At 36.0% G+C, this 72,089-nt stretch overlaps 3 protein-coding genes, 1 long non-coding RNA gene and 2 pseudogenes across 7 annotated transcripts in view; 4 read left to right on the top strand and 2 right to left on the bottom strand.

Annotated features, from left to right (window-relative positions):
• Positions 1–34,081: 34,081 nt before the first annotated feature.
• LOC145072353 (U-box domain-containing protein 3-like) lies at positions 34,082–37,808 on the bottom strand. Of its 2 annotated transcripts, none has more exons than XM_079018765.1 (6): positions 37,588–37,808; positions 36,653–36,939; positions 36,428–36,550; positions 34,721–36,340; positions 34,415–34,492; positions 34,082–34,335 (listed from the first exon to the last, which is right to left on the bottom strand). In XM_079018765.1, exons 2-5 carry the CDS (start codon positions 36,929–36,931, stop codon positions 34,427–34,429), a joined length of 2,088 nt encoding a protein of 695 aa, XP_078874891.1. In that variant the 5' UTR covers positions 36,932–36,939; positions 37,588–37,808; the 3' UTR covers positions 34,082–34,335; positions 34,415–34,426. The 2 variants fall into 2 exon arrangements, with proteins under 2 accessions (XP_078874891.1, XP_078874890.1); XM_079018764.1 differs by having other exon boundaries at positions 36,653–36,936; positions 37,588–37,806.
• A 3,417-nt stretch (positions 37,809–41,225) lies between these two features.
• On the top strand, positions 41,226–43,160 carry LOC145072356 (ENTH/VHS/GAT family protein). Its single transcript, XM_079018766.1, has 3 exons — positions 41,226–41,916; positions 42,332–42,595; positions 42,674–43,160. Exons 1-3 carry the CDS (start codon positions 41,413–41,415, stop codon positions 43,007–43,009), a joined length of 1,104 nt encoding a protein of 367 aa, XP_078874892.1. The 5' UTR covers positions 41,226–41,412; the 3' UTR covers positions 43,010–43,160.
• Positions 43,161–44,968: 1,808 nt separating this feature from the next.
• On the top strand, positions 44,969–46,431 carry LOC145072355 (F-box/kelch-repeat protein SKIP25 pseudogene; annotated as a pseudogene).
• Positions 46,432–53,914: 7,483 nt separating this feature from the next.
• Positions 53,915–54,905, bottom strand: LOC145075345 (translationally-controlled tumor protein homolog; annotated as a pseudogene).
• A 5,755-nt stretch (positions 54,906–60,660) lies between these two features.
• On the top strand, positions 60,661–63,396 carry LOC145077253 (uncharacterized). 3 transcript variants are annotated; one of them, XR_013693051.1, is made up of 3 exons: positions 60,661–61,261; positions 61,466–61,544; positions 63,081–63,396. It is a non-coding gene; the product is annotated as an uncharacterized LOC145077253 (long non-coding RNA). The 3 variants fall into 3 exon arrangements; XR_013693050.1 differs by having other exon boundaries at positions 60,661–61,357; XR_013693052.1 differs by having other exon boundaries at positions 60,661–61,357; positions 61,724–63,396.
• Positions 63,397–70,870: 7,474 nt separating this feature from the next.
• The window catches only part of LOC145073698 (11S globulin seed storage protein Ana o 2.0101-like), a 2,008-nt gene continuing 789 nt past the window's right edge, over positions 70,871–72,089 (top strand). The window contains exons 1-3 of the mRNA XM_079020209.1: positions 70,871–71,402; positions 71,482–71,729; positions 71,810–72,089. The exon at positions 71,810–72,089 is cut by the window's right edge and continues 191 nt beyond it. Coding sequence (XP_078876335.1) covers positions 70,973–71,402; positions 71,482–71,729; positions 71,810–72,089 — 958 coding nt within the window. The 5' untranslated portion in view covers positions 70,871–70,972. The remainder of the gene's footprint in view (positions 71,403–71,481; positions 71,730–71,809) is intronic.

Genomic DNA, 72,089 nt, shown 5'->3' with positions numbered 1-72,089 from the left:
GGGTGTTTTTAGTCACTTTTGAACTCCATTGTTGAGGTTGCTTGAGTCTTGATAGTTTTAGAACTTAGAAGCACATAGAGCAATAAAAATCGGACCTTAATGGTTAACCCACAACCATGCAAAATTTTGAAGGTCACAAATTTGGGTTAAGGACCAAAAATCATGTTTGTGACTTTATGGATTAGGATGCCTTAGAGGACCTGGATCTACATTCTGTATGTGAGGAATTAATAGGTTAAGTCCCAAATGAAGCCCCAAGAAAGTTGGTCGATACGTCGTGCGTACACCCTAGTATGCTACGCGTACTGGGTCAGCTTCCCGTTTTGGTCAAGGCCAGCATACGTGCTAGGTACGCCGTGCGTACGTATGCAGAGTGGCAAAATTGGGCTTTTGGGCCTTAGAAGTCTGGGCCTGGATAGCTGGGCCCCATGGCCCACTATGGAGCCGATTTTCTGGGCCTAGAACTGGGATTTAGAGTATTGGGCCTTTTAGGCCATTCCAGATTATTTTATTTTGGGCTAAGGATTTATTGGGCTTGTGAAAAGGCCCATTTGAAGAGTGGGGCCCAATTTAGAAAATTAGGCCATTAGTGGTCCTTTAGTGGGCTAATAGTGGGTTGGGAAAGATGAGATGAAAATGTGCCCTGGGAATGGTCTAAATTAGACCAAGGGTTAAAATGGTCACTTTACCCTAAGAAGTATTTGATGGGTTTTGATCATTCTAACACTTCCTAAGTGTACATGCAACCCTAATAACCTTGGATCTATGTTTGTCTAAATACATGCAAAATTTGGTTTCCAAGGTTCATAATCCTATCTAGCATACATGGGGAACTTTAATCCTAAAAGGATGGCTAGAATTACATACCTTGTAGTTGATTTTGATTCATTGAAACCTTGAGAGCCTAGCACCCCAAGTTTGATGCCTCAAATGCTTCACACAACACCAAATTCTTTTGGAATGACTTTAGAGAGAATGCACACACTCTAAAAATCGGCCTAGCCCTCACTTCTTTATGTGTACCCGATTTTGGTGGAGGAGATGATCCTTATATAGTGTGACACATCTAGGGTTACACCATGTAAACCCTAATGTGTCATGGCTCTTCATTTCCATGACCCATGGGTTTGTAACTCCCATGGAGCATCCTATGGGTTTAACCCACCTTGATAATCCATGGAGCCTCTTAGCCCACTATACAAGTTATGGATGATTTACATAATCAACCCATATATTTAATTAGTTATGTTTTAATCACTTAATTAATTCTTGATCAATACTAATTAAATAATACTATTAATATATTAGAACTTATAATATATTAATAAACCACAAGTGTTATTTCTCTCATTTAGTCTATCCAAATGCATGATGCCATGCAACCCAAATGGACCATGTCGGGTCGGGTCAAGTACATACCAGAAATAGTTATGGACTTAGACACCTTATCCAACAGTCTCCCACTTGGATAAGTCTAATAACTATAACTACAAGTATATGACTTCAGGAACCGATCAGCAATCGTAGCTCTTTCAAGGTCTCTTGGAACTGAGAAGATGATGATACGCCATTTAAGATAAGTGATCATATAATCCTCTGTTCTAGATATCAGCCGGACAAATACATGGAACAATGTCTTACTTATTGTCCAGCAGTTTGTTTCCCAATTTCCGATTAGTTTGACAGAGAACTTAATTGAGCACATTAACTTAGTTCTGATCGGGCCCGGTACATAGGTCAACACAAAATCATCGAGGGGCCCAGATATCAGCTTCTAATCCAAGAAGGAGCAGATAAACTCCGACTCATATGTTTGCTCTACTAATTCTTGAATTATACACAAGAGCACGTTTTATAACATCGAGTTACCAATGCATTTTCGTACAATCAATGCATAACCAACTCATAGGCACAAATCATATCTCTAGGTTTGAAGACTTATATGATATTACCGTCTCACGATCACTCGAGATAAATTCCATGAAGTGATTTCGGTGAGCGTGGGTTGAGTCCAATGCTCAGAACTTGTGAGCACTCATGAGTGTTGTAGCCATGTCCAACAACTTAGACCTCTACAACCAATCATGACAATCTTGATTCATACCTACTTCCGACATATGACCGACTGTGGAGGTTCGAATAATATGATATACCAAACATAATTATTCTAGAAGTCAAAACAAGCAAAATAAATATAGTAAACGATCAACAAGAGATAGCAACACTTTACTCAGAAATAAAACACCTTTTATTCATCATCTAATGTCAATTACACTTTACACATTTCAAGGTTATCTAACTACTAAATCTAATATCATCCTTCAGCCCTATGCTCCGAGCATGCTGGAGATGCTTAACCCGAGTCAGTCCCTTCGTGAGGGGATCTGCTGGATTCTCATCCGATGATACCTTCTTTGCCATGAGGAGTCCTTCTTCTATCCGATGTATGATGAAATGGTATTTTTTTGTTGATGTGTCTGGATCTCCCGTGATCCTTTGGTTCCTTGGCTAAGGCAACTGCACTTTCACTATCACAGAAAATTTCCATTGGCTCCTTAATAGCTGGTACAACTCCAAGGTCTCCAATGAAGTTCTTCGGCCATATCGCCTCCTTTGCTGCCTCACTAGCTGCTATATACTCTGATTCGCAAGTTGAATCAGCCACTGTTTCTTGCTTGGAACTCTTCCAAGAAATTGCTCCTTCGTTTCAGGTAAAGACCCAGCCTGACTAAGAGCGGAAATTATCCCTATCAGTCTGAAAGTTAGCATCACTATACCCTACAACTCTCAAGTCATCACTCCCACCAAGGGTAAGGACCCAATCCTTAGTCCTCCGTAGATACTGAGGATATTCTTTACCGCAATCCAGTGTGCCTTGCCAGGGTTCCCCTGATACCTGCTGACCATGCTCAAGGCAAAGGATACATCAGGTCGAGTACACGTCATATCATACATGATCGATCCTACAGCCGAAGCATAAGGTATTCGACTCATTTCTGCCATCTCAGCCTCAGTACTAGGGCTTTGTGTCTTACTCAATCTTGCGTTACTCTGGATGGGTAACTCTCCTTTCTTGGAGTCCTGCATGCCGAATCTCTTCAGCACCTTATCCAAGTAGGTACTCTAACTAAGTCCAATTAGTCTTTTACTCCGGTCTCTCAAGATCCTTATCCCTAGAATATAGGCAGCTTCTCCTAGTTCCTTCACAGAGAAACACTTCCCAAGCCAGGACTTAACTTCCTGCAGAGTTGGGATGTCATTTCCTATGAGTAGTATGTCATCCACATACAATACCAAAAAGCTAACTATCCTTCAACTAGCCTTGACATATACACAAGATTCATCTTCACTCCTAGAAAAGCCAAATTCTTTAACTTTCTCATCAAAGCAAAGATTCCATCTGCGAGGTGCTTGCTTTAATCCATAAATGGATTTCTCAAGCTTACACACTATATTAGGGTACTCTGTATTGACAAAACCCTCTGGCTGACTCATGTAAACATCCTCAGCCAACTTTCCATTAAGGAAAGCGGTTTTGACATCCATTTGCCATATTTCATAGTCATGAAATGCAGCTCTGGCTAACAGAACCCTAATAGACTTAATCTTGGCCACTGGAGAAAAAGTCTCATCATAATCAACTCCCGGAGTTTGTGAGAAACCCTTTACAACCAGTCGTGCCTTATAAGTGTGTACTTTACCATCCATGTTGATCTTCTTCTTGAAGATCCATTTGCACCCTACAGTCTTACGACCTGGTATATTCTCAACCATGTTCCAAACTTGATTGTCATACATGGACTGTATCCTGCTATCCATTGCCTCTTTCCACTTTGCTGACTCAGGGCCTGTCATGGCTTTCGTGTAACTGTTAGGTTCATCCAGACCTATCAGTGTCTCATCACTGATAAGTGTATCACCTTCCGCAGTAATATGAAAACCATAATAATGCTCGGGTGCATTCCTAACCCTTGTGGAACACGTCGGAGGTTTAGACTTGTCAATTGGCTCAATAGGAGTATCCTCCTCAAGTTGAGTGCTAGAGTTTGAAGTTCCTTCACCACTTGACTCTTGAATTTCTTCAAGGTCAACTTGCCTCCCACTGTCTCTTTGGCTTATGAACTCTATCTCTCTCTCTCTCTCTCTCTCTCTCTCAAGACAGCCCTCCTAGCTACAAAGACCACATTTTCACTAGGTCTGTAGAAGAGGTAACCAAAGGATTGTTGTGGGTAGCCAATGAAAATAGACCTCTCACTTCGAGGTTCGAGCTTATCATGAGTCTCGCGTCTCACGAAAGCCTCACAACCCTAAATATTGATGCGATCTAGTTTGGGTACTTTACCAGTCCACATCTCATGAGGAGTTTTGGCAACTTTCTTTGTAGGGACCAGATTAAGGATATGGGTGGCAGTCTCTAAGGCATACCCCCAAAATGAGATTGGTAGCGAAGCTCGACTCATCATGGAACGAACCATATCAAACAAGGTTCGATTACGCCTCTGAGCTACACCATTCAACTGCGGTGTCCTGGGAGGTGTCAATTTTTAGACAGTCCCACATTCCCTAAGATAGTTGAGGAACTCTGAAGTAAGATACTCACTACCTCGATCGGATCGAAGCATCTTAACGTTCTTGCCCAATTGATTCTCGACTTCCTGTTTAAATTCTTTAAACCTTTCAAAAGTATCTGACTTATGCTTGATTAAGTATACATATCCATATCTACTGTAATCATCAGTAAAAGTCAAATAATAACAATTAGCATCACTTGTGGCACGTTTGAAGGGTCCACACACATCTGTGTGTACAAGATCCAACAAACCTTCACCCCTCTCACAAGAACCTGTGAAGGGTGTCTTTGTCATTTTTCCAAGTAAGCATGATTCGCAACTATCATCTGACTTTAGGTCAAATGACTCCAAGACTCCATCCTTCTGGAGTTGGCCTATGTGTTTCTTGCTTATATGTCCAAGACAACAATGCCATAATGATGCTTTATCCAAGTTATTATCATTAACAGAATCAATAGACAATACATTATTTCCTAAGTTATCAACCACAGATACAGTTTCATACACACCATCACAAGGTAATGCTTTAAAATAAAGAACATTATTAAAGAAAGCATTAATCGAACCAACTTCATTATCGAATGAAAAGTTGAAACCTTGTTTATACAATGTATGAAAGGAAATAATATTTCTTGCCATTTCTGGCAAATAACAACATTTATTCAAATCTAAACTAAACCCACTACTTAGCGATAAAGTATAAACTCCAATCTTGGTGACAGGTAAAGCTTTCCTATTCCCCGTGATTAAGTTTATTCTTCCAAGCTCCACATTCCCATTTCTTCTTAGTCCCTACAAATCAGAACATATATGAATACCACAACCGGTATCAAGGACCCGCGAGTTAGAATGGGGCGAGTTATTAGATAAAATAGTGTAAATACCTGCATGGTTGGGTTTAACTTTCCCATCCTTCACATCTTGTTGGTACTTTGGGCAGTTCCGCTTCCAATGTGACTATTCATAGCAATAGAAGCATTCAGCCTCTTTTGGGTCAGACGAAGGAGTGACGAAAACTTTCTTGGTTCCACTTGAAGAAGAGCCATCAAGGGTCCTAGCCTTGGTGCCCTTCGAAGAGCTCTTCCTCTTTTTCCCTCAACCTTTCCCGATTGCCAAAACCGGGGCGGAGTTTGGAGTAGGAGTGTTAACAACCGACTTACCCTTAAGACCTGTTTCTGCGGTCTTGAGGAGTCCCTGAAGTTTGCTGAGTGTGACCTCTTCCTTATTCATGTGATATTTCATGCAGAATTGATCATAGCACGATGGTAAGGAGTGCAAAATGATATGTTGGGCTGAGGTTTATTTTGATGTTGCGTCTTTTGGGCTCGATAGTATAGCTGTTTTGTATTCCGGTTTGGGCCTGTCCAACCGAGAGCCTTTTATGTTTTGTATATAAGTTAATGCTTGCATGCATATTAGGTGAACGATTCAAGGATAGATAGCGATTTATCTAGAGCATAGCAGGTTTCTTTAATCATTCTTGTAACCTACCAATCCTCTACAGTTGATGTTCTTAATCGAGCTCTTCTGAGGATTTTGTTTTAATCATTCGACTCGTTTGATTCTATCTTGTCTTGTTCTTATTATTGCGTTCTTACTGTTTTATATTTACGTACTTGTTCAAGATCTAATCGATCTTAGTAGATTAAAGGTTTATTAATCTCAACAATTGGTATCAGAGCAGGAGGCTGTGTAATCGATACACATCTTTTCTGTGAAAAAGATTTCCATTAGGGTTTTTCCGCAACTATCGATATTTATTGAGCCGTCATCTCATTATTGACGTATCTTGATATTTATTGTTTTGCCCTAATCTGCTTTATTACAAGTCTGATCTTTGAACAGGTTTTTACGATCATAATGGACGCGACGCAATCAAACCCTATTAATATTTCCAACAGCATCGGTTCGACGACAAAGATTCCAATCTTATACACCCATGACTATGAAGTATGGGCGCATCACTTTGAAGACTACGCGATTGGATCGGAGGATAATGGGTACCTCATATGGGAAGCCATCATCAACGGACCATTTTCTCATTCTGCAACATCCAGAATCGTTAAGACTCAAAAGGAGTACAATGATCTGCTAAATGACGTGAAGGATATTGCACAAGATGAAAAGGACAAATTCCAGTGCAATATTAAGGCGTTAAGGTTGATCAGATTCGCCCTTCAGTCCGACACATTTAGATTGGTCAGCTCATGCACGATGGCAAAGGAAGTTTGGGATAGACTTCGTGAACTGTATTCTACAGACGAGGATCTTGAACATTCTATCCAAACCTTGCTTCTATCTGAGTTTGGAGAATTCAGGCAAGGGGACGAAGAAATGGTGACCCAGACGTTTGATCGCTTCAATCATCTTCTCAGCAAGATGATCAAACACGATATTGAAAGGAAGCTTATTGAACAGAAGGTTACTTTCTTGAATGGACTGAGGTCTGAATGGAGAGCAGTGGTTTCCACAGTCAAAGCCCATGAGCAGTTTAAATCATACTCTTTGGCGAAACTGGTGGGTATTCTAAAGTCCCAAGAGAAGATTGTGGTGCAAGAGAAGAACGTCGTTTCGAGTCTTGGTTCGTTGGCCCTCCTATCTAAAAGTAAAGCTGTGATGGAGGATGAAGACCTCAACTTGGAGGAATATGACCTCACGTCTGAGGATTATGCCATGATGGTGTCCAATCCTAAGAGGTTCATAAAGAAGAGATTCCCCAGCAACAAAAACCGAAACTGGCAGGGGAGTTACAGCTCTGAAAAGGTGAACAATGAACCGAAGGCTGAGGAGCCCAAGAAGGAACCGAAAGTGGATGGCGATTCCGGAGTAAGTTGTTTCTACTGTGGTGGGAAAAACCACTATGCTAAGGACTGTGTTCTTAAGAAGATGGCTGAAAAGGATGATGGAAATGATGAGGAAGCTGTGTTGCAGAAGAGACTGGATGAGTTGAGAAAGAAGAAGTCTACCGCTAATCCTTCTGTTAATGCTCTTATTGTGTAGGGTTCGGTTAATGATGACGAGTTCGGTAGCACTGAAGTTTGGTCTACTGACTCAGAAGACGATGAAGTGAGGAAGCCTACCCATGGAAAGGCTTATGTGGCTAAGGAGGAAAGCAGTGGAGGAAAATGCTTCATGGTGACTGACGTTTCTCAAATAAGGGGATACAACACCGATGGTGGAAGCGATGGACTGAAGGTGCAGGAAGACATGTGCTTTACGGCCAAACCCCTCAGTCAGCAGTTCAATGAGCTCGACGAGCTGATAAAGAAGGTACAATCGGTTTTTATTTCATCTAAAGTACCACAATCCTCATATGAGAAAGAACTAAAAAACGTTAATACAAGAATTTCTCATCTAGATAGTAGCTTAACTCAAACTCGAGTCACCAATTCTAACCTAACTGATCAATTAAGCAGGGTGGCGTCGAAGAGTGAGGAGCGGAGAATGTGGATCGAGTTAAAGGAGTCGGAATTAGTTAAAGTTAAAGACGAAAACATTTATTTGCAAAGAGACAATTTAAAATTGTTAAAACAGCGGAATGTTTTTTGTTTAATTGCTAAACGTTTATATTCTAATATTACTCAGCTTCACCTAGACTGTGAAATAGGCCAAAAGATCCATTGCATGATTTTGCCCTTCCTAGAGTTTAAGGAGGATGAAATCGATGCCGAAGCCTACAATTGTGAGAGTGTGATATCGTCTGATGATATCAATCCGACCTACATGTATGGACTGGACAAAATTGAGTCCTTCATTAAATCCAAGGACCACAAGTACATGCTTAAAAATCTTTTGGATGAAAATGATAGACTTAAACTGAGAACCGAAACTATAAAAAAATTTGACTCTTTAAACGCCAACGTAAGCTCAGAAAACAAAATTGATGTTGAAAATGCATCTGAGCTTAACGAGGACAACAACATGAGTGAAATTTCTGTAGAGGACACGGTTAACTGCTCAGAATTTGTTAAAAGCGAACCTGAAAACCACAAAAATCTAATTTCTGAAAATTCTGTGGAGTTCGCTCGATTGTCCCAACAAAAGTCCCCGAAACTAGTAGAGAAAGCAGTTGTGTATCAAAAGGTCAGGACCACTCCGAATCAAGTATACAAGGTGACTGGAGTAACCGAACATCAAACAGCTGAACTCATAGCTATTGTAAACGAAGACAATGCTGATGGCTGTGATGAGTACTTCTGGGAAGCTCCAATAGATAATGCAAACGAAACTATTGGCTTATCTGAAAGAACCTCCTGGATGAGTAAAGGAAGATACATACCTGAACCCTTGAATAAGCCAGATAACTTCAATGAGCCTAGCACCAGTGACACGAAAGACATTCCTCAGGAGGATGAAAGTTCAACAAAAGAAGACGCTCCATCTACTCCCTCATCTCAAAGTGAAACTCCTTCAGACCCTCCCTCTGCTCCCTCGGCTCAAAGTAAAATTCCTTCAGTTCAAAAGGAACCAACCAAGGAGAAACAGAAAACAAAAACTAATGTTCATCATCAACCTAAGCAGATGAGGAATAGGAAGAGAGAAAGGAACCTAAGATACAGGAAGAACCTTTCTGAAAGGAAACAATTCTGGCAATCCCAGAATGCATACTTCTCACATCAAGACAAGAATTTGAAGTATGAAAACAATCCTGTAGGAAAACCTGAAAGTCACAACAACCGAAAGCCAAGGTTCGGTTCACAAGAAAATACCAACCGAAGGCAAAGGTTCGGTTCTGAAAATGACCTCAACCGAAACCAAAGGTTCGGTTCCAAGAACAACTCCAACCGAACGCAAAGGTTCGGTTCTGAAGTCAAAAGAGAACAAGACTCCAAGGTCAGTCCCTCCAATGGTCAAAAGCAAAAGGGTCACCTAGAGTCTCCAGCCAGGAAGTCTTCTCCATCCAAACCCTCTCATTCTAATTCTTCTCGTTCTTCCAATTCTTCTACTGAATCAACTTCTTCTACTTCTTCTAGATCTTCTACCTCTACCAATTCAACTCCATCCAGCTCTAAAGCTAATTTTGTTCGTTCTCAAAAATCTCATCCATCCGCTGAACAAAAAGGAAAGCAGAAGGTCAATGAATCCAAATCAGAGTCCAAACCAAACACATCCAATCCTAACAAAATAAAAGTCTTTACCATTAAAAAGAAATATGAAGCAACTCTTATAAAACGAACATATCTAGTTGATATCTCTATTACTGTTCCTGTTCCCATGAAAAGCTCACGTGGACCCAAGAAACTTTGGGTTCCTAAATCTGCTTAATTTTTGCAGGTTTTACGTGACGAGCAGTTCGACGAAGAATGGTACATCGATAGTGGCTGCTCACGTCACATGACAGGGAGGAAAGAGGAGCTTAGGGAATACAGATCTCTTGCAAATGGTGGCAACGTCAAGTTTGGAAATAACTCTTTCGGCACCATAAAGGGATACGGAATGATAAAAAATGGGGACTTTACTATAAGGAAGGTGGCTTATGTGGAAGGACTCCAACACAACCTCATCAGTGTATCTCAGCTTGTTGGAGGTACAGGTCTCAAAGTCTCATTCGATGATGAAGGTTCTGAAATTATAGAGAAAAAGACAAAGAAAGTGATTCTCAAGTCAGAGCGAAAGGGTGAAATGTTTCCTCTAAACATGAAACCTATCAAAGGAAACCCAGCCATATGCCTGTTATCAAAAGCTCAATCCGACGAAAGCTGGTTGTGGCACCGAAGACTCTCTCATCTCAACTTTAAAGATATCAACCGACTTGTCACTGGAGGTCATGTTAGGGGTCTTCCATTGCTCAAGTTCGACAGAGAGCATCTATGTGCTGGATGTGAGATACTTAACAACAGAAAGCCCAATGTGAAATTTTTCCATGTGTTCGGCTCAAGGTGTTTTATCTTTAACTCTAAAGAACACCGCAACAAGTTTGATGTCAAAGCCGACGAGGGAATTTTTCTGGGTTACTCGCTCACATCCAAGGCGTACAGGGTCCTAAACAAGCGTTCAAGAAGGATTGAAGAGACATACTACGTGACCTTTGACGATAGCTATGTCAAGAAGCTATTGGCCAAAGAAGACACTGCCGGGGAAATCTTTCCTCAAACTGGCCAAGTCACAGTCTCGATCACCAATTTATATGAGAAATTTCTGGAACTCTTTGATGAAACGGAAAAAGCTTCTCTCTCAGAAGCAGGTGCAGCTGACAACAAAGTTGATCATATGAAGCGGATTGTCGAAGATGCAGCAAGAAGAATGCATGAAGGAGAATCGCCCACTGATGACTCTTCATCCAACAGTGCTTCAGTCGAGGGGGAGCCAAGTTCTCATGTCGAGGGGGAGCCAAGCTCACAAGTCCAGGGGGAGCCTAGTTCTACAACTTCAACCGAAGGTCCTTCACCAACCGAAGGTACTTCTCCAACCGAAGATACCCCTCCAACCGAAGGTGCTTCAACGCCTGGATGCTCAGCACCACAAGAAACCCCTGAACCTCATGTTTCTCAAACCTCATCAATTGAGGGGGAGCATGATGATATGACGCTTGATTACGATAGCCAATCTGAGCTAGAAGAAATGATCAATGCTGAACTAGACCCAGCCTTTGATCCTAATTACCCTCCTCTTACCAAATGGACCAGAGATCATCCTATCTCTCAAATAGTTGGTGATGTATCTGAAAAGGTATTGACCCGATCACAACTGAAGGCAAAACAGACATCCTTATTTTCAAAGGTTGAGTTTTGTATGTTTAACTCATTCGTATCAAAAGTTGAACCGAAGACAGTTAACACTGCCCTCGATCACTCTGATTGGGTTCAAGCAATGCAAGACGAACTGAACGAATTTGAAAGGAACAAAGTCTGGCGCCTCATTCCAACTCCACCAGATGCTTCGGTTGTTGGTCTCAAGTGGGTCTTCAGGAACAAAATGGACAAGGAAGGTAATGTAATAAGGAACAAGGCTCGTCTGGTTGTAAAGGGATACTGTCAGGAGGAAGGGATAGACTATGAAGAGACTTTCGCTCCTGTAGCTAGGCTAGAATCTGTTAAAATATTTCTGGCTTATGTTGCTCACAAAAACTTTGAAGTTTTCCAAATGGACGTCAAGTGTGCATTTCTTAACGGAGAACTCGAAGAAACTGTGTATGTGGAGCAACCTCCTGGGTTCGTGAACGAAAAGTATCCAAATCATTGCTATATTCTGGATAAAGCTGTGTACGGTCTCAAACAAGCTCCAAGAGTCTGGTATGAAACGCTTACAAAATTTTTAAAGATGTCTAAATTCAAACAAGGTTCGGTTGACCCAACCTTCTTTCGCAAAAAGGAAGGTAACCACCTTATGATAGTTCAAATTTATGTCGATGACATCATCTTTGGCTCCACGAATCCTAGCTTAACAGCTGAATTCAGAAAGCTGATGGAGACTAAGTTTGAAATGAGCTCAATGGGTCCTATTAACTTTTTCCTTGGTTTAAATATAAGACAGGGACCCGAAGGCATCTTTATAAATCAGGAAGCTTACACGAAGACTCTCCTAGTGAAGTTCGGCATGATGGGAGACTCAAAAGTCAAAGTCCCAATGACATTCGGCACCAAGCTTACCCCTTCTCTAGACAAACCGACTGTCGATATCACGCTGTATCGTCAAATGATAGGCTCACTGATGTATCTAACTGCTAGCAGGCCTGATATCATGTTTTCTGTGTGTTATTATGCACGATTTCAGGCAAACCCACGCGAACCTCACATGCTTGCAGTGAAGAACATCTTACGCTATCTCAAGCGAACCTCCTCCTTAGGTCTGTGGTATCCATCCAACTCAGGCTTCTTTGTTCAAGCCTATTTTGATGCTGACCTTGGAGGATGTGGACTCGACCGTAAAAGCACAACTGGTGGCTGTCAATTCCTTGATGGGAAGTTGGTAAGCTGGCAATCCAAGAAACAAACGTGTGTGTCGTTGTCTACTGCCGAAGCGGAATACATTGCCGCTGCATCCTGCACATCACAAGTGATTTGGATCCAGAGTCAACTTCGAGACTATGGACTCAATATGAAGAAGATCCCACTATATTGTGACTCTGAAAGTGCAATTAGGATCTGTCATAACCCAGTGCAACACTCTAAAACCAAACACATAGCACTGAGGTATCACTTCATCAAAGATCATGTGGAAGATGGAAATGTCGAAGTTCACTTCGTAAGAACCACTGATCAACTGGCTGACGTCTTTACCAAAGCTCTTCCTGAAGCATCATTCAATAAAATATTGCAAGGGCTAGGTATGATGGAATCAGAGTCAGTACCTCACACTACCTCTCAACCTCAAACGTAAGAAGCGAAACTAATCGAACGTTCGGGTTCGGTTCAACCATCTGACTCGCTCATTACTTAAAAGGTAGTTTTTCTATGTTGTATATTTCTTGTACAAAGTTGTTTTTCTTTATGTAAAAGTTTCTTTTATTGCATGTCTAAACTCCTTGGTTTCTTAAAATTTTCCAAAACCGAAACCAACTGAAGGTTCGGGTTCGGTTATTGAAAATTTTCCTGAACCGAAACCAACCGAACGCTCGGGTTCGGTTTTTCAACTTTTTCCCAACCGAAACTAACCGAACGTTCGGGTTCGGTTTTTCATTTTTTTTCCAAAGTTTTTTTTTTAGTCTTATTTTTTTTTCTACTTATGCGTTTTAACTTCTTTTATTTAATTTCTTTTATAACTCTCAAAAACACCAAAAATATTTTTTCTCATTTTCTTTTTCTTGTGTGTTTGTTTGTTTATGGGGATCTAATTGATGAATTACTTAAGTGTCCCTAGAAGCATGCTGCTGTATGTGTCCCAAGCCTCATAAGATTTTGAATAATAGCCTTCATGACCTGGTATACACAAACCTTGTCTTCCCAATAAGGCTAACTCATTTATTCTCATCGTGAGCTACCTCACTCTCTTCTCACATGAGTTAAGAGTTTCCTGCTTGGTCCTTATTTTCGCAGCAGAGGTACTATGTTTTCTTACACCATCCTCATTACACTTCTCCATTACATTCGGTTCATAATCGTAACCCTTGAGACTCTCAGCAATTACCACTGAGGTTTATGGTTACAAAAACATCTGTGTTTATGATCTTAGTCTCGTGTCACTGCGAGCTGAGTGAAACCCAAAATTCAACACCAAAGAATTGACGGTGAACAATTAATTTGCTCAAGCTTTCACCAAAGTATTAACGAATGTACCCTCATAAAATCTCAAATTTTCTTTTGCGTGATTCCTATGAAATTGTTACACACCATAACATTTCTTCCCAAGGGATCCAATTTTAAATTTTTATCTGAGATTTTATATTATTCCAAGCCAATATATAATAAATTCCTACCTACTTGTTCAACAGGCTACACCGGTCTCACAAGTACTTTGTTCACTTTCTTTCTTATATCAAGAATAGAATTGGTGAATCAAAGCGAAACCACCCTTAATTAGCCTAATTAAAAGAAGCCTTTCAACATTTATTAATAAGTGTTTGATCGTAATTCAACGGGTTTCCACACTAACACTTTGAGGTCTCTCTTGACCTTGAAGGAAGAGATTCGTGCCCGGGATCATCAGTTTCGTGTCATTATTGACATCACAAAATATCCTTAAAAGAGTTGCTTTATTTCTTTTTCTTTTACACTCTTTGCACGAAAATCCTTGATTTTCCAAAATTCCGTTACTAATTATTTACAGGCTGTGTTATTAGTTGGTGGTTAATTATGGAGTTGTGGTCAGAAACAATCTACGTGGGCGTTTAATTCAAAAAGATGCCGTTTAAAAGGGATAAGACGAAAGGTTGCTGACTCGGCGGGAGTTAAAGGGATAGAAATTCAAACGACGGTAAAAAGGACGCGCGTGTGAATTTGAAACGGCCGCGCTTTTACTGACACTTATGGACGCGTGTGCGAAATCCAAGCGTCATCTCTCTGGCAATTAATGGGCGTGCGGATTTGAAGCGATTTTCTTCTGAAACGGCGCTTGTTGGGTAGCGTGATCCTAGGATTCTGACAATCTCTCTCCTACGTGATCATCTCATGGAAGATATGAAACGATTTTTCTCTCTCCAATCCCTCACTATAAAAGGCAGTCCACAAAACCTTTTACCTCTTTACTGCCTCCGAAATTTCTCAAGAGCAAAAACTCCTAAACCGCTTCACTGTTCATCATCTTCTCCAATTCTTCAACAATGGCTGAATCTTCTTCCGTCCATGCTACTTCACAGATCCTCCCCATCTGTCCTCAGCAATGTCTGGTCATTGATCTCAATCCACTGGCGTACGACTCCTACATGTCGCCGGTCATAGAATGCTTGAAGTACTCCCAGCTTGCTCCTGCACTCTCACGCATTGAAACTGTGCCAATGGTGGCCCTGTCGCAGGTTTATGCGACTGCTTACTACGACAAGGCCGTAGACCGGGTGTTCTTCGAAGTTGCAGAACACAAGACTTCCATATCTCGCCCTCGATTCTGCACTATGCTAGGGTTTGCCGTTGACCCTTCAAGAATCAATCCGGAGACGATTCCGGTTGGGATGCTGTTTAACATGTTTTACAACATGGGATACACAGAGGTTCTCACCTCTGTCGCCAAATTTAAGAAGTCTTGCCTGCCGCCACAATGGAATGGCCTATTTATAGTCCTTTTCAAGGGCTTGTCGGAGAGGAGCTCAGGATCTGACGGTGCAAGTCGTCTCTTCCTGTCGATCATATACGGGGTATACAACGGGATTAACCTGGACTATGGGTTGGTCCTATGGCAACAGCTCATCCAGAGCCTCTCTTCATCATCCCGCCACTCTGAGGTGTCGTTGGCCCGGTTCTGGATCTTGATTACAAGATGGGCCATGGATAAGTTTAACGTTCCTACTGCTGACGGTGCATCGATGTCTTCTATTGGTACGTTCCACACCAAGAAGATCATCGTCTCAGATGCATCGAAATTTTCCTTCATTGGCTCCATCCCGGAGACAATGTATGCAGACGTGCCCTCAGACAGCAGACTGATCTAAACGATCAAGGAGTTCAGGCCAACTGGTCCCAGGGAACTGACACCGGATATGCTCAGATCGATCCATGATGTTGACAAACCGACCAACAGGGGCAAAAAGGGTGAAAAAGGGAAGCAAGCTGCCAAAGCACCAAAGGGCCCTTCTCCCAAAAAGCGGAAACAACCGAAGGCTGCACAGTCCCCACAGCCAAAGAGGAGGAAGACTCAACAGAAGCGAAAGCTTGTAATTCCCTCTTCTTCAAGCGACTCTGAGGGAGGGAGTTCGGATTCTGAAGGCTCTCAAGGAGACGAATCTCCTCAACGAGGCAATACACCACCTCGGTCCCCAACCCCAGAGATGGAACTTCATCAATCCCCAGTTCCTTCACCTCCACCAACTATTCCTATTTCCATTCCCACCATAAACCCCACTATTCCCCCAACCTCTTTCCCTATACCACCACCCATTTTCACCACATCAACCGAAACACCACCAGTTACCAAGACCCCTCCAGTAACCGAACCACCACAAACCGAAACCCAAACTCAACCACCACCCGAAACTACCCCACCCCATACTCAACCTCCAAATCCCCCAAACACAACACCCCCAGCTTCACCATCCCCTCCATCTCCAGAAAATGCCTCCGATGGCGACAACCCTTACCTTGGTGGTGAACACATGAATTTTGATTCGGTCTACTATAGTTCGTTTCAAGTTCAGAGTGATGAGGAGGATGATGCTCCAGTGACAAAGAAGCATCTCAAAGAGCTTCACGAGAAGGTTGATCTACTTCTCGCCTCCTCCTCCAACCAGCAGTCCTCTCTTTCTGAAGCTACCCTTCAGAAAATTGTTGACGCTTTCTCCAGGGCTCAACATGATTCGGTGGCCTCAGCAACTGCTGCAATTGATGCCTCCACCAGAGCCTGTGAGGCTGCGACCGAAAAAGTCGATAAACTATTCTCCGACGCTTCTGTCTTGTTGAAGTCTTTGCAGGAAAGCGCCGACGCCACCAAGACAACTCTGGAACTGATTGTTCAACAATTGGCCAAGTTCGTCTCCACGGAGTTGACTTCGTTCGCTGCCCTACGCCAAAATTTAAGCGACGACAACTCGGCACTTCGTGCCTCCATCGATGCCCGCCTGGCTAAGCTACAAGAGGATCTTGCAGCTGAGAACTCTTTGATGCACGTCTTGGCGAGCAAAACAACCGCCCTCAAGGTCAAGAGCACGCAACTTTCCAACTCCCAACAACAACTGGAAGCTCTTCGATCCGAAAGGGAGGTGATCAGAACATGTGTTTCGGATGTCCACGCTGCATTATCAAACATCCTGGAAGCACACGATCCCATTCTAAACCATTCGGTGAGGCGTACCCTCGCTGAAAAGCTCTCTCCGGCCATGGACCTTCTCAGCAAAATCGAAGGCCTACCGAGTTTCGTGTCCATTCCGAAACAAGGGGGAGATGAGCAAACCGGATCGAAACCACCTCCTTCCTCCAAAGCTACTCACACAACCGAACCACCTCCGACTGGTCATGCTTCGGGTTCGGGTGTGAAGAACAAGGGCAAAAACATAGCTGAGGGAGAAGGTGAAGATGAAGATGAAGACAAGGAGACCATTGCTGACATGTTGAAACGAAAGAACAGTCGCAATGCTGACGATGATGCCAGTCGTGTGGCGCGAGAGGCTGAAGAAGCCGAACGCAAGCAAAAGGAAGCCCACGATCTCCTTGAGAGCCGAAAGACTCTCTTCCCTGCCTGGACCAGGGAACATATGATTAAAGAGGCCATAGAAACTCCAAGCATATTATGGCTCGAGCCGGTTATATCATTCGACTGCAACAACACTGTCGACTCGCAGTTTGATATGCCGCTGACTCGAAAGGCGTTCATCTTCCACGCCTTCTCTAACATTTTTGAAGTCCCGCATCCGAACGATGAGCTTGACAGGGAGCTCATTGACTTCTATCTGGCGGCTGCTCGTCCTCATTACCTTACCTGGAGCGCCCAGAAGATTGTAAACGTTCGGGTGCTGAAGCCTTATGCCGTGGGGAGATTCACAAACGTCAAGTTCAAGCTCATCCGAGGATCTGCAAGAACTGCTCATATTATCTCCCTGGCGGATCTACCAAATCTTAATCCTCATGATTGGATTGTCCTGTACAATATCCTTTTGACGGATGAAACCGAATATGGTCCCATCATAGACCATGTCAAAAGAATGTTGTCCTGCTACATCATGGAGGTTGCCCTAATGGATCAGGAGGTCGCCACAGTCTTCAAGAAGAAACCGAAGATAGCTCCTGTGGGATCGGCCAGTGATCTAAACCAAATGCAAATGGGCAAGATTGATCCAAGGCGTAACTCGGTTATGTTCACTAGAGCCGAAGGACAGAAATGTCTCTTCGCTTTAGCTGACAAACACCTTTACACCACAGCTTGCTTAGAGCACGTTTTATCGATTATCAAGCGGTGTAAAGAGAACTCGGCTGATGACATCAAGTACTTCAATGATATGATCAATTGGTACATCCGGTTTAGACAGACCATTCTCTCCATAACCAAGTGTCTGTTTAGCATCGTGAAGAAGAAGGTACCTGCATCAGCTGCTGGCCCAAGTAAAAAGTGAAGGTCTCGCTCCAAATTGACGCAAAGGGGGAGATTGTTGGGCTGAGGTTTATTTTGATGTTGCGTCTTTTGGGCTCGATAGTATAGCTGTTTTGTATTCTGGTTTGGGCCTGTCCAACCGAGAGCCTTTTATGTTTTGTATATAAGTTAATGCTTGCATGCATATTAGGTGAACGATTCAAGGATAGATAGCGATTTATCTAGAGCATAGCAGGTTTCTTTAATCGTTCTTGTAACCTACCAATCCTCTACAGTTGATGTTCTTAATCGAGCTCTTCTGAGGATTTTGTTTTAATCATTCGACTCGTTTGATTCTATCTTGTCTTGTTCTTATTATTGCGTTCTTACTGTTTTATATTTACGTACTTGTTCAAGATCTAATCGATCTTAGTAGATTAAAGGTTTATTAATCTCAACATGATATCTATTGCAAGCTCCTCAGGGTAGTTCACATTAAGCTTCAGCAACCGATCCACATACCATTGCATTTTTTGCATGTGGCTCGTGACGGATTCCCCGTCCTTCATCATGGTTGTTATGATGGAGCAGAAGATTTCATACCTTTCTTGTCGTGCACTTTGATGGTATATTTCCATCAGATCTTGGTGCATTTCAAAAGGGTAGAAGTGCTCATAGGACTTTTGGAGTTCTTCTGTCATGGTGGCCAACATGATGCATGCCACTTTGGTAACATCCCTTTCATGTGCCCGAAAGTCAGCAGTCTCCTGAGGAGTTGCAGTGGTCTCATCAATCTCCTTAAGCTCCTTGTCGAGGATATATTCTTTGTCCTCGTAGCGAGTAATCATCCTGATGTTTCTAATCCATTCATTGAAGTTGGATCCATCAAAAGTGACTTTCCCACACAAGTTCATAAGGGTAAAGGAGCCATTAGGATTAGATCCAGAAGCAGCATTGTTTGAAGACATCTGAAAGAAGAGAACAAGATTAGTTTAGATATTAAGAGAGTCCTTAATAAAACACCCAAATGTAATATTAAGGCTAGGATCCAATCACAATATATGATAACTTAGAAGAGGTATGCCGTAATCCAAGCTATAACATATTTGAAATGTAGGTGAATGACGATTCACCAATTTCCACCATGAAAAACAAAATATAGATATTAGGTTTTTAATTGGTTCTTAGAAATTCCTAGATTCTTTTGAGATTCAATGAACTTTTCAAAGGCATGTTTCAATCTCGAGTGTGCCCTCCAAGTTTTGTGACTGGGATACCGAGGATCACAAAATGAGGTGTGAAGTAACCATGCAAATCACTTGGTACCCTTAAAGTTTATCACTCAAATGATGTGTTGGTAAACCACACACGCTCCACCGATACTATGATAAACCTTAAGTCACCCTTTACCTACCTTGTTAAGTCCAAGTTAGTGTGTCGGTTAACCACACACGCTCCACCAACGACTTAAACAAAGTGTAAAGTGTAATTTCATGGATTAGCACCTTATTCACATTTTTCCTAAAGTAACTAAGATTGGGAATTTAATAAAAACATTTATTACTTTATAATATTCATCATATTTTTAATGAGAATTTATAAGTCCTTGTCCTACCCGTTCGGCCAACGACCCTCCACCGATCAAGGAAGCGGTGGGTGAGAGTAGACACCCATTAAGTTTTCATTTTATAGGCAACAACCTTATACCCCCCTTATAGACCGGCTTCGTGAACGAGGCGTACTAGCGGTAACACGACTTGATCTTATACATATATATTATTAACTTATAATATTATAAAGTATAAGGGTTGAATTTTAACTTTTAAAATTCTAAGGGTTGGAACTAAAGTTTATTAAGTGACTTTACTTGTTCCAAAACTTGAGGGCAAGTTTTGTAACTTTACAAAACCTTTCACATTCATAACTTATGAGTCATTAAAATGAAGACTCTTCATTTTATAACTTATGTGTTCTTTTAATGGCCATTTACACAAAGAGACTTTTGGTTATCCATAACTTGAGGAAAAGTTATGGACTCCATTAAAACACATAAAGATCATGAATTAATCAGATAAATAACTAACTCCTGTGATCTATCAAGAACTCATAAGAACATGAATATTCATATCAACATTTCAAGAACATATGAACACATATAATCATGAAAAATTGATATTAGCCATTGTAAATGGATTAGAACAACCATTACACCATCTAAAACAAGTTTTATAATACCAAAACAGTTTAGGGTAATGTTTCTAGTCCATTTCCAGCAGCACAAATCGAATTTCTGCATTCTACATGACCAACTCGTCGAGTACACGAACAAATTCGTCGAGTTGGTTGCATTTACACTTGGACTCGTGATCTATCAAGAACTCATAAGAACATGAATATTCATATCAACATTTCAAGAACATATGAACACATATAATCATGAAAAATTGATATTAGCCATTGTAAATGGATTAGAACAACCATTACACCATCTAAAACAACTTTTATAATACCAAAACAGTTTAGGGTAATGTTTCTAGTCCATTTCCAGCAGCACAAATCGAATTTCTGCATTCTACATGACCAACTCATCGAGTACACGAACAGATTCGTCGAGTTGGTTGCATTTACACTTAGACTCGTCGAGTCCTACCCATGGACTCGTCGAGTCCCCTGAGCAGATAGCAAAAAATCGATTTTTAGCACTATTTTGCATCAAGTATTCACAAACAAGTCTAGGCTCTGATACCACTGATGGGTTTTGAGCATTCTAACACTTCCTAAGTATACATGCAACCCTAATAACCTTGGATCTATGTTTGTCTAAATACATGCAAAATTTGGTTTCCAAGGTTCATAATCTTATCTAGCATACATGGGGAACTTTAATCCTAAAAGGATGGCTAGAATTACATACCTTGTTGTTGATTTTGATTCCTTGAAACCTTGAGAGCCTAGCACCCCAAGTGTGATGCCTCAAATGCTTCACACAACACCAAATTCTTTTGGAATGACTTTAGAGAGAATGCACACACTCTAAAAATCGGCTTAGCCCTCACTTCTCTATGTGTATCCGATTTTGATGGAGGAGATGATCCTTATATAGTGTGACACATCTAGGGTTACACCATGTAAACCCTAATGTGTCATGGCTCTTCATTTCCATGACCCATGGGTTTGTAACTCCCATGGAGCATCCTATGGGTTTAACCCACCTTGATAATCCATGGAGCCTCTTAGCCCACTATACAAGTTATGGATGATTTACATAATCAACCCATATATTTAATTAGTTATCTTTTAATCACTTAATTAATTCTTGATCAATACTAATTAAATAATACTATTAATATATTAGAACTTATAATATATTAATAAACCACAAGTGTTATTTCTCTCATTTAGTCTATCCAAATGCATGATGTCATGCAACCCAAATAGACCATGTCGGGTCGGGTCAAGTACATACCAGAAATAGTTATGGACTTAGACACATTATGCAACAGTATTATGGATTTTGACTAAGTGTTGTTATGATAATGATGGTCAGGGAGTCATCGGAGCAGTTGTTAGAGATTCCTTTCAGTGATATTTGACATTCAGCTTTACGAGGTGAGTTACTTTCCAGTAGAAATCGGTCTAAGGCACCAAGGCTAGCCTACTAGTAAGAGTTATAGTAGGGATGATTGTCTTTGTAATAATTATCTGGTATGTCGTTATCTGTTATGATTATGTGCTAGTATGCTATGATGTTATGTGATATGTGCTAGTATGCTATGATTATGTGCTAGTATGCTATGATGTTATGTGATATGTGATAGGAGGGGTAGGATAGGCCCCAATACCGGTCGATAGGACCGAAGGGGTATGCCAACACCCAGATAAGTTAGGCAGTGTATGATTATATGTGTTGTGCACTAGGATGCTATGTGGTAGAGTAGGGGTGAGATAGTCCTTGATACCGGTCGAAAGGACCGAAGGGGAAGACCATCACCCTGATATGCTAGGCAATGTACCGGTCAAAAGGACCGAAAAGGTAGGCCAACACCTTGATATGCTAGGTTAGGTATCGGTCGAAAGGACCGAAGAGGTAGGTCAACACCCTGATATTCTAGGCTAGGTACCAGTCGACAGGACCGAAGGGGTAGGCCAGCACCCTGATATGCTAGGCAGTTATCGGTTGAAAGAGACCGAAGGGGTAGTCCAGTACCAGGATAAGCTTGACAGTATGCATGTTATATGATTTGTGGTATGATGGGGGAACTCACTAAGCTTTGTGCTTACCGTTTTTAGTTTTTGATTCAGGTCCTTCTTCTTCGAAGGGAAAGGAGTCGGCACGGTAGCAACGCATCACACATATGATTTTCCGCACATGAGATTCTTGGGATTTGTACTCTGATACTATTACTATTTGATGATATGGTTTTAAGACATGTGATCTAAGGCTTTTATGAAATAAAGTAACTTGATGATGTTTTTTCTATAAATTTATTTATGAATCGTTATAATAAAAATGAAATTTTTGGTCCGTATTTTTGGGATGTTACACCATGGTTAATTATACGCATGTAATAGCCATGATATCAAAACATACTAAAGACCCTTTTACAAACCTCAAATCCATGCAATATTTTTTGAAGAGCACTCGCAAATCCCTTGTATGTACTAGTGGGATAAAGGATACCTAACCGCTTACTATTATCTTTTGATGGTCGAGGTGTCTTCTTGATTTCCATAGCCAAGTTATAGGCCAATTACATATGTTTTTCAAATTGGACGATTTGATTGGAAATCTTTTGTGATAAAGGATACTTAATCAAGAGAGTTTTAAGGCATAGATGGGATCAAAAATGTCTAATTAAATTTATTATTAGCGATCCCATAAGTCTAGGAATTATATAGTTAGATATAACTGATAATCGATATCTACCGGGTTGAATTCAAGTGGATGGGATAAAGGATACCTAACCATTTATTTCTTTTGCAACTTGGATCCTAGACTTTGATAATTAATATTTCTGGAAACTAAAAGGATATTAATTATTAAAGAGTTTAAATATTGCAAATACTAAATGAATTTTATTAAAATTTTGTAGTTAAATAATCCATTCTCATTACCATGAAATTGTCATTTTCTTTAATGAATTAATGAAACAATAACATTCAATAGATACAACTTTAATGAATGGGTTCATGTATTAAGAGACAATCTCATGAGAGATATGAAATTGTATACACTTAAAGGTCCAAGTCCTAAACTATTTGCTTTGAGCAATAAGCCTGAACATGATACCTAGTAAAGGCATCACTGTGATGCTAAAAATATTTCTAACATCAAATTAGGATTAATACAAGGCCAAAGAGAGTCACCTTGTGTGATCTAAGAGGCTCATGTTTTATGGACTAAATACCTTTAAGCCCAATAAATCCAATAAGGCCCATATAGATGGATCTTGTTTCTACTGTGGACAAACTGGACATTGGAAGAGGAACTACTCCTCTTATCTGGAAAGAAAGACTAGAAGAGACTAGCACTTCAGGTATCTACTAAATAGAAATCATACTTTTTATATGACACTTAGGTACTTGGTACTTAAATGTTAATCTAAGATTTGTAAATGGTTTGTAGATATTTATAGAAGAGTAACCAACTGAGCACAATCAAGTTGGAACTACACTCTCGGAGTCTAGTTTATTGTGCTTGGAACATAACGTACTTGTAATATAAACAATGCTTGTTTTGGAATAATATATGTTTTAATTTAGCTTGTCTAAATATATGTCTCAGTTAATTTATAAATGATTAACTATTTACTTAAATCGTTTTTCATAACGATCACCTTCATATTCGGAAATGATTAGAATTCTTTTTATGAGATTAGATCTCTTAAAAAGGAATTATAAAGTAAATATCAATGCTTTATAAATAACAAGTTCTAGATAATACTCTTGACTTAAACTTGCTTTAAATAAAACTCATCTTTGACATTGTTATCTTTATTATATAAATGAGATTAAAATATTCCAACTTCAAGAAAGGGATCCTTGAAGGCAAATAATGCAGTTTATTTGACATATATAAATCTTATTTATATATAACAGATTCATGATGATATTTTCACTAAGTAGTAGAGAAAATAATTACTAAGGAACTATATACTATGGTATATGACTTCCTTTCGAATAAATGTTTAAGATTTATCATAAGATACCGAATCAACTTTATGAACAATTATAGTAGTTATAAATTAGATTTTACATGTTAAAAGATAATTGTGAAATCTTTGTTGAAGGTTTCAAATATAAAGTTGAGATACAAACCGGTAGGAACTATCTAAGGCCTTAATGATAATAAAGGATGAATTAAATCCTATTTGGTATGGTTTGCTTTCTAATTAGTAGAAATGTCCTCCTTTTATTTTCTTGGGATAACACCTAGAACACTATCAGTTATACCTTGAGTATAAACACCAACTAATTAATAGATATAACATTTTCTTCATAAGATTTTGTATGGAAAGGCTCCATCCCTATTATTACTTAAATGTTTTATGGATTTAGAGCCTATACCAGACTAAAGCTTTTAAACCCAAAATACACTAAATACATATATTTATATAATACTATAAATGTGGCTTAGATTATTATATAAAACCCACCAAGAATAAGTTCTCTTATTCCCTTGATAGTTGAGTTAGTAGAAAACAAGCTTCTAATGACAAAGCAAGTGCAAGGTACATAGAACTTGAAGCAACTCAAGAACCATTACCTGATGTAGTAATAGTTGGCACTAGTTTTAACAAGGTATTGTTAAACTTGAATAATAGCCATTCACAAACACAAATTATTCGCTTTAGTGGTAGAAATATGTAAAACCGTAAATTTTCAAACAAAAAATTCATTTAAAAATCACATGAATCTCATCAACACATTTCACAATCCCCAAAATGTCAATTTATCAAAAAAAAAATATTCTTAATTGTTTTAACAAAATCCAGGATCCTCAAACATAACTCTGTCTCGTGTGTAAAATCAAGTTGACGCCTTCCTGTGATCCTGAGAAGTACATGAAACACATAACACATAACACGGTAAGCACGAAGCTTAGTGAGTTCCCCAAAATACCACAAATAACTCATTAGCCTCTCATGGCTATATCTCAATTAAGACCCTCTGGTCGATGTGTCTCAGTGGAACCCTCCGGCTCCACAACTCGGGTGGACCCTCTGGTCCTGCCTCAGTAAAGCTTAACATAATACACAACATAAATCACAAGACATAATGTAGGATATCACAATACTCAATATAAGCACACAAGACACTCCATTCATACAATATTACCACTCAAGGTAAGTATAGTGAGAAGACTTACCTCGTAATCAAGCAAATAAACCTCGTATACGAACCACCGGTCTAGCCTCTGCCTAACACATACGATAATTATCTCTAATTAATAAATGACCCTCAAAGAAGCTAGGCTAAACCCTCCATAAACTTATAGAAGGGTAAAATACCATTTTACCCTTTCATGGCCTCCATAGTCCATAATTTGAGCAAACCCTAAAATTCAACAAAAGTCAACTGTAATGCGTACGCTAGGCGTACAACCCCTCGATTCTAGGCGTACTGCCTTGCCATGCATGCATCGGGGATCCTCGAACCTACATTGCGTGTACCGGGATTACGCTCGGCGTATGTCCCGGACTTGTTCTGCCCCCTCTCTTGGTCTTAATCCGTTAAGACCATAGCTCTACTCTCAGATCTGGACTCTCTAAAGGCTCATACTCTATAAAGTTCGTGACTTTACGCCTTTACATGGCTGAGAAAGTCCCAAACCCAAAAAGTCTCACTCTTTTCTCCCCAAAATTCTCATATCTCATGCATGAGGTGGTTTTGATGTCCAAGACTCCATTTTTATGAATCTACTCCACTAAAAACACTCAAAGGGATAGATATTAGGCTCTGGAACAACTCATAAAGCTTCAAGCTTTGGGACCAAAAACCCTAAAATGGAACATATTATGCACAAATCAAAAAGGATGAGAAAGCTTTGAGCTTTATACCTTCAACTGATGCTCCAACCACAGAAAAGCTCAGATCCAAAGCCTGGACTCCAACTCTATTCTCTTCAATGCTCCTTCTTCACTCCAAGGATACCACAAGAACACTAAGAAGCTCACAAATGGACACTCAAGCTCAAGGGACGAAAATTAGGGTTTTGAGAGGGTTGAGGGCTGGAAATGGTGGCCAGAAATGAGGCCCTCATGTTCCTTAAATAAGGACACACCCCACACCTAGGGTTTTCATTCTGAGCCTAGTACGCCTAGTGTACCCTCTGGTATACCCAACGTACTAGGTGGCTTCCGTGTCCAAATCATGCACATGAGTACACTAAGCGTACACACGCATACGCCTCGCATACTTAACTACCACATTTTCTCAAATGAAGGGCCAAACTTGACAATTACAATAAAAAAAGGTTTTATAAGTTATATTTGGTCTTGGGATGTTACAAAATCATCTATGACTTGAGAAATGTGGAATCTCTCATTGATGAGATTTTCTTGATGGTTTCAAGCAAATCCATCAAATACCAAGTTGCTATGTCAGATCTCGAATCTGATTAATGACTTAGAGTCATGAACATGAGATGTAATCCATGTATGATAATCAAGTGTGGTCTTGATTGAACATTCTCTCTATATCAAGGATAGAAGGAGTAAGTTATTCTTCTAAAAAGAATACTTTGCATGGATAAGCATACACATTTAAATCGAGACTTGTTATAAAAGGATTTTCTCATATTCATGTCATTTACTCCGGTCCTTATCATACTCATGACATTGACTATGGTCAAACCTTTTTAAGAAGTATCTATGACTAGATCAATAAGGATATTGTTTACTATATGAAATATAGCAAATAGATTTCAAGAAATACCACTTTTCTTAATAGACATCTACTAGAAGATATTTATATAGATTAGTCTGGAGATTTTCTTAATCCATGTTATCCTAACAAAATGTGTAAAGCTTGACATCCACTTGTAGATATAAAGCAAACATCTCAATGTTGCAATCATCGTTTTAATATAAAGCCACAAGGTATGTTTTCTATATCAAAATGAATAGAACATGTGTGTTTATTAAGAACTAGTGGGAGCATAGTGACATTCCTAATCTTATCTGAATGAGACATACTTAACCATAAGAAATTACACTCTAACCATGCCAGGCTTTTTCACCTTGAGTCGGAATGTGTTTCTAAAATGAAAAACTTAGGAAGGAAAAAGATACACTCTTGGAATATAAAATCTATAGAGATAGATAAAATGAATGTTAAAATTTTTATATACTTATGCATATATTGAAAATGTATTGAAAGGGATCAAGATAGAAGATTCCTTTGGAGGAACCTTAGCATTGTCACATGGCACTAAGTTTGAGCCAGCCTCAAAAAGACCTAGCTCATAGGTTTGAACTAGCTAAAATGATTTATATTCGGTTTGCTTGGCAAATGAATCCATAATTTATTCTATATTATGCATAAGACTTGGTATATGATGATGATATGAGCATATCATAATATACCAATTTAATACATGGTTAAGTCACCGGATGACTATAGAAACATTCTAAGATTACTTTGGAAGAACTAAAACCCCGCTCCCGAGTTCAGCTTAACGAGATAAAGGAAAGGAAATGAGTGGAAATGAGAAGAACATAAAAAAGATTGGTGTTCCCAAGTTTCATTGAAGGAGGGAAGTGGAAGGAAGTGGAGGGAAATGGGAGGATCACTTTCCTTCCTAACTTTCCTTCCGATTTGGGAGGATTTGGAAAGAAAGGACAAAATGATTCATTTTCCTTCCACTTCTTTCCAACTCGGGAACACGAAAGAAAATTTTGTTTTCCTTTCCTTTCTCTTCTTTTCTCTCGTGACTTTCTTTTCTCTTCTTTTCTTTCCTTTTGTTAAACTCGGGAACGAGGCGTAAGAGAATGTATGTGAGACATATAGTTTAGAACATATTCTTCATGTAAAGAGCTACATAAGATTCTAATTCTAAACAAATGTATATAATTATGAATTACAATTGGATTATGACTTCATTGAGGGATGAAGATTAAGTTTAGTTGGAATGAGGTCCAAGCAAAACAAAATGACACAATATACTACAAAATAAATACACTACTTTAGAAGTTTAAATCTAATATGATTGGATGAATGAGTTAATTAAAAAAAAATCTATGTCGTTCAAGGATCACATAGAAATATTTGTGACTTAGAGAGTATACTTAATCGAGCTAAGAGACCTTATATCACGAAACAACGCCAATCATATACTCCAAGATATTTAACTATACCTAGAGTAAAGTTAAATATATAGATGATAGTATTCGCAAAATTCACACAATTTAAATCTAATCGAACCCATTAATAAAGTTCTTCTTCTTAGCTAAGTATGAATGGTCACACTTCAGCCATAAGACTTTATTATTATAGAAATGGGATTTTGATTTCAATTTATTATTTGGATATTGGAACATTGTAACAACAACTATTATATAATTGTTTTTGATATACTAAGATATGATCATAACACCAATACTTGTTGTGTTCTATATTAACATGTTTAATCCATGAATAATCTTATTATTCTAAAAGTTCATAGTCGATTATAATTGTGGGAGCAATTATGAAATAAAACTAATATGAATTGGATTAGTTGACTTTCACCGGATGAAGGTAGGCAATGGGTTGTAACCAAGTTTCATAGGTACTTGTTAGAGAACTAGTATTGAACTGACCCGCATCAAGATCATCTCATGGATCGCTGTCATGAATGATACTTGATTAAAAGGTACTATCTTTGTATCCTTAACACTTAAGATACATAGTGGGACTTAAGTGTAGGGAGTAGTGTACTTAGATATGGTCAAATGTTGCTACTTAACTGGGTAGTTATAAAAGCCATTTTACAGTATGGTATAAACTATGCAAGAGGCTTATGTGGTCAAGATGAGATTTGTTCCTCTTATGTGTTGAGAGTTAGACATCTAAGGCACCTTATAATTGGTAGATCATCAAATGAGATTGATCGCGATCCACATCTCATGTTTAACATGATGTTTGTGACAAATGGATAAATGGTAAACTTACCTTATACACCAATTATGGCTTTGAGCTTTTTAGGAATTGGACGTTGATAGAATAGCACAAAGTCGTATGTTGATGGGGACAGTGAAATATTGCTAGACGTTCACCACTGTCTATATCAGTCTAATACGAATCTTGCGCAAGTAAGAGATTGAAAGATCTAGTATGGTCAAGAATCATATTAAAGTGACATTGCTAATTAACATATGATACTAATGGGCCACACGAACAACAACTTGATACAATTGATTATTTATTAGAAATTGGTTTTAATAAATATTCAATAAACTCTTATAATTAAATTGGAAATTATTTATTTCTAGGAAATTATAATTTTCATTAGCAAGTAACATTATATATAATTCATATGGTATGAATTAATAAGTCATGCACAATATTTTGGACTAGATAAATTCTTTTGTCTTTTACCAAAAAGGTAAATTTTATATTTTATAAATCTGGTTTATAAAATATAAAGGTTTTGCCTTCTTCATTTCTTTATTTTATAAAATAAGAGTAAAAAAGGAAGAGTATGATTTTTTGATTATTTAAATGAGAGAATGGATCTTTGATTATTTAAATAAGAGTATGGTTTTTTGAAAATTTAAATAAGAGTATGGCTTTTCTTAAGATGCATGGGTTTTTGACTTATTTAATCAAAAGTAATAAGAAGCATGGGTATTGTACATGCTATATATATTTGAGAAAGGCTTTCACTTTGGGGTGCTTCTCTTCTCCCCTCAAAAACCATAACATGCATCTTATGATGCATGTTCTCTAAATTTTGATTATCTCTTGAATGTATAACTTGCTTTTATACTCTCTTGAAGTTCATACTTTGGTTATGAACTTCAAGCTTAAGAGTTAAGAGTTTTCTTACAAGACTAGCATCTTAAATCAATTTGACAACTTGTTGGTGTCTCAAAGGTTCCACATTCTCCATCAACTTCCAAGCCTCCCAAGAGGATCCAAAGAACTACAAAGGTTGTAATTTTCTTCTTCTTCTTCTTTGGTTGTGTTTGTTTTCTTTCCAAACTTTGCAAGATGATCATTACTGGGTTTAACTTGTTTATGTTATTCAAAATTGATCAAGTTTTCCATTGCTAAAAATCATGTTTTTGAAACTATTTTTTTAATAAAAACCCAACATAAACTAGTAACTAATTTGGTATATTTTTGTAATTAGAAACAATGTCCTTTGTGGGTTGCTCTCATAACTAGAGTTTTGTTAGAATGATATTTGTAGAGACAAGATAATTTATTAGATTATTATATGATTGATAAACTAATTGGAAATTATGAGGAAATAATTTGTTAATATATTATATGATTAATATATTAATTAGAAATAGATAATTGGTTTGTTAATTTATTATATGATTAATAAATAATATGAAATCAGTTAAATAACTGATTGTTAATTTATATGTTTAATAAATTAATGTGAAATCATGAGGAATTAATTAATTATTAATTAGAATTGATCTTAAATCATTTAAAGGTCCAAGAGTTGAATTGTTGCTCATAACTGAGCAATGAATGAAGATTCTAGAACCCATATATGTGGTGAACGAAATTAGAAGGGATTCTAGGGTTTCCAGAAGTCTTCTGGTGGTAAATAAGGGAAGAATTTAAACTGGGATTAAATCTATTATTTAAACATTCAAATTTTGTTATGACCCTATGTTACCTAACTATAAATAGGACCCGAAGGCCTATGATTTTCGTTAATAAGATTCCGTAAAGAATACTCTGGTCGCAAATTCCATAGAGAATACTCTGTCGAATAAAAGACTACCCTATGACCACAACCAGACGATGAACAAGAGATAAGGCTAAATAAGTCATTCTAAGGCTATATGATCCTAATCATATATAATTTTTAAAGCATACACCTAGAAATTACTTCTACCAATACAAATTCCAAATCTATCATAGCACCCGATCCACCTAAGCTACAAGGCATCACATATCAAGAAAATCTATCATACAATTCCTGAAAGTATCCTTAGCTTATCCTAGCATCATTCATATCATATAACATATCAATATGTATGGGTATTCTGGGAATCACTTACTTAAGCTCGGCTGATTGCACACATCGCACCCTCTTTTTTTATAAAAAAATATTTTTAGAAATTTGTTTTCTTTTCAAAATATTACCAATTCCTCAGTTTGAGTTCAATCACACCCGAGAGTGTGCTTGAATCCCTCAAACCAAAGCTCTGATACCAACTTGTAACGACCTAAAATCATAAGGTAAAAATTCATATTTAATTTCACCATAAACACCATTTATTCTTATTAACCATTCAAAATTATATCAGGGTAAAAATAGTTATTAGAGTATAATTCTAAAATCATAAAGTGCAGAAACATAGGTGGATGCGTTGCGATCAAACCGGGCCCTTCCCTTTCGAACTGGAAGCACCTGAATCCATAATCATAAAACTGTAAGCACAAAGAGTCCCCCAAAATACCACATACAAAACACATATACATATAACAACACGTGGATATGTCAGGTCCGTATCAACCCCAAGTCTGTATCATAGAGAATCTTTTGTTTGAAAAAAAATCATATAGAATCTTTTGTTTTTAAATTAAATGATGTTATAATCAGCTAATTAAATTGTTTAAAAATATTAATTAAAAAGTATAAAAGACAATCTTACCCTTATGATCTTAAATCAAACAATAAATTTTCAAAGGATCTCACCACTATATATATATATATATATATATATATATATATATATATATATATACACACACACACTAAGAGAATAAGTTGTTTAGTAATACGAATATGTTCAACCTCACACAACTATTGTCATTTTCACGCATTCTCACTAATTCTTATTCATTTGTGTTATCACATCGTTTTTCACTTATTTTCATTGACAGAATGAGAATAATAATAATAAAAATGTATAATAACCTTATAGACGATTTAATTAGTGAGAATGTGTGATAATGACAATAGTTATGTAAGATTAAATATATTCATATTATCAAACAACATATTTTTTGTTTTTCATTATCACAGAATAGCTTTGTCCACACGTCCGCACAATAAATGTCAATCCATATTTGAACCTAGCTCTCTCTCTTTGTGTGTGTGTGTGTGTGTGTATATATATATATATATATATATTCTAATCTATACTAATAAATAAAACTCATTTTCTGTCACATGTCATGTTCTCATTGATTTGGATACATGACATTTTAATAGATTTTTAGAATTTATTTATTTCCACATGTAATTTTCTGATTTGTTCACATATCATAACTTATTTAGGTTATAATATTGAGAGAAATAAATGTTTCCTTGAAAAACAATTGATATATTTATAATGAAATAAATGTCATAATTAATGAGAGCTCTAAAATTGATATTGATATTAAATTTAATGTTTAAATATTGATATTAAATTTGTATTTTTAATAAACCCGTGTAGTACACGGGTCTTACACCTAGTAAAAGAATATATTTAATCCCATATTGACAAGTGTCATACAAGTAGAACTCCTCATTAATGTTATATATCACATATCATTCCACTTGTTAACCTATTAATTATCCATTTCAAATTTTAAATTTCCACTCTAATTTTATTATATTAATAAAAATAATAATTGATTCTTTATTTTAAATTTCAATTTTTAAAATTTCTTCTTTTAATTATATTAAATTAATAATATTAGATTAAAAAATAAAATAAAATTAATATAAATTATAAGATGATATATAACTTCACGTATTTATTTAAATCAACGATTATAATTTTATATAACTAAAAGAATATCTATTAAATAATAATTTATTTAAAATAATTGATTGGTAGTTTTGATTTTTAATATGAAAATTTAATTAATTTTATAACTGTGATTATCACGGGTTATAAACTAATATATATATATATATATATATATATATATATATATATATATATATATATATATATATATATAGAGAGAGAGAGAGAGAGAGAGAGAGAGAGAGAGAGAGAAGTAAGAATAATTAGCAAGCAAAAGTGGGCTTTTATGGAGGACTCGTTTTATAAAGGCCTATAATCCATAATTGAGTTATCTCTAACCCATGTTGAGACCCCTTTTTCTCATAAGAATTAAGAGGTAGGAGGAGGTCACCAAGAATCGGGTGGGGCCGGTGAGCATGTTTCCGTGGCTCGGTGTCGGTGCTATTCGACATTTCTCTTTAACCCAAAAAAAAAAAAGAACCTTAAAATGGACTTTCCGTGTTTTTTTTCAAGGTTTCTTTTATCGGGCCACCGGAACGGAAATAATTGAAGGACTTGTATACTTTTGATTAAAAGGATGTCCTTTTGGGAATACTGTTTGGGCTGGGCATTCTCCGATTTTATAACATAAAACCAAAGTAGTAACAATTTCTTTTTTTTTTTTTTTAAATACAAAAAACAACTCGGTTTTCTCAAAAGCAAGAAACCAAACCGACTTTGTTTGCAATTGCTGAGTGCTGACCCCCTAGGATTTGGGTCTAGTACAGTAACTAGTACCTCGTCCTATGAGTATGAATTGTATTCTTTTTGTAGCGGGTCCCACACCTCTCCATCCAAATCTTTATCTTTATCTCTGGAAATGGAATTATGGCATTATGGCTGAGCTACTACTGCGTCCCACTCCCATGACCCATCCGTTCCCTTAAAACGGGTCCTCATGGTTTTTGTACAAATATAAATCTTTCTTCCTAGCAAAATATCATAAATATAAACAAAAAAAAATGTTGCTCTCCGTGAACCCGAACCATTTGATTAAAATCATAGATTCATGGGTTTTTTTTCCTTCGATCATTCTCTTTACATACTATGCGATAACAACACAAGAATCCACAAGACAAAAAATATAATGAAAAGAAATCACTCTTTTAACCAACAACAAGCCTGAAACTGATCTAACCCTTCACTTTCATGTCCCCATCACCACCATTGATATTCAAAAATCTTCAAACTTTTCAGATAACTTGATGTGGAAACGAACACATCTGCAAGAAAACATAAGATGCGTTATATTTTTTATGAAAAGACGCAAGGATTTTTAGAGAAACTTAGAAGAATGAAAACCTCTTTTGTCTCTCAAGATTTCCCTCTTCCAGAAGCATTTTCACGCTGGCTGCGAAAGTGACTCAGAAGTTGTTGTGCCTGCAGAAATTATTTATTTGCTTAATGACTACGCAACTTAATCAATCAATGAAACAAAAAACAAATATACATATGATGGCATGATGTATACAAAAAAAAAAATCTTTCTTTTTTGTCTGATTGAGCTGAATGAATTGTATGAATATGAGTAAAAATTACTATTTTACCCTTTTTTTTTAAGAAAAAATGATGGTAAATAACAAATGAATGTTTGTTGAGCATTTTTACCTTCTCCTTGGCTCTTGATGTCCCGGACTGGGACAATGCAACTAAAGGCGGGACAGCCCCTTCTTGAAGAACAAGGCGACAATATTTAGGACTGCCAAGACAAAGCTGCAAAAGTATAGAAGCAGCATTCTCTTTTCCCCTCGGAGTCCCTGATTCCACCACCTCAACCAACAACGGAATCCCACCTTCCTTTGCAATCGCCAAACACCCTTCCGGAACACTCGACAGATTCGAAAGCAAAGCAACGGATTTATCAACCATTTCCGATTCCGGTTCCATCAACTCCACAAGATACTTCACCGCCCCCGCTTGAATAATCCGCGCTTTATTCTCGTGAAATATCGATAAATTAAACAAAGCAGTCGCTGCATCTTTCTTCCCTCTTAGTGTCCCCGATCTTAAAAGGTCAACCAACGGTTTGACCGCACCCGATTGACCGATTTTGACCCGGTATTCTTCCAACAACGAGAGGCTGAATAAGGCTGCAGCCGCGTTCTCTTTCGCACACGGGTTTCCGGTTTCCAAAACGTGAATTAACGGGTCGATCGCACCTGATTCCGCTATCATTGACTTTATGTTTCCGTTGATTGAAAGATTTAAAAGAGCAGTCACCGCGTGTTCTTGAGTTATTTTTATGTTGGATCGTAACAGTTGCAAGAGCGGTTGGATGGCTCCGGATTGTCCTATCATGGTTCGGTTTTCCATGTTGTTTTTGGCAAGGAATCGTAATTCCGCTGCGGCTTTCGTTTGGGCCGAATTGGAATTGGATTTGAGGTCGTTTACAAGTTGTTCGATGAGTGAAGATGTTGTTATATCGTTTGGTGAAGAATCAAGTGGAAGGGAGACTGTTCTTGGGTAGTTTCGGTTTCCGCCGTCTGACGGCCATTGCGAGAACCCAGAACCGGAATCGGAAGCGATTTCTCCGGAATTGGAAACGGAAATGTGTTGGTAATCGGAACTGGAAACAGCGGTTGATGTCGATCCGGTCCTGCTGTGACTACATGACTCTACGGGGGATCGATGATCAAACCCATTTTCATCTTTTTGTGTCAAATGGCTAACCGTTTCCAATTCCGGTTGATTGTGGTCAACGGTTCGGTTGACTTTTACATTGTTTTCATCGCACCAATTTGAAATCAAAGCTTTGACTGTGTAATTCGGGATCAAATTGGTGTGTGAAAGTGTTTGACGGGTTACTGGACATCTTGTGAATCCATGATCAAGCCATTTTTTGATGGAATCTCTTTCATAAGTTTGTCCTGTGGCCACGATTACTGGATCAAACATGAGTTGCAGGGACAACGGGCAGATGAAATATGAAGGGACTGAAACACCATTAATGGCTTTCAAGCTTTCAAGATTTACCATGGTTTCTCTTATATGAAAGATAAGGTCAACGATGTGATTGACTTGATTTGACTGGTCAACTTTCAAGTTTTCTTTTTCCACTGCAATGCTCTCTTTTAGCAGTTCTTGGCTTGATGACAAATGAAGCAACTCTATGATTTCTGTTAGATGTTCTAATGGTGGAACCTTTCCTTCTCTTATGAACTTCATGGCCTCTTCTACTTTTTCAGATGCTGTTTCCAACTTTAAACTCTCAAATTCCTCCATACAACGCTGAAATAGCAACACACTATCGTTATTTAGGGTTGAATTTCAAATTTTCCCCAAGTTTTATTTTTAATTTTAGGGTTAAATGCATACCTGAATATCAGCTAAAGAAGTAGATGTTGGTGGTAATGATGATTCCAATGACCTGAATACAGTTTCACATATCTTGATTGAATAGCTTCTGATTTTAACAATTAGTTCTCGGCTTTGAACAGCCTGGAAACATTTTCAAGTATAAAAACAGATTAATGTCTATTTTTTTATCTTTGTTAAAGAAAGTTATATCATCGACCTCATAATAAGAAAGAAGAAACACACCCCACAAATTTTGCTGGAGTGAAAACCCCAATTCTCAATGAACTCTCGAGCCTCATTTACAGCTACATCAAGTTCCTCAAACTCCTTGTGCAAAATTTCATCTGAATGTATGTGTGCATCATCAATGTTATCAAGTATACGTTTAAAAAGCTTCAGTGAACCAGCAACATCTTTGTACTCCTTCTGACATGGCAAGTTCTTGGGTACACCAAATGTGACAAGATGGATGAATCGAGAAAAGCTGTTACTTAGACATCTTAATACCTTTTCTACACCCATCTGTCCTGCTTAAGTAGTTACAGAAAAAACAAAATTAAGAACTTCTAAATAATCAAGATAACACTTTCAGACTCATTTAAGAGCCTCTTATAGGATTAAAATGTCAAAAACAACCAAAAAGTTCAATGCCCACATGAAGTAAACCTCTCTAGCTATAAACCAATAACAATGGACCACAATGTCACTTATGCAAGCTCGATAGAAGTTTTCATCATTCTATCTCAATGTCTAGTATCACAAGAAAACTAATTGCAGCATTGCACATGGATGATGGATCAGACAAATAGTCGAACAACTGGTGTCCAATAATACAAACCACGATCCTGGGAGTTTTTACATGCCAAAATCTCGTATCAAAACTATCACAAATCTATGTTTATGACTGTTTCTCTGTAAGTTAATCGCATATTGATAATATGTTTCAAAACCTATGCTTGAAATTACATGAACCCACTTCGCAACTTTGCTGACATCCAAAATTCACAAAACCCCAACAAATAATATGCAGAAAAAAAGCTATAAACCAACGAAACAAACTGACTTTCTTCGAATTCAATCGAATACACATCAAATTATTGTTCGAAGCAACATGAAATAAATCAATAACTTACAAAACGACAAAAAAGAGTTGAGATATTTGGGAACCGGAAACAAACCTAATGTTGGTAGTCGTAGGTAAACACCGATAACATAAACAGATCTGAATCAAACCCACAAAGGAATAATCTTTATGGTGAAACGTCCATCTGGGTATATGAATTTTCGCCAACACTTGGAAGAGTGAATCATGAGAATGATACAGAAGAAGGGGAAAAGGAGAAAGGGGTTAAATCGGTGGGTCCATAACTCAATATAGTTGCAGGGTTTGTTGGCGATTTAATTGAATATTGATTTGGTGCTAATTCGGGTTAATTAATTATGCATAAATCATGATTAAAGAAGCAAAAAGTCGGAAAACTTTGTCTTGAATAGATGGAGGTGATGCAAGAAATTGACATCCAACAATATTCAACCCCAATGAGTCAATGTCTCCATATGCAAATTAGATAAAACATTTTATTATTAGTAGCAGTGATATTAATTAAGCTAATTATTTAAGTTAATATCGAAGGATAATAAGAATATGCGTTTGAAAAATGACCGATATCTTCCGGAGGAGATCATTCTAAAGCATCCACAAAAATAAAAATAAAAAATTTTGACAAAAAAGTCCATGAATTTTGGATTTGGAAAAAAGAAAAACTTCATAATTTCAAGAATAATTCTGGAATTTTGATAAAACAATTCGCTTTTATTAAAATCTAATAAGAAAAACATAAAAATCTTTAATAAGAAAAACATAAAAATAAGAAATGGGAAGTACATATATATATATATATATATATATATATATATATATATATATATATATATATATATATATATATATATTTTGTTAATAAGCTCGTTTATAAATGTTTATTTAATTAATATCTCTTATTGTTATTATTATTATTAGAGTAATTACATAAATCATCCATGTCATGTAGGTTGAGGTTTAGGATATATTACAGATTTAGTCTCTACCTTTCTTTTTTATTCGGACAGTCCTTATAATATTATTTTGTTGTGATTTTTGTCACATAGTAATTATATAAAGATTGTTATATCCTTTTTTATTTTATTTTAATTTATCTTTTTATTGTTTATGATATTTATAATAAGATTAATGTATATGGTCCGCCCCATACCTTATTAGCGGTCATCATGTAAGGTCTCTCTCTTTACCCAAAAAGCCCCACAACTGGCGAAACAATATTTTTGGCGCTTAGGCGGCAATCTCACTAGAGAAGACATAAACATCGTGGAAACAAAACACACAACCTATATGAAATCCATTCTGATTCCGCATCGGCATTGAAACTTAGACCCAACATTTGAACACGGTTAAGATAATATTCTATCTTCTTTCTCAATGCGAACATACCTATGGAAACTATCCATATATATACATAAAAATTTAGACATATATGGTTGTTTGCCAGAAAACCGAATGATTTAGTGTTCAACCATTAAGAGGCTTGAATCTTTGCAAAACATATTTTCAAATTATCAAACCTCTCAATCCTTAAAACCAAAATCAAACCCCTCGAAATTGACAGCATAATTTGTTGCTCGTTTACCCGCTACATCTATGTAAAACTTTCTTCTATTTTTATATGAAATCTATAATCCATTACAATCAAAATTAATAATTAACTAGCACAAGTTATTGCAAATTTTCAAAAAAGAAAACACACACACATACACAAAATTAACAAGAGCCTAAACAATAAAAAACACGTTTCAAAAAGCACATAACCTAAACATGAAAGAGTGTGGACAATAGAATATATCTAGTTAGCATAATAGTTAATGGAAAGTATTTAAAGAAGCTTATATATTTTATAGAGACGTAACATCCAAAATTAGAAAGCTGGTATCCAAAATTTGTATCAGGACTACGTAACCTTGAAGCTCTACATGATTCAATATGAAGACATGAAGCAAAAAGGATTAGGGGTTTTCATCCAAAAATCGGACGACATGGACAATTTAGATGATTACATCCTAGTATGTGATTTAACAAAAAAAAACACCATCATAGAGAGAGAGAGAGAGAGAGAGAAAGAGAAATGGTATTTGTAGGGAAAGAGGATGAGGTGTTGGCATTAAAGCTTCTTTGTTTTCTCTCTTTCACTCTTACACATAAACTGTGTTGTACCGGTCACAATAAAAGAAAAGAGAGGGCAATATAGGCAAAAGGAAGGAAAAAATGGTTCGGAGGGAATGTAATACCTAAATTGTCCAAAGGATTTTTGGCCCCGTCTTATTCGATTTAGTCATAGGCACATTTAATAGGTTACCAAATGCTCATAGGGTTGTTTTGGTAAGCCTTTTAATGGTTCCATTAAGAGATGCTCTAAAGAAGTCAGTAAACATTTGGTTTGGCTTATATTAGCTTCTGAATGGGACAATCCACCTTTTAATGGCTATTAATCGGTCATATATGTTAGCATCGTTGAATGGCGTTGAACAAACGAAAAAACCCTCAATTTCCCTTGAAGAATCGCCACCACCGTCGTGAATTATCCTCATTTGTCTCAAACTACGAATCATCGTCGTTCTTCTCTGCTGGAAACACAAAATCAACACTATATGACTGTTTCCTAAGAGATGGTCGATTTTAATGGAAAAACATACATTTTCTTAGTTATTTTCTGGCGACCAAAGACAAGGTTTCTTTCTCAACACATTTCACTAGGGAATATGTTTATAGTCTTATATATGATAGAAAGAACAATTCCAATTTCTCAGTTACTCGGTTATCTATCGGTGCACCAATTTCACACATATCTTATTGTAATTGGTTTAACCACATGATTTCATTTTAAGTACCAAATTTGTTGATTTGTACAACACAATCACATGTAAGTGTCTTTTTTGGAACATTTTGATTTTTAGGCGTGCCTTTAATGGTCTTTACAATGTTGTCTTGTATAAATATGCATTTAAATTAATCTGAACCGTAACGGTAGTTTGTGAGGTTGAGATGCGGTGATGAATCTTGTCGATTTACTTGCCATAACTGGGAGTGAAAAATCAGGCCATTGTGTCGTGTTTTTGTCTGACACGACACGACAATGTTTTATGTAACATGAACACGATCTCGGGTCTTTTTAACTAACACGAAAACCAACCCATTAAAAAACGACAAACACGACAAAGATAACATGACATAACAATTAATGTATTTAATTAATATTTATTCACACATAACACGAAAACCATGACAAAAAGATCTTAAACCGTGTCAATTTTGTTTTAAATTTTGAACACTAACACGACGTCAAACACGACATGACACGACGTCGTGTTTTTTACACTTGACATGAACACAAATTCAAATTTCAGTTTCATCTCAATTTCGTTTCGTGTCGTGTATTTTTGTCTTGTGGTGTCATCAATTGCCACCCTAGCCATAGCCTCCTTAGTATTATAATGTTTTGGATAATATGTCAAGCAAATAATTTAGCAACCATGAAGATTCGAGGTAATGGCTATGATAATATTTGAATATCATATGGCACCTTGATGCATTTTGTGATACCGATATTTGATTATGTGGAAACATGCATTTTAGAGATTATGAAATAGACCATAATAGTCAACCATTAAATGGTGTAAAAGGCTTACCAAAATAGCATATATTGCTTATATTCGATTTTTACATTGGTCTTCATCTAATTTAATAAACTGATCTTTTTACATGGTTGATGGTAAGCATTATGAACAGCGTATAAACCGCCACGCGTATCTCACTCGTTTTTACCTCTTCCAAAGCTCACATCAAACACCGTTTCCACTTTCCCCTTCTCTACCAGTAACACCCCCTGAGAATTCATCATACTCTTGTTAGGGCTTAATCTCTGTTCTGATTTCAGATTGCAGTTTCATCTGAGATGGATAAACTAGATAAATTCAAACTAGCATCATCTTCTTTCGGTGAGCGATTGATGACAGGCGGAGTTCAGATGAGTCGTATGGTCGGCACGAAGATGAAGGAAATCTTACAAGCGCCGACGCCTGAATCAAAGATCGTCGACGAAGCGACGCTAGAGACGATGGAGGAGCCTAATTGGGGGTTAAACTTAAGGATTTGTGCCATGATTAATAGTGAAGAGTTCAACGGAACGGAGATCGTGAAAGCGATTAAGAAGAAAATTACGTCCGGTAAGAGCGCGGTTAGTCAGAGGCTGAGCCTTGATTTGTTGGAGACGTGTACATCGAACTGTGATAAGGTTTTCTCGGAGGTGGCGTCGGAGAAGGTTCTTGATGATATGGTTACGATGGTTCAGGATGTTCGGACGGATGAACGGAATAGGACTAAGGCGGTGCGGTTAATCAGAGCATGGGGCGAGTCTGAGGACCTTATGTATCTGCCTGTTTTCCGTCAAACTCACTTGGTGAAGCATCTCTTTACTTGTTTGTTTTTGCTTTTATGTCTTCATATTGCTGAAACTTGTTTTATCCTTACTATCCTAGTGTTTGGGTCAATGCACCCAAATCACCATGAAAGTTAAAAAATTTATATATACTCTGGAGCTTTATTTGTAAGGACTTTACAAGGTAGATTTTACAAGAACATGTATGTAGATTGCTTTGAAGCTATGTTTGAAGAAAAAGGTTTCTTTAACAACTTTATCAGGGAGCTTACAAGTAAACTTTCAGTCTTGTAATTTGTATTCAATTGTATGCAAATGAAAGTATGTCTATGGTGGTATTATTAAGAAAGGAATCTTTGCCTGTGTTGGTGTATAAAAGAAAATACATTGCCCAAAATGGGAATTGATCTAACATACATATGCATATATGTGACAGAGCCTGAAAGCCAATGGGATTCCGCCAGCATCAAGCCCTATGTATCAAACAGTGGAGTCTCTGGTTCATCAACAACCTATTCCACCACCTGATAGATTCCCTTTACCAGATATTGACTTAATGGGTATAGAAGATGACACCTCACCATATACCTACACTGATCAATCTGTTGAACAAAAGAAAGAATCACTCTTGGTTAGCAGAAACAGCCTTGACCTTCTATCCAGCATACTCAATTCTGGAATTGACCCCATACCAATTAACGTAAGTCAAAATTTATCTGATTAATGCATTGCAAATTAAATTGGTGATAAAGTAATTTAATTATCTTGGTGTTTACAGGACGAGTTAACTGTTAGCATGTTGGAAAAGTGCAAGGAATCTTTGCCTGTGGTTCAAAGAATAGCAGAAACAACAACCGATGATGATATACTGCTTTTTGAAGCTTTGAATCTGCATGATGAGATTGAACAGATCATCTCCAGATGTGCAGAGATCAAAGAGACAATGGGATCTGAGCCATTGGAAGTTGATGATACAAAACAAACAGAAACCATCTTTGAAACAAAGTCAAACAACACAGAGGGAACCGGGTCAACTATTGATGCCAAAGTCAAAGGAAACGAAACATCACTCATCCATAAAGACGAGAGTATGGAGAAGGAAGAAGCTGTTTGAAACATGTTCTATCGCCCTTTATTCGTGCTAGATTCAATAATTGGTAGATTTGAACAATCTTGCAATTTGTACGAATAATTGTTCCCAACTCTGCTATTTAGTGTCGATCGTTTTCATTAGTAATGTTAATCCGTATGCTATTTAGTGTCAATCGTTTGAAACATTCCTTATAAAGGTTGCTCAACATCTAACAGTACAAGGATGGGTGAATACAATGAATGTTCCATTATCATCATCATCATTAAAATTAGCTCTAAAAAGTTTGTCCAAGTTTCGGGTTTGAACAAATAAAGTGTATTGAAAGAAAAAAGGCGAGTTTGATGTCAAGAATACGACCGAGAACCGATGAATACAGTGAATATATGTCTGGATTCATTAAACAAAACTTTTTGCATTTACTATTTATTTCAATTCATCATCCAATGGACATTGATGGCCAAAAGGTCCAATTAACGTAACCCTAATTTAAGTGATTTTTTTTTTTTTTTTGAGGTCCCAAGACATATGTGATCTTCTTCATGACACGTTATGTGAGTTGATATTATTGGGCCCACCTCTATTTATAACCGATCAATTTGATCAAATGTAACCTATTGGCTACGGCATTGTCTGTTTAGTTAATTTTGGAGGTGTTAATTGCACATGTTAATACTTGATAGCTAAAGGGTAAAATAATTCTTTTTTTGGCTACGCCTACAATGGAAGATAGAAGCGAATTTAATAACCAGCGGAAAGTTCAGTTGGTATCGTCTAAACTTAGATTACATTTACCTCTTCAATATTTTCAAACATAAAATATATTTTACTTTTTCTTTGTACCATTGTAAAAATAATTTTGTAGTACATCATAATACTGAAATATGAAATTTTATTTAATTTAATAAATTGTATGTCATTTTTCATAGAAACTTGTATTGCAAAATGCAAATATCATTTGAATTTGAAACTAGTTTTCTGGTTGTTCGTGTAGAATGCAATCTCTAGTTTAATTGTTATCTTTGTCCTTTCTTCAAGTCGTTACAACCTTAAATAATGTTGACTTTGACTCTACTTTCATTCTTTGACTTTTCTTTCTAAAATTTGTGAACCATTATCGTTGTTGACTTTGCTTCCTTTTCTGAAAGTAAAACAAAAGCACTATATTGTGTTTTCCATGTTCATTCAAAATAGCTGATTGTATTTTGATCATTTATTATGATTAATTTGCAATGAGAAGTATAGCATAACTAGAAGTGGTAGTTTCGATTACGTTATTTAAAATTAGTTTATTTAAAGTATATCTTATTTTCGATTCGCTAAATGAGTGAAATTTAAAATAGTTAAACGGTTAAATATGTTATTTATTCCTAAAGTTTAATAAATATATGCGTATATGAAAATGAGAGTCATGTGAAGTTTTAAACAAGTTAATGGTAAAAAGTAGAAGATAAAAAATACTATTACTCCGTATAAAGCATTATATAAGACCTCGACGGCAAACACTTGCTCTTTTTAAATAAAAAATTGAGAATAATTAAAAGAAACTTTTTTAATAATTAATTTACATAAAATAAAGGAAACGAAAATCTTGGGGACATGCCTGGTTAACTGGTTTTGTCCGTATTCAAGATTCAACTTTTGCCTTTCATATCCCTGACCCCTCAAACCCTGTTCTTTTAAATATCTTTTACACAAATTATATTAAAAAACATTTGGCAAAATACTAAAATCACATTGTTTTTATGTTTTATATACACATCGTCTTTGAATATTGGCAAATCATATTAAAATGTTTCTTTCTTTTAATTTATATTTTATAGATTTTATTTTTCTAAGTTAATGAGTTTATGTAATAAATTAATAATCATATCAAAAACATTGTTGTATAAAGTCGGTTTCTTTATTCGGTAATCATATTCTTTTTACTTTTTAGTTGTTTATAAACTTTTAAAACATACTTTTAAATATATAAAGAGTATTTTTCGGTTATAAAATTTTGACGTCATCTGATTCTATTTTACAAAAAAACAACAAATATTAAAAATCTAAAGATCAACTCCTTTTTAAGCTTTCATCCACAACATACCTTTTGCCTCCACTACAGTATTATATGGCCAATCCCACCTATCCCTCACGCGCCACCACTTACCCCGCCTCCAAACGCCGCAGACTTTCCGACGATGACCATCACTCTCTGCTACCAGGGCTGCCAGATCATATAGCCCAGCTATGCATCTCTCTTATCCCTCAGTCGGCTTTGTATTCCGTTTGTCGGTCATGGCGCCGCCTCATCTATTCCGCCTCCATCCCTCCTTTCCGATCACTTTATACTCTCTCTCTACCCAAAGCCACCACCGGCTGCGGGGGTGAAAGCCGCGATAACCAAATGCCTAGACTCTCGTCCTTTGATCCGATCTCTTCTAAATGGATTACTATCGATTCTCCACCACTACCACCCTTCCTCCACCGTCTTTCCCTCCGTCATCCATCGTTCATATCCAGGAATTTACCCGTTCAATCCGTCTCAGTCTCCGGCAATCTCGTCCTCCTCGCCGGAACCTCTGGAGACCTCATCCCAGCCCTCCCACATCCTCTCGTCTTCAACCCACTATCCAACGCTTGGTCGTATGGTCCCCCACTCTCAACCCCACGAAGGTGGTGCGCAGTCGGAGCTTCACGAGGAACGGTGGTCGTGGCTAGTGGAATTGGTTCTCACTACACACAGACGGTTGCTCGATCGGTGGAGAAATGGGTGCTACGAAAGATTGAATCTTCTCATAGAAAACGAATAGATCCCGATGGGGTTTGGGAAGAGATGCGATCTTTAAGAGATTCCAAGCTTTGTAGAGAAGCCATCGACGCCGTTGGATGGAGAGGAAAACTTTGTATGGTAAACGTGAAAGGTGATTGTGCAAAACAAGGGTTTGTTTACGATGTGGATTCCGATGAGTGGGTGGCGATGGCGGAAGGGATGTTAGGTGGTTGGAAAGGGCCGGCGACGTCGATGGATGAAGAGACGATATACGTGGTGGATGAATCAAGAGGTGTATTGAAAAGATACAATCACGATAGGGATGACTGGTCGGAGATTATGGAGGATAAGAGGCTGAAAGGGGCCGAGTACATTGCCGCCGGGGGTGGTAAAGTGTGTGTTGCGTGTGAAAAGGACGTAGGGATTTTAGTGGTGGATGTGATGGCCACGCCGCCGCGGTTGTGGGTTGTGGAAACGCCTGCAGGACATGAAATCTTGGCTCTTCATATACTGCCGAGGATGTGTTCGCCGGAGTTTCAATTGCCGGAAACTGTATAGAATCCAAACGATACCTTTTCGATCAGATTATTTTATTATTTTATTATTTATAGAAATGGAAAAATATTGAAAATTGGGATATTATTATCTTATTATTATTTTATTCTATGTAAAATTTCTTCTTTATTAAATATATTTAATGAACAGTTGACATCATAAAATTTTAACTTTTTATTTGTAATAAAAAATTGTGGTGTGTTAATATATATAAGGCATATTTGTAAAAATCAACTAAGAATTCTTTATTAAATATATTTAATAAACGGTTGACATCATAAAATTTTAACTTTTTATTTGTAATAGAAAATTGTGGTGTGTTAATATATACTAGATTATGACCCGCGTTAAACGCGGAGAACATAAATTAAATACATATTACATCAATAGGTGACATTGTTTTAGGTGAAATTTTAATAAAAAATGTTTGTTAGATTATTTTTAGACTTTTTGAACCAAACTTATTAAATAAAAATATTTAATATTTATATTAGAGTAATTTAGTTTTTTAATACAATAATTTTTAACATAAATGATCCACGTGATCTTTGTTTTATCACAACATGATGCGACTTCTTGATTAAAACATATTGTGTAGTAGTGTTATGAATTGACTTTGTCAGGTGTACCAACCTCCATGGAGGCTTACATGACTTTTCATATTCGCCCTGTAAAACCAAAAGCAACAATAAGTTATTATATGTACCATCAACATTAAATTTTGCAAAAAATTTTGATAAAGATTACAGTTTAAATGCATTGTCATAACCATAAACATCAAATTCAGATATTTTAATTTGGTAAATTTATAAAGTACTTTTTCCTTATAAGAATTAAAATATGATTTTTCAGGCTACACCCGATCACATATACATATCTTCTAATCAAAGAAATTATTACAAGAAAAAAAAACATGTTATGAACAAAAATATAATATTAATTTCATAATTTACCAAATGTTAACACTAATAAATAATAATGACTTTTCACAAATTTTGCATTTTCATCACTGCATCCAACTAACAAATGAAATTCAGTTTAGAGAAATGATTCAAGAAGTGCATCCATGACTTTTTGTAGCCAAATTTGGAGAAATGCTAAGACCTACCAAGATATGAAGGAACGGTCTATAAGGCTACAAATGGTTTCTGGAAGGCAATACAAATTCAAAATCGTTAGCACATATTTTTCATACCTGCTTCAATTATTAAATTTAGATCAAACTTGTCAAAATCAAATTACAAAAAAAAAAAAAAAAAAAAAAAAAAAAAAAAAAATCTTGAAATATAACCTAGCAATCAAACAACATATTTTTCATACAAATAAATATCACAAATCCACAATTTATACTTTATATACTATTCTTAAATTATATCTTACTTTTTCATCTTTAATGGTTACTAACACCTCTTTCTGCCTTATTGTTGTAACACACATGTATATCAAAAATAAGAGAAAGAACTTTAGAGAACGAATGTTGATAGAGTGATCATTCATTGAAAACGTAGCAGAATTATTCATAGAGCCGCTAGGATTCTTCTATAGACCGCTAGAAGATCTATATAGTGACAACCAGTATGACTTCTATGAAAACGCACCATTTAAAGTAACATATATAAGTGAAAAATCATTTGGAATACTTACCAATTGTGATTGTTTCTACTTGAATGTGAACATTAACATTCCTGTAGAGAAATAGAACTTCAAATTAATCCTACATAGTTAAATCAACAAACATGACAACACAAAAAGAAGCCTAAATTGATATATAACCAATTAGGTTTTGTTGAACAACTTTTTCAATTTATCAAAATTTTATTTTATTACAAAACTACATGAGTAATCAATAATCTTAAGCAAGTGAAAGAAGTAATTGTTAATTTAAAGCTAGTAAAAAAATACAATATTGTGAAATTGCTTATAGAAGTATGATTTGTCATTGATGTTGATGGTCGTTTGTTTGAGGACATGGTTGTCAGATTATCAACACCGTAAACATCTTACCAGTTGCGTTTTAATTCTTCATGTCCATACATTTTTTTTAAAGGATGTCCACTTAGTTAATGGACTTGTTATAGTGTTTTTATCAAGATTCGAAGCGGGCGTGTCGTTATCACCAGTAAACGAAACAACATCCTAAATGTAGAAAATAAATTCATATGTCAATCTAAAAGTTAATAATATTTTAAGGTTTTTAAAATATTAGATTTAGTTATATTATATTTTGAAACCTTCGAATTTAATGTGTCTTGAGATCCGACTTTTGCCAATAAAACATTAAACAAATTGGATTTGCCTACATTTGTAGTACATAGAAATATGATAGTTGGTCAACTGAAATATAAAAAACAAAATTTAATAAGTGTAATGTTTGTAGTATTCTTCGTAAAAGAATGTTTCCTGTTCGATGTTAAATTTTTTTCCAATTCAACAATGATTGTATTATCAACAATGAAGTTTGAGATCGTATAATCATCAACTTTGTTCTTCAAATTATAATGTGAAATTTGAATTTGAACACCAACTTTTTAACGAAAAGTACATTCAAAGCAAATGAATAAATCCCCATATTACCCTCCTAAAAAATAGTTATAAAAATAGATAGACAAAAGGTAAAAAATTAGTTTTATATAAATGAAGTTAATATCGATAACATCATTAAACTTTTGAAGCAACTCTTGTGCAGTTTTTCTAGAAGTTTCTTTGTTTCACGATCAAATAAGATAAGTGACACCACACCAGTAAAGTAAAGTCTTGTACTTGAATGTCAATTTTGAAACTAAAGTCATTGATATAAACAAATACAGTAATATAAAATTAGAAAATTTAACTAAAGAGTATAATAATATGTATAAAAGAATTATTGAACTTAGAACAAGATATATATATATATATATATATATATATATATATATATATTTGTTTATGCAAGTTGAAATGTAACAACAAAAAACTTATTCATCTTGCTTTTGGTCCGTTCCACGAGTTTTGCCATCATACGTTAAAACGACTTTTATGGCTTTCTCTTGACAAACATGGGTCAGCATATTAAAAAAAATTAATATAAAGGATATAATTTTGTTTCTATAACTAAATGAATGAAACTAATATACTAAAAGTATATTGATTAATTTTTTCATGACCTCTCAACAGGAATATAATAATAACACGTAATAAGAACAAAGTAAATATAAGAAATTGTAGAAGGAGAAAAGAGTAAAGAAAGAACCTAAAAAAATTATAGAATAAGACCGTTAAAGAAGAGTACTGTAAATCATACGATTCAATTCAAAATCGTAAGAAGAACAACTTCAATGTAATCGTATATATAGGTTGTTTTTCAATAAGGAAATCATTATCTTCCAAAAAAAAATGGGATCCTAAAATATTATCTTGGAGATTTTCGGTTATTCATCTAGAAAAAAATGATATCATTTATATTGAATCAAAGTTTCAAATTAATTGACTTGCTTAATTAATGAGTTTTGAATTCAAAACCATTATCTCAAATTGATTTATTTTACGTGGGATATACCGGGAGATAAACTATAAATAATATTGACTTTATTTTTGACTCTTAAATATTTCGCTAATTTAATAGGATTAGATTAGATTTTATAGGTTAATGACCAAATTACTAATATGCTTATTTAATGAGTTTTTTCAAAAAAAAAATAATAATAAAATTGAACGGTTTGAATTTTGAAGCTAGGAGCTATAAATAAGATAGTTAAATTAGGAACAATATTAATTAGAGAAACTAATATCTCATATCTCATATATAAATAGAATGATATGGTATAATTGATAATGTAATTATTGAATTTAAATATTCTATAATTATTAAAGATTCTATAATTAAATGTAATTGTGTTTGAATTTTATTTGAAGAATATGATGTCATCAATCTAATCTAATGGTGGAAAACATAGGATTGAAATGCAATCAAGGGTCCTGATTGCTTCATTGGTGAATTAAAGGTTCTGTTTTAGTAATATTTAAAGATAAGACATATTTGTAAAAATTAACTAAGAATTGTAGTTTTTTTTATTTATTTACATGAGTATTCAATAAAATAGTTTGGAGCTTTTGAAAGTATAAGGTTATATAAAAAGATAATTGTTTTAAAACATATAAAATATAAGTACTTATATATTTAAAGACAATCTTGTATATTTGTTAAAATATATAGGAGCTTTAAGCAAAATATTTGAAGTAGTTGTTCGGATTATAGATTTTTGTTAAAAAAAAACTAATTTTTTTTTTTTTTGGGGGGGGGGGGGGGAGAGAGAGAATGGACATATCAGCATTTCAAAATTTAGCCACAAAAAATAGAATTTTTAGGTATAGACATTGATTATGCGAAAGTGAGCTCCACGGCTATAGAACGCTTATTTCTTCCGTGGAAAGGTTAAATTTGACGGATGAGTAATTCTAGGAGGGGTATATGACGAATCTGCAAAGGTTACAGCGTGGTCCACAGAAACGCCTCTCTGGAATCGTCAAAACTGAAGCTAAGGTCTATTTCGACATTTGTTCCTCATTCCTCCTCGTCAAAACCTCTCAAACTTGTTCCTCGTCAAAACCTCTGCGAGTCGGGCTTCTCCGGTGGCACACATCTGAAACTCGTCCGTTTCTCCGATGAATCACCGAAACAAAGGGCTATGGCAAATGAAATCAATGTTTTTGCCGATAAGTATTGCGATCGAGTATGTTTTCGAACATTTTGTATTCCTTTTTTGAATTTCTTTAATTTTAAGGTTTATCGCTATTGAAAATGTCATATATTAGACAAAACCATTGATTAGCAGCACATAGGCACCGAAAAAACCCTGAAAAATATGGATTTAGGAAAGAACAATTTCGCAGAAGTGATTGGTTAATCCGTAGAGGGTGCTCTATGGATTGACCAATTACCTCCGCAGAATGACCATTTTTTGAAATTTTTTTTTTCTTTACCCTATTATAGCAATGTAATTTATTACCTTTTATACACAAATGACTTTCATTTGTTCATTAACTATTGTATTTTATTAATCCGAATCTCCCAATTTCTTGTGTCTTTTTTCACTACACCCACCTAATTTCTTCTCTAAATAAACAGAGTGCTTCTTTTCCAACTCCAACAACGCATGCAAGGACAAAAAAGTAAAATACCATTTAACAATATTCATTTCACGATTATAGAAAGAAAATCAAGTACATCACCTTTAACTCATTGATCTTTGTGGTCATTGTAACACCCCGACTTCTAGGTATAAATTTTAAAGCTTTTATATTCATAATTATAGACCTGCTCGACGAGTTGGCGGCCCCAACTCATCGTGTAGAAATTAATAAAGTCGCATGGATTCTAGAACCTACTCGACAATTTGAAGCTAGACATGAAAACCCTAATTTTTAGGGTTTGCACCCTATTTAAAAGACCTTAAGTCCTCCCTCCAACCTCCTTACCACTTTTCACGTCCAGAATCAAACCCTAATCGAGCTAAACTACTTTTTGAGTGTGTGTGTGTGTGTGTGTGAGGCTAAAAATATGTGTTTGGTGCACTTCTTGAAGAGACTTGAAGATCTAGAAGCTTGGAACGAGAAGGAACTTGTAGATCCAGCATCTACTTCGTTTTGGAATTCAGTTGAAGGTAAAAAGTCATTACCTTGATCATTTTCTTATTAGATCTCTTCATTCAAGAGTTTAGGGTCATTTCGAGCTTGTTCTTGAGGCATTTTTGGTATTAAGCACATTTTGAAGTGAGAAGTTTAGATCTGGACTACTCTAGGCCCCCATGGACATAAAGACTCAAGCTTTATGAAGCTTTGACCCTTCTCCATGACCTAAACCTCGTCCTAAGACTAGTTTTGAGTGTTTTGGCTTCTTGAAGCCTTGCATGCACGTAAAGTTAAAAACTTTACGTGGTAACTACACCCTGGGAGGCTAGTTCTACAGTTTGGAGCCTTAGTTTCACTTAAAAGCACCTGAATGAGAAAAGAACTAAAGGAACCCGATGAGTTGCATAGTCAACTCAACGATTTGGATGAGGGTTTCCCGCTTTATAGATTCTGCATGAACTCGACGAGTTAGTGAGATAACTCGATGAGTTGGTTAGGGTTTTTCCGGTATTCTGGATGTTGCGTAGACTCGACGAGTTATTTAGTAACTCGGCAAGTTGACTTGGATTTTAGCGATTTTATGAATTCTGAAGGAACTCGACGAGTCTGTAAGCTGCACTTGACGAGTTGGGTCAACATGGACTATTGACCTTGACCGTTGACTTTGACTTTGACAATGGGTTGACCGGTTTGACTTCTGAGGGTATTTTGGTAATTTGGAATTTATGGATTTGGATCAATGGTGATGGTAGGTGTTTGAGTTCGGAGCGATGTTTGGGAGTTTGACATTATCATCTAGTGCTACTTGCGAGGTGAGTTTTCCTCACTATACTCAAGGGTCGAAGGCACCAAGGTTAGCCATTTGGATTGTTATTATACTTTATTGTTAGTATGATCTGTTAGATTGAAATCCTGGTAGATAGGATGTTTCTATATGGTTATGATGAGTTAGATCGGTATCCTGGTAGATAGGATGTTGCTATGTTTAGTGATCTGTAGATCAGTTGTCTTTCTGTAGACTATTTTGTGATTATCTGATATATATACACATGATTGATTGGTGGTTGAGGCTTATCTGCTTTGTGCGAGAGCCAACTGACCGGGGCATTCCAACCCGATGGTTGTGGGCCGAGAGTATTCCATCCTGAGGATGATTGGACTCATAGTAGGTGGGCATTCCAACCCGATGGTTGTGAGTCGAGGGTATACCATCCCAAGAATGATTGGACCCATAGTATGTTGGCATTCCAACCCAATGGTTGAGGGTCTGGGGCATTCCAACCTGATGGTTGATTGGGCCCATAATATGTTGTTATTACATGTGTGTTATTGTTGTGCGGGTATTTTGGGGGAAATCACTAAGCTTCGGGCTTACAGTTTTGGATTTTGTTTTAGGTACTTCGGATGATCGCGGGAAGGCGAAGGCGTGATCGTGCACCTCCTCACATTTTATGATTTTGATTTCTGGGATACTCTGATATGAAACTATTTTGAAATCATTTTGGAATAAATAATGATTTCTAGATGTTTGAAAAAGTTTAAAATTTTTGTGAAATTTATGGATGTTACAATCATGTATTCAATCATTTTAGTATCTTCAACAATTAGTGGCACCCCTTCTAGAGCTTTCCTGGTTTCCTTGTCTTTCTTCTTGGATAAGGAATTCCATCTCCTAACTCATGGGATTGTGGAAATCTAGCTCCTTCAACAGTGTGACACAAAAGATGCATATGAAAAGTCCAATAACATATCAATTGATAAATATTTAATGAACATATCAAATAACCGTCATTGATCTTGTTTTTTTCTTCTTTTTTCGAAAAACAAACCCCTTCCACTCACATCATCCCAAAATAATACAATAGTCATTTAGATTAGATGATTAAAGAGATGTTATAAGTTATGAGATTATTTTTAACTCACTTGGGAAGAAGATAATGGTGGTTGAGGATAATTGCCATCCAAATTCTGAGAAATTAGAAAAATCAAACTCATTGTTGGATCTCGATATCTTAACACTTAACATCCTTCAATCCATTATCAAAGTACAAAAATGTGCGGTCAGCAGCACCTTATTTCTAGTAAGCAAAGACTATTGTACTATCATCATGTATACCCTCCCCAACAAAACTACAAACAATCTACGAATCAAACTCAATTAGCATTCAACATTTTTTAACAATTTAGTTATAAAATAATGCTCTTAAAATTGGAGGTCACTAAGCTTGGCGAGAAGGTACTTAGTTGCTGCCTCAATGTTCTTCTTAAAGAACTGTTGCTGCTCTTCATCAAGCTTGGGAGCAAGTTTTTTGATGTAGTTGTTGATATACCTAACAAATTGCTTCTCCTCAAATGGGGGTTGCTCCTGTACAATGTTTTCATATATTTATTACTCTATATAAAATAGAAATATAATAACAACTTTTGGAATGAATTGGTTAACAACTTACCTGGAGTCTAAAGGTGTCAACAATGTCAACAACCTTGACTGCTTGATCATCAACAACCTCATCTTCTTCACCTCCTTCAGTCAAAGGATTTGCACCAATGTTAACATCAACTGCTCCTTGTACCACCCACTTCAAATAAAAAAGATCTTGTTAATGATTATGAACATGCTTGCACTCTCAAAGTATTAGAAGAGAAAATATGATGCAAGATATTAAGATATACCTTTCCTTCAACCTCCCATAAGATCCCATTCAGGATCTCAATGTAAGGAAAAGAGTCTGAAAGAAGTTTGTCACTTAAAATAGGAGATGTAATTCCGAATTAAATGTGCAGCGGTGCTAATATTTCATGTGTTTAATGAAGAAACAAAACCCTATACGGAAATAGGAAATTACGCACATATTTCTAACTGAAATTCACAAAAATGTGAAGGAATTATAGACAAATGAAGAGAAAGCAGAGAAAGAACGTGATCAGAAGCTTACTGTCTTACCAGAAGGGTTCAACCACTGGAGCAGACGGTGGTGATGGTGGTGCAAACCTTATCTCCATATAAGTAGGAAAATGAGTTAAGATCATTAGTGAGCAGAAGTGAGTATTATGTTTGATGTACCTCCGAAAATGGTGGTTTTGAAAGCCACATCCTTTCAACTATGTGGTCTAACTACCTTATTGATTCAGAATCCGAAAGTACTTACAGAAAAACGAAAAAAAAAAGTTTAAAAATTTGAGCTTTTAGGGATGAAGATTAGACCATAGATGAAGAATATATGAAAAAGGTAATGATTTACTAAAGAAAATGGGAAAATTAGTAAAGTATCACCCGATTTGTTACTCCCCATCTTCAAGGACCGACGCAACAATGAACAAAGTCCTTCCTGTGATAGCATTGATAACAAATTCTAACCGATTGAGCCACCTTTGTTGTCGGCCTCACCTTCGTGGTGGTTATAGACGTCGATGTCGGAGCCAGTAACAACACCGCTAGTACGTGGTAGTTGAGGCAGAGACAAACCAGAAAAGTTTCGTCTTCCTTATTGTGAAGCGTCTTCATGGGAGAGTCATGATGTGACATCCATATTTTCACGGCCAGAAAAAACCGAATTTATTTATGCTTTATAAATCAGAGTATCTCTTTTAATAAAAATGTTGCGGAATTTGTTCCCAGAAAAACATGATAAATTTATTATCAAAGCATTTCCGAAGAAATGTATTTTTATTCATTTTAAAACATTTGGGATGTCATTGTCAATACAGATGCATAAGCATAAACAAAACTTACATTCATTTACACTAGTGATCTACATCTCTTTTAAATCTCTCAGTGTAAAGTAGCTTCATATCGATACATGTGATACAAATAAGCTTGAGTGGGTTAGGTTGGGAAACCTGGTGAGTACATAGGGTTTTCAACCCACAATAATATAATTATTATGTTTAAACATCAACAATCAACCCAACTATCCATCCCCATTATCTTCCTTACTCTTAAGGATCTACCCTAAGAATCATATATCCTACATTCGTTCATTTCGAAGCCCATTGCTTCCAGGATTTATATGATAGGCACTAAGTCCATAGCTGTCAATGCTTGTTCGTAAAGCACTAATTTCATAGCTACTAAAGTTCATTCATCGGGTACTAAATCCATAGCTACCAGTGTTCATCTAATAGGTACTAAATCCATAGCTACCGATGTTTATATAACAGGTACTAAGTTCATAGCTACCAACGTTTATCTAACAGGTACTAAGTTCATAGCTACCGACGTTTATTCAATTGACACTAAGTTCGTAGCTGTCGATGTTATTTATTAGGCACTAAGTCTATAGCTGCCAATGTTCACTCATATCATCTTTCATCTCTCATCATTCATCTACCCATGTTTTACCTAACATATTCGTAGATATAAAATACATATACAATTTAAATTATTTAAAACATGTATAAAATTGTTCATCCAACATAGAGAGCAAGTATACAGGTTATATGCACACATAACATGTAATTTATATAAAATACTTCATATCTATATGTAAGATGAAAGTAACTATGCACTCATTTGTTGAGGTGGTGATTCTGAATTCAGACAACACTTCGCTTCTGCTAATTTATTTTCCTTCGACGAAACCTAGTATCATTACCACTAGATTTTAATCTAGTATTCACCGAGACGAATTAATAGTCTAGTTATTATTATTATTATTATTATTATTATTATTATTATTATTATTATTATTATTATTATTATATAAGCGTTAAACAATACTCTTCAACCACTATGTACAGACAGGGCCAAACAAAAAACACCGGAGGGTAGGACCATTTTGGCATATAGCACTTCTGAAATCCAATAATCTTATGCGGCTCTTTAAACTAGATTCCCCGTACCGCGAGTAGTTAAAAACATATTATAACGACACTTATATAAGTCATAATAATAGCCCAAATATTTATTATAAGTTCATAATATTAATTTTAAATATAAACTATATTTAAAATAGGGTAAGCATAACTTACTTACAAGTGGGTTTTAGCTAGGAGTCGGGCTCTGCAGGGGCAGAACTTCGTCGCTGAATCTTTTTAAGAAATATTCGTGCAACGCTTCGACGCTCACCTTACTATACTAAAACTACAGAAAGAGAAGTCGAATAACGAGAGACCGAAATGCTCGGGGGATAAGAAGAGAAAGACTCTTGAATCGAGAGAATGGTACAAGAAATATGAGAGCTCAAGGCTCTTATTTATAGTAATTGAATTTTCAAAAACTACCCTCCATAATTACTTAATGACCTTATAGTTATATAAACGACCAAACATCCATTCATAATACTATTTTAAATAGATTTAACGATATTTGTACTAAATTAATGTCGAAAGTACTCAACAATAGTCTTATAACGACCGCATCGTCGATACCTTTCTAATGATATATATATATATATATATATATATATATATATATATATATATACACGTATATGATTTATACTTTATTTTAATACGTAAATATGCTATTATAATTTATAACTCGTTCATAAGAACTCTGTTTTTGACATTCTTTATATCCACACGTAGGCAGGACCGTACCCTACAGCTTTCGTTTAGACTCCGTCGGCTAATTTTGACTTTATTTTTAAAGTTATATTTGTAACAGGCCGAGACAGAAAAAGTCCGTTAAAAATTCATAACTTCTTTATTCGACGTCCGCTTTCGTCTGTCTTTTTACCGTTGCGCTACTATTAACGAGATATTCGATTCTCGTTTAGGTTGCGTCGGCCAAAAATCAACCGATCTAAAATTCGAATTTCGGGTTGTGCATTGCTATGCAAAATCTTAGAAAAATCACAACTTCCTCATACGAAGTCAGATTTTGACGTTCTTTTTATGCACACTCTCGGTTTAACGTATACTACGATTTTTGTTTAGATTGCTAAGACTAGAAAACACTTTATCATAAACTCACTTTTTACGTCACGAAGTGTCGTGCCGGTTTAGCCGTAAAACTTCGACCGGTCATAACTTCTTCGTTATAACTTGGATTACATCGTTTTTTATATGTACGGAACCCTTGTGATATATATTATTACTTAGTTAAGATTATTTATGCTAAATAATTTTTTTGTCGAAAATTCGTTTTCGACGCTTATTGCCTCTAAGTTGACTAGCACGGATCTGCGGGCGTTACACACGGGGCTTCAAAAAAAAATACAAGACTGTAGGGGGGGTTAGGTTGAGAGTCGATTCCAACAATGGGGGTCATGTGGAATGGTGGTGATAATCGAAAATACTCGGCTTCAATCTATGGTTCATGTAGCGTAGTGGTGATAAACGCCACACAAAACGAAATGAAATCGATCTCTGAACCATGAATCGCATAGAGCGAGGTTATGAAAGCACGGTAGTGGAAGTGGGAATGAAATTGAAAGAGAATACTATGAGATTGAAACAATTTTTACTGTTCACAAAGGGCTTCATAATATATATATATATATATATATATATATATATATATATATGATAGCTTATTTTATTTCCTTATTTTTATTACTCTATTTTAGATTTCTAGATCTTTTTAATTAGTATTGCATTGTCTTTTATTTATTTTCTTTATTATGGATCGTTTCGGGGACTTTTTATTTTGCATGAGGAATTTTATAGGGTTTTGGAGCTCATTGCGGTTGCGGTTTGACTGGAGTTGGGCTTAGTTGGCTTTCTGATGCATTATTGGGCTTGGCAGATCCACCAAATAATATTTGGGCTTAAAAAGCTAAAGGCTTGGATGAAGTGGGCTTGTCAAGATGGATATTGCGGTTGCGGTTTGACTGGAGTTGGGTTTAGTGGGCTTTCTGATGCATTATTGGGCTTGGCAAATCCACCAAAGAATATTTGGGCTTAAAAAGCTAAAGGCTTGGATGAAGTGGGCTTGCCAAGATGGATATTGGACTTTTATTTTGGGCTTGGAGCATCCATATTTGAAGCTAAATGATGATTGGTTGGTTTAAATCACATGGATATGGAGGGGACCAAAGGAATCTTTGGTAGTGGAAGGGTGGAGTGGAGGAACAAGGAACCAATAACATTACAGCAACACTTGCGTGGGTGGAATTTTCGTCGCGCGGGTACCCGCGCAACTGCCCAGTTTGGGCATTTTGGTCATTTGGCACACCATAACCTGGGGGGATCAGATCTATCAGCGACAACTTCGATTTTACACCATTGGAGACCAGGAGAAGGTGATTTTGAAGCTCAAGACTCATTTCTATTCATCTTTCCAACTTATTGGTAGTTTCTTTATGCAATTAGACTTTTGTGATTGTTGTTTTATTGCCATGAGTGGCTAAACTCTCTATTTTGGTATACCTTGGCTAAAACCTCTGAATGTTTGTGGGTTTTTGAAGGAGTTATGCTTATTTATCATTTATCTTATGTCTATGATTCTAGTTCATATTTCCTATGCTTGTTTAGTGCTTTGATCGTGGGCTTGGTACTTTAATAAGCAATTATTGGTTTATTTCTTTGGTTTAGCATTGAATCATTGAATTTACTTAGAACAAGGGCTTTATGATGGTAGAAATCATCTTTAGCTTATGAATCATAACTCCTTTATGGATGTGTAAGCATTGACATCCTCTAGGAATTGGGGATTTCTTCATTCTTAAGGCTAATCAACTTCTTGGGTTCAATTACTTCAATTGGATCTTTGATTTTGATTAAGAAGGTGTGTTGTGGGCTTCCCCAACCTCCATACTACATATGAGAAATCTTGGAATATCATGCTTCATGATTGCTATAACTAATATGTGGTGAATGATAAGATTCATATTAAATCCTAATGATAAACACACAAATGTTCAATGTGTTAAATTGCCTTGGTTTACCAACTCTCTCCAATATTTGAGGATCTCACTATCTTGCTTAATTGCAAGTGTTTAGTTATCAAGTCTTTTAGTTTTCAAGCAATCATAACACCCCCCCCCCTTAGTTTAATTGTAGTTAGTTAGTTTATTTACAATATTTCTTTTAGATTACATTGGTGATTGAATACAATCATTTCCCCGAGGATCGATACCCTTTTTACCATTATATTACATTTTATTTGCAAAAAAGGTGTAATTTGATTGGTGGATTTAACATCCCAACAATATATATATATATATCATCCCTATTATAATAAATGAATAGTTTTAATCTCCATTTGACATGTGTCACTCTAATACAACTCTTCATTAATATTATGCCACATGTCAAAGAGATATATTAGGCAACACTTCAAAATTCAAATTTATTTTTTTTAATTATATTTTAAATTTGATGTTATAATAACTTTAAATTTTTGGTATCTCTCATAATTAATGATTTATTTAAAGTAACTGATAAATAATTTTTGAATTTTTACTATGAAAATTTAATTTATATTGTAACCGTGGTTTACACGGGTTATAAACTAGTATATATATATATATATATATATATATATATATATATATATATATGTCCATTGCTTCAAAATCTAAGGAAAGTGGGTTTGGAGGGGAAGTTTAGGAATTATGTTTGATTTTTTTTGGAATTCTAAGGATTTTTCAACCAATTTAGTGGGATTTTTAGAGTGCGCGTGTAAAAATTTTTGCACGTGTCTTTAAAGGTATTTTTTTTCTTATTTCATTAAAGGTAGTGTTATGTTATCCCTCATTTAGACTCAATTGTTCCAAAGCTTCTTCCTAAAGGAATTCCACTTATCTCTATCCTCTCTTTTGATGAAAACTTCCTCCATTCAAATAAACCAGGTACTTTTTTTCTTTAAAGGTATTATGTTATCCCTTATTTAGACTAATTGTTCCAAAGCTTCTTCCCAAAAGAATTCCCATTATCTCTATCCGCTCTTTTGATGAAAAGTTCCTCCACTCAAATAAACCTTATGCTTTACAAATTAAGCAAAATGATGGAGATGGATTAATGTGTGATTTTTTTGGATTTTTCTTGGATTTTCGGCTATTTTTTGTTGATTTTAAACAGGCTTTTTAACATGTTTCTGTCCAGTCGGTTCCACCAAATGGGACAATGTGTCATCGTTTGAAAAGTCACCTCTTCACCTCCACGCTTCCCTACTTTCTCAGTACACTACTACCTCCATCACTTCTCTTTACCCAACAACCCAATATACCGACGTTTGCCCATTTCGTCAGCGCTCCTCTGTAATTGATCAATAGATGGTTTTTTTTTGCAAGATAAGAAACATAATTGTTGTTTCATATTGATGCAATAACTCCATACCACCTGTTTTCTAAGAACTGTTTGCTCCCCACATTCTAATTTAGGTTTCAATAACTGATAATCCATCTACCTCAATCATTGGATTAACAAGCAGCTTTAAAGGGTATTGTCTGATTCACTTTTCATTCAACCAGGTGACTTCATCGATCAATATTTATTTTAATGGTGGTTTATTTTCTGTTTCTGATTCTAAGGTCCTGAAGTCATAAGGGTTTTGAAATTTCTAACTGGTGATTTTATTTATTCGTCTTAATAAACGATTCCCTCATTCCAAATTTTCATTTTTAATGAGAAATCATCTGACTATAAGCAGTTTCTTTTGCTTGTTTTTTTTTCAGGAAAGAAATCTATAATCTGAAACCTCTTTGTTATAACGATTCCCCCTTTGTATATTCATCATCAACAAAGATCCTCTAGGTTTGTTTTCTGATATCCTTTTTGTGTTTTATGTCTCTAAAAAATATTGTTAATGGTTCCAAAAATTAGATTTTAATTTTATTGCATTTCATAAAAGGAAAATAAAAAACAAAATATACTTGTTGTTTGAATTTTTGTGTCGCTGCATCTTCTTACCCCAACTAGCTCTTCGGTTTTAGCTTTTTTCCAGCTTTTAAAAATAATATGGGGGATCATTCTGTTATTTCGGGAAGAAAACAAGGCCCTCTAGGTTCAACCGATAGATATGGAGATAAGAAACATAAAGCCATAATTATGCTCAACTCAGAAAAAGAAGTAACGAATGATAAAACTGGAAATACAAATATTGTCCTAGGAGATGTATACCACCGGAAGTAGTATAGAAGAGAAGTCATTATAAGATGGAGGGAAAAGAGAGGTAAATGTGCTATGATATGTTCTGATTTTGTTGACAAGAGTCAATACAGGAGAGAAGCTATTATAAGATGGAAGTTAAAGAGAAATAATCATACAAGTGCATCGAAGCTTGCCATTTCTATTTCGGGTGACACCTCAAAAGTATTTTTTGATGTTTTAATTGACAAGAAGCAATATAGGAAAGAAGTTATTGAAAGATGGAAGAAACAGAAAAGTAAACGTACACCGAGTTGTTTAGCTTATGACAAACCAAAACGAAATTCAACTGCTTCAGCTGAGACGTCGGCTATTTCGGGTCCACCCTCAGATCTACTTCTGAATGTTTTAATGGACACGAAGCAGTATAGGAGAGCAACCATTGAGAGATGGAAGAAAAAGACAACTAAAAATAGAGTTTTATTGCCACCAAGTTGTTTGGCTAATGATAATGCATTAAAAAATTCAATTGATGTAGGTAAGACAAATTATATGAGAAGACAACTGAATAATAGGACAGGCATACATTTGTTACAACAAGTCCCCCTTGCTTCTGATGTCCTTCCAAACTTTCACCGTTGTCGTTACTTTGATGCTGTCAAATTTTACTCAGAAACAACTAATTTTTGTTGTCTAGATGGTCGTGTTGTTTTGTCAAATAATGAGCTCCCACTTTTGGTGCAAGATCTACTGACTTCAACATCAAAAGAAGCTATCTCATTTAGGACATATATTATAACATACAACAACCACTTTGCTTTTAATTCTTTAGGGGTTACATCAGATAATGAACTCGGTAAAGAAATAAAGGAATTTACACTTTTAGAGTTCAAGCTCAGGTTTATCATTTTATAAACAACTTGTCGCCTCAAGAAAATGATTCCAAAAATTTACAATTGTACTTTCACGACACTGATAAAGATTTGGAAAATTGTTTGTCGGATTCTCCGCAGTTATGTATACACTTGATTGTGAAATGTGTTGAATATCTAAAAGATAATCCGTATGTTCATTCTTTTAGAAATTTAAGGGATGTTCCAAACTTAGATGAAAATAAGATTATTCTTAAGACTATTATGGGACGAGATCAAAGGGTTTTTAATAAACCAGAAGTTTCTCAAGTAGCTGCTATTTGGATTGAAGGTAACAAAACTGGGAACACGGTCGGAGAAGCATTGAAGTGAAGTTACACAGTGACTGCTCCAAGAGTGTTCAATATTACTATGGTTGTTATGATCCTTTGCAATATCCTTTGATGTTCCCATTTGGAGAACTTGATCGACATCAACATATTCCCAAAAAGAAAGACGTTGAAAGGGGAAATGGAAGGAATGTTGTTTCCACAGTAGAAATTGATACTCTATTAAATATTTTTATTAGTTTGCTTGAATGGAAACTATACAAATATGATATGATGTTAGCAATCACTCATTGAACCAAATTTGTTCTTTTTTCCTTGTGTTAGGTTGGTAGCATGTGAGCTACGGTTGGTCCACATGTTGCAGCTGAGGCTGCTGATACAGCCCTTGAACAAAATAAAATTACAAAATAAATAGTTCATAATTAAGAAAAGGGATATGTGTATGATTTTCCACGCCAATTAATGATTCAGAGAGGTTATTATCTGTTTATCTTGATAAGTTATAGTAGTTTTTTTTTTCAAAATTCAACGCCTTAATGAGGGGGGAAAAGTTTATTGCTATTTTACAACATTTAGTCAACTATAATTACAAGCTTCGTGTCTTGTATTTAGTGAAAATAAACTTATATCTTGAATTCAGCCTATTATAATTACATGATTTCCTAAGATAGTTAAATGGCTTTGCATCTTGCATTTAGTAAAATGCCATTTTCAGTACCGTCTAACGTCCTATTTTCAGTGAAAACAACTTTTTTGTTTCAAAATAATACGCTTGAAGGAAAGATATAAAGTCATCTTTATGTCTGACATATCATTGCTATATAATACGAATGTATGTATTTGTATCTTCAACTTACCAATTAAGCTTGTTGCTCTAGAATGTTCTAAACTTCGACTGCTTTGGGCCTTAATAGTTCAGGTTCAGTAGCATAAAATAAAGGAATGAGTTTACATGATTGGACCAAAGGATGAAATATTCGATCTTTCTTGGTTTATTGCATATGCTTTACATGTGAGCTTTTTTAAATAAATTAGTGTTATACCCTTGTTTGTGCTCAACATGAGCTCACTTTGTAGTCAATTACTTAAATTGTACAAGTCATAATTGATATCCATTTTTAATAGTTTATGTTTAGAAATCAGATTCAATCACATGTGCATCAAGAAACTAATCAAATCCACTTCCAGTTCTTGCAAGCCTTGCAAAATATATTGGTAAATTGGCCACAAAGAAAAGCCAAATATATTGGTAAATTGGCCACAAAGAAAAGAAAACGGCTAGTCCTACTTTAAAAAGATGACACTCTCTTGCTATTGGTGTTAGTTGTTGCCACTCTTCATGTTTGTTATGGAAATGAACTAAAACAATTCATTTAGGGAATTACCAAAATTAACCCCAGATGCTTTATTAGTTTTAGCATTCTACTTTCCTTTTTCACATTGTAGAGGTTTGTTCAACAAACCCTTGAAACGACATGCTAATTTTTCACAAATTATACTTTAATTCTTTATCATTGATTACAATAGATGAAATATGAGGGTGACTATCTTAGCATTGTACTTTTCACTTTCCTAATATAATTGCATAACATTACTAAAAGAAAACCATAATCGACTTCCGCGGGCCGTAATTATCACGGCCCTTCTAACTTCACTAGTATATATATATATATATATATATATATATATATATATATATATATATATATAATGGCTTCATTTTGATTTTTGATAAACACAAAGTTCACCCATTTTCAACTTGGCTCAATGGATAAGTGGGATTGCGAAACGAGAAAAATCTTAAACCTTATTCCAAAAATGTTCCCGTCTTATCATGAATAATTGAATATATACAAGACTAGTAAAAAAGTACTTATTTGTAGAACTTATTAGGTTACAACCCATGGAAATCATGGCTAAAATATTTATATAATTTTATTAAAATAATAAGAATAAATTACACGAATGGTCCCTATGGTTTAAGGTAATTTATGTGTTTGGTCCTGAACTTATTTTTTTTAACTCGGAAGGTCCCTACTGTTTGTTTTTATTACACGCTTGGTTTGTGTTTTACCTAAAAAAAACAGTTTTGGCCTTGATTTTTTAATTTATTTAAATAAACACACCCCAACCTCACCCTATCATTTTACCTTACTTACCCCACCATTTTTCCTATTTAAATAATTGTCTTTTTAGGTAAGGCAGTAACCAAGTGCGCAACAAAAACAAAAAGTAAGAACCAAACAAGTAACAAAAACAAAAAGTAGGGACTTTTCAAGTTAAAAAAAATAAGTTAGGGACCAAGCGTGCAAAGTACCCCAAACCATAGGGACCATTCGTGTTATTTACTCAAATAATAAGATAAAAATTTTGTTTAGATTTTTTTATCGATTATTTAAAATTAATATATACTTTTATTTTGAATATCAGATATACGTTATATACGTAAATGTATTTAATAAAATTATAATTTATAGAATAGAATATAAATTTAAGTAGAGTGTAAAAATTTGCATTTTGATTACCAGTATGGGTCATAAATGAAATGGGAAAATAATATCTATACCAGAAGTTCCATTTTTTTAATGAAATTTCTATAGCCTCCCAAGCGCGTGTATATAACTCAACCAACATGTTAACACTAAAAGAAATAAAAATTGAAAATAATAATAAAAATAATAAATATTCAAATAATGTATTAGTTACAAAATACCAGAATGGAAAACATTATTAATACATCTTGCTTTGTTTATGTTTCAACCCAAATTCCTCCTATTCACTTTCCATTTCACTCACTACTTTACCTTAATTACATTCTATTTCACTACTTTACCCTAATAAAATAAAAGTCATAGACATATAAGACATCAAAAAAAATTACTAAATAGGATTAAAATTCAAAATAATACATATTACTTATATTCCTCACTAGATTCCTTTTACCTCTTCCGTTTTTAAGTAGATGAAGTTCCATCATCTTCAAAATCTTCATCTTCTCTTTCTTTATGCAAATACACCCCTTTAAAAAAATATGAAAAGGAAGAAAACACAACAATCATAAGATCCTCAAGTAAAAGATACATTTACAAAGCACTTCATTAGAACATTGTGTATAGATAAAAGATCCCGAACAAAACAAAGAAAATCATATCATAAGCAAGATCTATCATCCATGCCCTAGTGATCATTTCTTAGACATTTCATCAAACACTTGCTAGGCAACATCAAACGACTGCTAGGCAATCTCAAATAACATCTATCAACATCTCATAACATTTACATGTTGACAACATATAAAACCAATCTAATTCAATCAAATTAGAGAGGAAATAAACCGAAAGATAAAAATCAGGATATGGGGGTTTAAGAGTAAGAACATGATGATAGAATGTGAAGACGAATTCAGTATAACAACAAACAAAAGGGAAAATAAAATCAATATTCAACATATACATAGACCTTTGGTTTGGTGAAGCGAAATTGATGCCCTCTTGATCAGTTAACAGTTGTCAAAATCTATCCAACAACTTTAACTTCTCTGTACCTAATGGCTTTTTTAAAGAAAACATAAAATCGAAATCAGCAAATGACAAGAATTAAATGAAGCAAGAGGAAGATGTAGGGGATTACTCAGATGAAGATGGGATTGTCACCTTGGATTTAAACCATAAAATCGAAATGTGTCGTGTTGTTCTTAGTGAAACCACAAATTGGTCATCATGTCGTAGCATGGCTAACTTCCACATGTGTTCTCGACAACACAAAACTACCTCAAGCTTCCTACAAACTAGACCTCAATCTATATCACAATACAAAAAACGCCTCAAATCAATTTAATCAGGTGTTGTTCTATGAACTATTAAAAAACTACCCAACATACAAAGGATATGAAATCGTAACAAAAGGGGAATTAGGTAATGCAAAAAGGATAAGGTAATGAACAGAGATGGGGAAAACATGGAAAAAAAAGATGAGGTGGTGAGATTGGGGAGGAAAATGGTGCGTACTGTATATACTTACCAAAAAAAATTGTTCCTCATTTAACGGCATTTAAATGTTAGGCTAGTAGGTGTGGGCAACGCCCACACCAATGTTTTTAGAGAAAAAGAAGAAAACAACGTTAAATGACAGTGGTGGTGGTAACGGGAAGTAACGTGCAGGTGTATAATGCACAATAACGGTAAAGGGGGTCGACGCACAAAAACGCCCCGATGGGTGTTGCCGATACCCATTAGTCTTAATGATTAATGATTTACAAATTAATGAAGAAAATTGTAGAATAGTAATTTGACTAGTTAAAAAAATGAGCTGAAAATATGACACGTGGACAAAAAATGATTCTTTTATTAAGATAAGGGATGTATCAAAATATATTAAGTCATCAATTTCTTATAATTTATGTATTCATGTTTTAATCAATTGCAAAAAAAAGAAAGGGAAAATGACACAAATGTCCTACGGACTTTTTAGGGTTAACCTGTTGAGTTCCTAAGTTATTTTTGTGGCTTTATTAGGGAACAAAATAGTGGATAACCTATCCTTTTAGTACATTCACCTGTGCTCCCCGGTTTATTGACACATAGACAAAACATGTCTTTATGATAGGTTGCGATGCAGGGGATCAATATTAGGAAGCAAAAGTCAAAGAAATCACGGTACCTTCTTCTTCCCACAATTAAACTGGTAAATTAAAGCCTCCACCATCTCCGACAAAGAGAAACAATTTTTCACGATCTTCATCATCATCAAACGATCTTGAATTGGCAACTATTAGATAAGTAGTCTTAATTATATTCAAATGTTTATGTGGTATTTATCTTGTATTTGTTACTCCTTTGTCATATGAGATTTGTTTGTATTATTTATATAAATACAACTCTCACACACATAATTAATGTGTGGTTGATTCAATCTTAGTTTATATGGTATCATCCTAGTCTTTCCTCCCTCATTCCTTCCTAAGCCCTAAACTTCTGCCGATCTTATTATATTCTTCCTAGGATATGTTAATGGCGACGTCTACATATGCCACTTTCACTATGAGCACGTTGTTGTATATGATACCGATTAAACTCTCTTCTTCTAATTATTTAATGTGACAAAATTAGATGTTGCCCTTGTTTTCAAAATAGTATGTCAGGGTATCCTAGAAATCAAGCCATAAAAATCATTAATTATTACAAAGTGTTTTCAAAATAGTATGTCAGAGTATCCCAGAAATCAAAATCATAAAATGTAAGGAGCTGTACGATCACGCATTCGCCTTCCCATGATCATCCGAAGTACCTGAAACAAAAACTGAAACTATAAGCCTGAGCTTAGTGAGTTCCCCTAAAATACTGATACATAACAAATAGCACACATAATAACAACATGTAATGGGTCCACAACTTTATAGACTAGATTACCCCTGAGCCCGCAATATGAGTCTGGCTTGCCTTACAGGCCCACAGCTCATATATGGCTTGCTCCCTCAGTCCTAGGACTGTAACGAAACGATTAGCCCTCAGTGCGAGTCTGGTATGCTCTCCTGGCCCTCAACTAGCATCTGGAATGCTTAGGAGTCCTCAGTATGAGTCTGACATGCCCTCCCTGGCCCTCGGCACACATTTGGCATACTCTAGGGTTTGTTGGTCACCGCACGGAGTAATGAAACCTCAACCCTACCCATATAACATGTCGACGTGTAACAGATAATGTTCGTACAAAAATCACATAGTATCACAGGTAGTCCTACAGATCTACCAGGTTAGCATACCGAACTAACATGCATATCTAACTCATACTCAGCATATCAATAACTACTAGGATATCAATCCAATGGGCCGACCTTGGTGCCTTAGACCCCTTAGTATAGTGAGGATAACTCACCTTACAAATGTCGAACTATAGTGATAAGGTCAAACTCTCGAATCACAACCATGGACTCCACCACCTATATTCACCATAAAACCACTTCCATAAATTCCCAATTTACTAAAATACCCCCATAAGTCAAATTGGTTAACCCTTGGTCAAAGTCAAAGTCAACGGTTAAGGTCAACAGTCCATGTTGACCCAACTCATCGAGTGCAGCTCATTAACTCATCGAGTCCTTCCAAAACTCGAGAAATCATGAAAACCCTACTTGACTCGCCGAGTTTCCAGACAACTCGTCAAGTCCATGCGTGTCCAAAAGTCGGGAAAAATCCTAACTGACTCGTCGTGTCATCTCACTGACTCGCCGAGTCCATGCAGAAACTATCAACAACCAATCTTCATCAGACTCGTCGAGTTGACCATGCAACTCGTCGAGTCCCTTCAGTCCATTTCTCATAAAGATGTTTTTTCATGAAACCAAAGCTCCAAGTTGTAGATCTAGGCTTCTAGGGTGTGATTATCACGTAAAGTTGCTAACTTTACATGCATGCAAAGCTCCATGAAGCTAAAACACTCATAAATAGCCTTAGAAAAAGGTTTTGGAGATGAAGGAGAGCCAAAGCCTCATAAAGCTTGAGGGTTTATGTCCATAGGGGCCTAGAGGAGTCCAGATCTGAAACTATGCCCTTGTGACAAGCTCAAATCCGAAAGTAACTCCATTTTTGCACCAAAATGCCCATATTCTCACTTAAGGAGGGATCTAATAAATGGAAGACCAAGGTTGGGGCTTTTTACCTTTAAATGCAAGCCAAGACAATGTAGATACTGGATCTACCCTCTTCTTCTACTTCCAAGCTTCTAAAACTCCAAGCTTTTTCAATCAAAAGCACCAAAAACACACTTTAGCCTCTCAAACACTCAAGAACAAAGTTGGACTGATTAGGGTTTCTTCTAGCCGTCAAAAGGTGGTAAGGGGGCTGGAGAAAAGGACTTAAGGTCCTTTAAATAGGGTGCAAACCCGAAAATTTAGGGTTTCCATGCATAGCCTCTATTTGTCGAGTCGGGGTCCTCCGACTCGTCGAGTAGGAGTCAAAAACCACACGGGATGACTAGGTTCGACACGACGAGTTGGGGCCTCCAACTCGTCGAGTTCCTTAAATAAAATGAATAAAAAGCTTTTTGTGTGATTTAACCCCCAATAAGAAAAACCATTTTACACTATACATTGTTTACTCGTCTTTTACTTTTCCTTCAGACACTCCAGTTTTTCTCGTAAGCGGATCTTGTTGACACCACACTAGCCTTATGGGTTTTCCTCTCAACTTAAAGTGATTTAACTGTGATAACAATCAGACCACAATTGGTGATGTGGCAAGTTTGGTCAACAAAGAAAAAAGTGAAATTGGTCAACAAATGTCAATGTGGCAAAAAGGTAGCTGGATGCCTCTTCACTTTGGCCAAAATGACGTAATCGGCCCAACAAAAACGACTTCATTCCCTCATAAAGCCATAAAAATAATTTAGAGACTCAATCGGTCAACTCTATAATGTTTGTATGTCATATGTGTCATTTTCCCCAAGAAAAGAAGAAAAAAAAATCAATTTTTAAAATCCATCAATTGGTTAACCAATCTTTTCTCTTCTTAAATTGATATTAAAAAAAAAAAAAAGTAGATATAAATCAAAATATGATCGCATATATTGATAAAAAAAAATTCCAAGCTCTAATACAAATTTATAAAGAAAAAAAATCACAAATCTTGTCACTTTATCCAAATTCATTCCATATCTCAACGCAAGCGAAAAAAATAAATATATTAAGTTGTCTTTAACTTGGTTCACTAAAAAATTATAACCATATATACGTAGGTGTGATTAAACTCGAGTACGTTTAGAAAATGAGAAGCCGAAGCTTTGGTGCAAAACTGCAAATAAAGACATCTAGCCGCTAGTTTCTCTGTTATTGTTACCAAAACCAGCATCTACAACACCTCTTCTTAATTGTGTGTCAAGCAATGAGACCTTCCAAGTCATCATGCATGCCGCAACTTGGCTAAATCTTTCTACGACCACCTCCATATGTGTCCATCTCTCATCCACTCTCCTCTTCTTTAAATTCCATTTCCATCCTACCACTCCACCACCATCCACAGTCTACTACACTACCATGGCTAACATTTCAATCCTCTCTCTTTCTCTAAGCTTCCTTTTAGTCTTCCATGGCTGTCTTGCTTTACGCCCTTTCCAGCAGCAGCAGCAGCAAAACCAGTGCCAGATTCAAAGAATCAATGCTCTTCAACCCAATGAACGAGTTCAAGCTGAAGCTGGGTGGACTGACTTCTTTGATTCCAGCAACCAGCAGTTCCTGTGTGCCGGAGTGGAGGTCATCCGCCACCATATCCAACCACAAGGACTTCTTTTACCTTCTTACGTAAACACTCCCCTCATGGTCTACATTCTACAAGGTAACTAACTCGGTTTAATTAAATTTCTAACTTTTTTATTTGTACTTATGGGGGTTTAATTTGTTTTTTTTTGTTCTAGGGAGGGGTTATCAAGGAACTATGTTACCTGGGTGTCCGGAGACATTCCAGTCGTCGCAACAACTTCAGGAGGGAAGTGGATCGTTCCAAGATCGCCACCAGAAGATCCGCCATTTCCAGCAAGGTGATGTGGTGGTTTTCCCCGCCGGAGCTGCTCACTGGATGTACAACGACGGACAAGAGGAAGTTATTGCTGTTGCTTTGCTCGACTCCACTAACTCAGCAAACCAGCTTGACCAGTTCCACAGAGTACGTATATCTTAAAAAACCTTAAAACTCTTCCATTTTTTTAGACCCCTACACCCATATATTAAACATGGTTCATGCAGAGATTCTTCCTTGCTGGAAACCCACAACAAGGACAACAACAACAACAAGGAGGAGGAGGAAAATCATGGGGGAGGAGTCAGAAAGGACAGTCACAGGAGGAGGGTTCCGGCAACATTTTCCGTGGGTTCGATCTTGAAATGCTTGCAGAGGTATTCAATGTCGACCAAGAGACAGCTGAGAAACTTCAAAGTCCAGATGACACCAGGGGTCACATTGTGAAGGTGGAAAGAGGACTTCAAGTTATCAGACCACCAATGAAGAGTGAACAACAAGAACAAA

This window comes from Lactuca serriola, chromosome 9, assembly GCF_051521515.1.
Source record: "Lactuca serriola cultivar US96UC23 chromosome 9, Lser_US96UC23_V15, whole genome shotgun sequence".
Classification (NCBI taxonomy): domain Eukaryota; kingdom Viridiplantae; phylum Streptophyta; class Magnoliopsida; order Asterales; family Asteraceae; genus Lactuca; species Lactuca serriola.
This window is presented reverse-complemented; position numbering and strand designations above follow the sequence as displayed.

Coding starts and splice junctions, on each gene's coding strand:
- LOC145072353 (XM_079018765.1), bottom strand. CDS start 36,931: ATGGGTGTAGAAAAGGTATTAAGATGTCTAAGTAACAGCTTTTCTCGA. Junction 36,551..36,652: donor ACTCCAGCAAAATTTGTGGG/GTGTGTTTCTTC, acceptor AAATGTTTCCAG/GCTGTTCAAAGCCGAGAACT. Junction 34,493..34,720: donor CATCAAGAGCCAAGGAGAAG/GTAAAAATGCTC, acceptor TAATTTCTGCAG/GCACAACAACTTCTGAGTCA.
- LOC145072356 (XM_079018766.1), top strand. CDS start 41,413: ATGGATAAACTAGATAAATTCAAACTAGCATCATCTTCTTTCGGTGAG. Junction 41,917..42,331: donor TTTTCCGTCAAACTCACTTG/GTGAAGCATCTC, acceptor TATATGTGACAG/AGCCTGAAAGCCAATGGGAT. Junction 42,596..42,673: donor TTGACCCCATACCAATTAAC/GTAAGTCAAAAT, acceptor TGGTGTTTACAG/GACGAGTTAACTGTTAGCAT.